The sequence below is a fragment of the Tachypleus tridentatus genome, chromosome 4 (assembly GCF_004210375.1).
Source record: "Tachypleus tridentatus isolate NWPU-2018 chromosome 4, ASM421037v1, whole genome shotgun sequence".
Taxonomy (NCBI): Eukaryota; Metazoa; Arthropoda; class Merostomata; order Xiphosura; family Limulidae; genus Tachypleus; species Tachypleus tridentatus.
In genome coordinates this window covers 19,696,990-19,769,078 of record NC_134828.1, presented here as the reverse complement: position 1 = coordinate 19,769,078, position 72,089 = coordinate 19,696,990, and the positions used below count along the sequence as shown (strand labels likewise).

At 33.1% G+C, this 72,089-nt stretch overlaps 1 protein-coding gene and 2 long non-coding RNA genes across 6 annotated transcripts; 1 reads left to right on the top strand and 2 right to left on the bottom strand.

The window, feature by feature from the left end:
- Positions 1-13,102: 13,102 nt before the first annotated feature.
- On the bottom strand, positions 13,103-16,394 carry LOC143248253 (solute carrier family 35 member G1-like). Of its 2 annotated transcripts, XM_076496667.1 has the most exons (3): positions 16,185-16,393; positions 14,655-14,720; positions 13,103-14,410 (listed from the first exon to the last, which is right to left on the bottom strand). In XM_076496667.1, the coding sequence occupies exon 3, from the start codon at positions 14,371-14,373 to the stop codon at positions 13,348-13,350; it is 1,026 nt and encodes a 341-aa protein (XP_076352782.1). In that variant the 5' UTR covers positions 14,374-14,410; positions 14,655-14,720; positions 16,185-16,393; the 3' UTR covers positions 13,103-13,347. The 2 variants fall into 2 exon arrangements, with proteins under 2 accessions (XP_076352782.1, XP_076352784.1); XM_076496669.1 differs by lacking the exon at positions 14,655-14,720 and having other exon boundaries at positions 16,185-16,394.
- Positions 16,395-31,949: 15,555 nt separating this feature from the next.
- LOC143248252 (uncharacterized) lies at positions 31,950-35,256 on the bottom strand. 2 transcript variants are annotated; one of them, XR_013026844.1, is made up of 4 exons: positions 35,133-35,256; positions 34,032-34,108; positions 32,600-32,665; positions 31,950-32,353 (listed from the first exon to the last, which is right to left on the bottom strand). It is a non-coding gene; the product is annotated as an uncharacterized LOC143248252 (long non-coding RNA). The 2 variants fall into 2 exon arrangements; XR_013026843.1 differs by lacking the exon at positions 35,133-35,256 and having other exon boundaries at positions 34,032-34,450.
- Positions 35,257-40,222: 4,966 nt separating this feature from the next.
- LOC143248622 (uncharacterized) lies at positions 40,223-60,433 on the top strand. Of its 2 annotated transcripts, none has more exons than XR_013027097.1 (2): positions 40,223-40,375; positions 59,662-60,433. It is a non-coding gene; the product is annotated as an uncharacterized LOC143248622 (long non-coding RNA). The 2 variants fall into 2 exon arrangements; XR_013027098.1 differs by lacking the exon at positions 40,223-40,375 and adding an exon at positions 57,025-58,057.
- Positions 60,434-72,089: the final 11,656 nt, after the last annotated feature.

The following is a 72,089-nucleotide window of genomic DNA, read 5'->3' as shown; positions in this document are numbered from 1 at the left end:
ATACAACAACTGCCATGACTTCTATATTGGTGAAACAAGCAGGAAAATGGAAACCAGATTCAAAGAACACAAAAGAACTCCTTCACACGTTTTTGAACACTGCAAATCAAATAAACACAACATAACCATAGAAAACACCCGGATATTAAGTAGGGAAACAAACATAAACAAAGGAATCCTACTTAGACAGTAATTAAAACCAAAATTAAACCAATATAAAGGAACACCTTTATACCTGTACCAATTAATAACCTAACACCCACCTGCAGCGCCACCTACAATTCCGTACCCGTTTATACTCTCGTCCCTAAGACATGCGTCCATCAACGGTTACATTCAAATTATCTCTTTCTTAACCTGAAGATGACCTAGTTTTACAGTGTTTTTGCTTTGCTTAGTTTTTTGCTACTAAGTTAAAGACAAACCAAACCAAAACTGCTTATCTGTGACGTATTATGTCTATCGATTCCAGCTTTCCAATAAGTATTAAATTCTAATTTTTGAATGTACTGTATCTGGTTGAAATAATTTGTAGTGTTCAACTTTAAATGGCCCAGTCAAGGAACATATATCACTTTTATGGTACATTGTGATCTGCTTGACCATGGATTTGGTAATACCTTATAATATAGATCACAGATACATTGCATTCTGGTTTCAATGCTCTTATCAGACAACTACGAAGAGTATATGTGTTGTCAAAGTAATGCCAGTGATATGAAGTAAGATTACTTATAACTTTATGGAAAACAAAATGGCTTCATGTGTGAGTATGCCAGGACTTGTCAAGAGTAGGTTTACCTTACCTTCCTTCATCTATTTTTATTTAAATATTTCTTGTTATTCACCCAAATTTCACAGCAGAGTTACTGGATGAGGGCCAAAAATGTCCAAAAGGATACCAACACATTACATGTTATAACTTCACAAGTGGAAATAAAACAGTTGGTAGAGTTGCATTTAAGAGTTGCTACTAAGAATGGAAACTGTGAATCAATATTTGTTGTAAGCTTCAGGGTATTTTGATAAATTTAAGAAATCTAGATGGCTGGATAGTGTATATTTGGGTAAAGAGAAAACACATCTCAAGGTTTTATACTGGAGAGGTTGGAGACTTTAAAGTACATTATCAAACATGTTACATCTGACCATGTTGCCATATTGCAATAGAAGTCGAATTAAAAAGCCTTGTAGATGATTATAGAGGCGTTGGTTGTGCAGGTTAATAGGATGCCTCCTGTTTTTGTTATGAGACATTGCATTACAGATTTGATGATTGGTCCAATTTTAGTTACGTAGATGTAACTCATAGGAACTTGACTGTCTTCATGAGATGAATATCTGTGTGTAATATTTGTGAACTGACTTGGGCTGCGTCATCAGCATATTGTCATTAGAAAGTATATCACAGTTTGATAAAGCGTATAACATCCACAAAAATAAGGTAAAAGAAATGAACTAATCGCGAAGCATCATGGGACATCGGGATATGTGTGTAAGATTGTTTTTAACTTTATTATCGAGTGATATTAAAATTCAGAGGATAGTGGTTTGAAGTATGTTAGAATAATGAGAACATTGGAATAAGAAAAGTTGTTCAAGGATTTTCTCATGTGTCATGGTGTCCCTGAGTGAGTCTCACGAAGTGGTATGCGAATTAAACATTTAAAACGTTTCGTTCAGGATTTTCTCATGTGTCATGGTGTCCCTGCGTGAGTCTCACGAAGTTAGTAGGCGAATTAAACACTTATAAAACGTTTCGTTCAAGGATTTTCTCATGTGTCATGAGTTGTCCCTGGGTGAGTCTCACGAAGTGGTAGGCGGATTAAACATTTAAAACGTTTCGTTCAAGGATTTTCTCATGTGTCATGGGTCCCTGTGTTGAGTCTCACGAAGTGGTATGCGAATTAGCATATTTAAAAACGTTTCGTTCAAGAGATTTTCTCATGTGTCATAGTGTCCCTGCGTGAAGTCTTACAGAAATGGTATGCAAGATTAAACATTTAAAACGTTTCGTTCAAGATTGATTTTCTCATGTATCATCAGGTGTATTTTCGTGGATAGTCTTTGAAGTATGTAGAATAATGAGAACATTTAAAAACGTTTCGTTCAATGATTTTCTCATGTGTCATGGTGTCCCTGCATGAGTCTCACGAAGTGGTAGGCGGATTAAACATTTAAAAACGTTTCGTTCAAGGATTTTCTCATGTGTCATGGTGTCCCTGCGTGAGTCTCACGAAGTGGTAGGCGGATTAAACATTTAAAAACGTTTCGTTCATGGATTTTCTCATGTGTCATGGTGTCCCTGCGTGAGTCTCACGAAGTGGTAGGCGAATTAAACATTTAAAAACGATTCGTGTTGTTTTGAATTATGCACAAAGCTACACCATGGGCAATCCGTGCTCTGCCCGCCACGGGTATTGAAACCCGATTTTTAGTGTTGTAAGTCCACTGCTGAACCACAGGGGGCGCAAAACGGTTGATATGGTAGAGAAAGCTCCAGAGGAGTGAACAACGTTTCGACCTTCTGCGATCGGTCACCGTTAGGTTCACAAAAAAGGAAGAGGTAACTGACCGAAAACTGACCACATGTTTGAAAGGGGTTGTGTAACTGAGTGTAGGAATGTAGAGGGCGTGCTTAGATGTTTGATTATATCTATTAATATAGGTATAAAGGTGTTCCTTTGTATTGTTTTATTTTGGGTTTAAGTTGTTGTATAAGTAAGGCTTCTTTAATTTTGCGTTTGATTATGTTTGTTTCTTTATTTAGTATTTGAGTGTTTTCTATGGTTATGTTGTGTTTATTTGACTTGCAGTGTTCGAAAACGTGTGAAGGTGACTTTTTATGTTCTTTGAATCTGGTTTCCATTTTTCTACTTGTTTCTCCAATATAGAAGTCGTGGCAGTTATCACATTGTATTTTATAAATAATGTTGGTGTGGTGTTTGTCAGTGTAGTTTTACATAGTATAGACCTCTAGTTTTGTGCCTGGTTTTTCAATAAATTTGGTATTAACTGGAATGTCATATTTTGTTACTTGTCTATGTTGGATATTTTTGTGCTCAGTCAATGTTGGTACTTGTGTTATTGTCTTGTGTATTAATGTTATTACATAATAAGGTAGCTTTTCTTAGGCCAGTTTTGTTTGTTTTGTTTTTGGAATTTAGTAAAGATAACCCAGAGTTATCTCTGCTAGCCGTCCCTAATTTAGTAGTGTAAGACTAGAGGGAATGCAGCCAGTCATCACCACTCACCGCCAACTCTTGGGCTACTCTTTTACCAACGAACAGTGGGACTGACCATCACATTATAACTCCCCCACGGCTGAAAGGGCAAGCATGTTTCGCGACAGGGATGCGAACCCGCCACCCTCAGATTACGAGTCGCACGCCTTAACACGCTTGGCCATGCCAGGCCATATCAGTTTTGTTTCTTGTGCAATTGTCATATGTATAAGAGTTATTACATATGGATTTTTTTTTTTTTACAAAAGGTGGTAGGGTCGTTTTCGTCTATAGATTGACAGAAGTTATCCCACTATTTGTTCTAGTGCTGTATTTTTAGTTCTTTGATATACTTATTTTTCTCTATTAGTTAAAGTTTACATCTCTCTGTTGAGTGTGATAATAAATGGGAGTCTGATGATGTGGCCGTGAATGTCTAGGGTTAAATTCCATGCTTAAATATTGAGTGAAAAGTTCTGTCTCAGAACTGTGTTATCTACAGCAGATTGAATTAATAACCTTGTGATTTTTCTCTCATGTATCGTTGGGTGTGTAAAGGGATGTTGTTGATAGGGTTGAATTGAAATAGATCGCGGTTGGAGGGATGGTTGTGGAAGGGTGGTATTGAAACTAGAAAAGGAAAGGGTTCACGAGATCTGTTCAAAAAATACGCGACAGTTTGAATTGCGCGGCTCCAGTTGGTTCCAGAAGAATCCGCTTGGTGTTGCTAGGTTTGCACAGATCAGCTGATTACGACGCCATTTCCCGATTGCAGATATCTTTATTTGTGTATTAGCTACGCGGTTTTAAGTGAAGTGCGATTTTTCGTTTGGCGGATTTCAGAATGAATGACCTGAAGGAGCAACGACTTGCTGTGAAATTTTGTGTTAAACTTGGAAAATCTGCGACTGAAACTTTTGTTATGCTTAACACGGCTTACGGTGATGTTGCTATGAAGCGCACGGCATGTTTCAAGTGGCATGAACGTTTTAAGGATGGTCGACAGTCCATTGAAGATGATGAGCGTCCTGGACGTCCTTCCACGTCAACTGACGACCCACACGTTGACAAAATCAACACACTGGTGCGGGCAAATCAGCGTCTGACTGTCAGGAGCTTGCTGAAGAGTGTGGGATATCAGTTGGATCTGGTTACGAGATTTTGACCAAAAATTGAAGATGCACCGCGTTGCTGCGAAATTCAGCCCTCAGAACTCGTGAGTTTTTGGCCAAACACTTGATCACTGTTCTTCCCCACCCCCCTACTCACCTGACCTTGCTCCTTGCTCCCAAAAGACTCTTGAAAGGAAGAAGATTTGAGACGATTCCAGAGATTAAGGCAAATGCGACGAAGGAGCTGGAGGACATTACAAAAGAAGTGTACCAGGACTGTTTCAACAAGTGGAAACACCGTTGGGATAAGTGTGTGCGTTGGGGAGGAGAGTACTTTAAGGGGTCCCAGACTTCTAAATAAAGTACATTTTGTTTTATGACGTCAGTTCGCGTATTTTGAACAGCCCTCGTATTGTCACCCTAGTGTTATTTAAAACATGGGTGAATAATAATAAAACAAGTGAAGAAAACCTGAAAATGTATCACTAGATGAATATCCATGACGGTAGGAAAATGTGATGTGTATATTATTTACCTTGACCACTGTATCTCAAGTGGTCGTTTCTAAGTTAAGGAACATAGAAAGAGAAATAGAAGGTTCGTTCTCCACATTGACCAAGCATAGACAAGTGGATATGGTGCACGACTCGCAATCTAAAGTTGTGAGTTCGAATTCTCGTCACACTAAATATGCAGGCCCTTTCAGCCGTTGGAGCGTTATAATATTACGATAAATCCTCCTGTTCATTGGTAAAAAGTAGCCCAAGTGTTGGCGGTAGATGTTGATGAGTGGCTGCCTTCCGTCTAGTTTTGCACTGCTAAATTAGCGACTGTTAACGTAGATAGTCCCCGTGTGGATTTTCGTAATATTCAAAACAAGCAAACAAACCTCCACGCAGTCGGCAAGACTGGTTTGACTGGTTTTAAAATGTCTGGCTTCCCAGATCTTGAATATCTACAAAGTTAAAATTATTTCCGTTAAATAAAAGTTGAGAGAAACATGCACTGTGATATTCCACAGTAAGTTACAGCTACCGTGTTTTGACACAGGTGTGTCTTTTGAAAGATACGCTGATACACATGTGTTGGATTCACAAACATCTGTCTTACGAAAGTCGAACTTTAGAAAATTTGTCTTCAAATGTTAGTGACATGTTTTTTGTCTGTTTTGTGAAACTTCCGTGTTGTTTAAATAAATAACTGATAATTTTTAGCAACTAAAATAAAAATAACCGGGTACAAAAGTTAAAAAGTTGACATGGTCTTCAGAATCTGTCAACAAAAAAAGATTTTAAATTGTTTGTTCAAACCACATTCAGTCAAGATTGTGACGAGTCGGTAACCAAGGTGTCACGTTCTATCTTGGGCTCAGTGAAAATAAAATATACTTCTTACTGACTGCCTGGTTTCAGTCTGTTTATCAGAATATTATAACAAGATATAACAAGAGAAGTTTTTCTCTCTTGTTATTGTTATTTTTCAAAACCAGTTCACGATGTTCACTACTTAACATAAAGATGATCGTGTTTTTAATGTTTCTGTTCTGTTTGCTATGTATTCCACTTTACATAGAGTTGATGGTGTTTCTTATGTTTGTATTCTGTTTGATGTGTACTTTACTTAACATAGAATTGATAGTGTTTTTAATGTTTATTATGCACTCCACTTATTTTGTAATGAATACTGTTTTTAATGTTTGTATATTTGTTGTGTACTCCACATAAGACAGAGTTGATTGTGTTTTAATGTTTGTATATTTGTTGTGTACTCCACTTAGGATGGAGTTGATAGTATTTTTAATGCTTATAATCTGTTTCTTAGGTTTTCAATTATCATAGAGTTTACAGTGTTTTATTGTTTGTATTCTCTTTGTTGTTTACTCCATTTATCATATTGTTGATGGTGTTTTTAAAAGATAGAACAAGTCGTACTATCTTTGGATAATCGATACAGTGAGTGATAGTTAATGGCTGCAATAATGGGGTTTTGATTAATAGATGGATTAGTGATGGTGTCTTTTATTAACGGATACAATAACTGATAGTGTGTCTTTCAAGAGTTAATGTCCTCCAGTGGCAGAGCATTATATCTGCGAACACCCACCATTAAAAATCCGAGTTTCGATAGGTGTGTTAAGCGGAGCACAAATAGATCATTGTGTAGCTTTGTACTTAATTCAAACAATCAATCAATAAAAATTAAAATAAATATCAGCTAGATAAAAGGCTGAAACAAGGTGCTATTTAGGTCAGGAATTTTATTCATTATTTGAAGAGTTCCGATCTTGATGTAAAAACAAGACTCATGTTTGGCCATTTTACACATTAACTTGATATATTTACTGTTATCCAGTTTTTGTTTTGTTTAGTATTGAAATGTGTTTATTTACCATCAGATTGTTTCGTGAAGATAAGAGTGTGTGACAGAATGTTTCAGGGACAAACATAAACTAACACATAAAGAAGTTATCAAACTTGCAAACAGAATGACAAACGATGAAAACAATATCGAGTGTAATGTAACATGGACCATTTGACTAAGGTGCTTGACTCGTAGTCTGAAAGTCACGGTTTCGAATCCCCATTTATCCAAACATATATATTTTGTCAGACATGAGGAAAATACAATGTGACGGTTAATCCCACTGTTCGTTGACACTAAAGTAAACAAAAAAAATCATCGGAACAAATGTGAGTAAATTACACATCGTAGTTGATAACGAGAAATCCACTTGAAGTTCCATCCGTTTTATGATAAATTACACATTCACAAACATGAGTCATCTAAGTTTTAGATCCACATGTGTTTTACAGCATGTTGTTATGTATGTTTATAATTATCGTGTTTTCAACAAATGTACAGCCATATGTAGATATATTGAAAAAGGAACTCACGTTAATATAATTCTATACAGTTGTTGGAACTGTTCTCTTGTTCTAGACAAAATAATATATATAGAGAAATACTGAGAATTTACTTTATTTATTAGATCAACATAATAAAACTAGTTGTCTGAAGGATGTTTCAAAAACAGTTTATGGATTATCGGTCTCAAACATGAGATGATAGTAAATTCTGGGTGATTTATTTAAGTCTAACACTTAGAAAAGCTAGATCCTCTGGTAAATGAAGGTTTTTCAGATATAATTCCCTTCCAGTTGGAGTTATTCAGGTTGTGAAAGAAACAAAAAGACACAGGTCGGTAAATAAAATATCCACAGAACCATAAACATTCAAAAGTGCCATACACTAAAATATAACAAAATATTCGCAGTACCATACACTAAAATATAACAAAATATTCGCAGTACCATACACTAAAATATAACAAAATATCCACATTACCACATACTAAAATATAATAAAATAACTACAGTACTATTTACTGAAAAATATTAAAATATTTACACTATCATATACTAAAATATAATAAGCTCTCCATGGTATCAGATACTAAATGTAACAAAATATCCACATTACATACTAAACTATAATAAAATATCCATTGTAGCATACACTAAAATATAACCGCAGTACCGTTTACTAAAATATAATACAAAAACACAATTCCATACACTAAAATATAATAAAATATCCACAGTACTATACACTAAAGTAGAACAAAATTTCCACAGTACCATATACTAAAATGTAACCAAATATCCACAGTACCATGTAATATAATTTTATAAAATAACCACATTTCAATACTCTAAAATCTAACAAATGATACACAGTACCATACACTATATATAATAATATATCCAAAGTGCTGTATTCTAAAATATAACAAAATATCCATCGTATTATACCGTATAAAAATTAAAGCAAGGATATTTTAAAAGAAGGGTCACTTGAAACAGAATAATGAAATTCAATACAGTTAGAACTCTTTATATCTAATACATGGGACACATAGTGTACGTCTCCGATCTACAAAACCATTTGTGACAACAGGATAATTGATAACCAGGGTAGCAACATGATTTTCTAATGAACGAGGATTCTCCTCTGACTGTACCAAGGTAAATACGTAGGTTGTATTTGTGAACCAAACCAACAGTATTCATGGTTGTAAGATTGAAATAATACTGTAATGTTTACTGTGTAATCTGTAATGGTCAGTGAGTGAACAACAACTAAATAATAACTTAATTTATTATTGTTTTAAAGGTAAGAAATAAGTGTTCAGCTATTGATTTAGTTTTGACTTTTTCTACTATATGTTTCTCTGAACACATGTTAAAAGCTTATAGCTATATTTTATTTTTATATCATATTCTAGATGTTCGAGCAGAGTTAACTATAAATCACGAAGAATATGAAAAACAGGAGTACGGAAAATGGAAATTCTTCCTTACAAGTGTCAGAGACACTGGAAAAGCGCAATCATTATTGTTTGTCCCAATATTTCCGCTGACATACGAGACCTGACAAACTACAGACCAATAAGCCTCAATTCTTAATGTTAAGAATTATAGGTTACAGATAGCTGTACCATCTGGAACTCAACTATATGATAAAGGAAATTCAAAACAAATCCAGACACAAAAGACAGACGAGCGATCACCTTGTAGAGTGACTGAAACCATATTTCAACCGTAAGCACATGACAGTCGTTACATTTCTTCGCGTTAATAAAGCTTTTGATAGTGCCAAAGCATAATGTTATTTTAATTGCACTATCTCAAGATCCCTGACACAATAATCAGATGTATCTTGAGCTTTTTCTCAAATAGTCGAGCCAGAGTTCGCATACATCAAACGCTTACACGTCCGTTTACTCTTACGACTGGTGTCCCCCAGTTATAAATTATCCACGTCAATGGTATCCCGTTCCTAGAACTCCCGTATACTCACGCATCGCAATATTTAGACGATGTAGCAGTTTGGAGTACATCGATTGACCTCTCTATTCGTGGCTAGTAAAGTTCAAATTTCGTCGAACCACATAATGACGTGGTGTAACAGGTGGCGTGTATCCATAACAAAACACAAGAAATTATATTTCACAGGAGTTTTAAAAGGAAACAGAAGAATATTACACAGACAAAAGTGAATTTATTAAACACTAAGATCAAATTTACTAAATCGATTATATTCCTCGGAGACACTTTCAACATGGCACGAAACTTGACACACAATTTTAACATGGCACTGAACTGGACACATCATTTTAACATGGCACTAGACTGGACGCATTATTTTAACATGGCACTGAACTGGACACACCATTTTAACATGGCACTGATCTGGACACACCATTTTAACATGGCACTGATCTGGACACACCATTTTAACATGGCACTCAACTGGACACAGCATTTTAGCAGAATTTCTAATTCAGCGAAACAACACGTAACCTCAGACAGATCAGAAACACCTATAAAGGATGCTCCCAAGACATCATCATAACCATTTACAAAGCGTTTATCAGGCCTCTCATGTAATATGGGTGCATGGTCACTTGCACCACGTCCAGTCGCCTCAGGAAACGATTAAAGAATATACAATACCAGATAATAAACGTGGCATATCGACTAACCCTTAATATTCTACTCCATGTTAGTGAGAAAATATTCAGCTACAAAATACTAGCTCAATGCTAAAACACACTAACTCGACAATTCCCAGCAATGGCTGAAACACCACACACATCCACCAGTCTCCTTGTTACTTATGTAATACCTAGAGCCATAATCGTAAATGTTTGTGTATTGTTTTTACATCTTTTACAAAGAAAGGAACCGTAACTTCTGTCGTATAGCTCAGGCACTCCAGGGAATAATTAGAGACAGACAAGTAAAAGTTGGGTTCTTCTGTATCCCCTACATCAAAATCTTATCATAGGATCTTCGGATCCCCCTCCGGCTCTGAAAGATCCTGAGTACCACATCACTCGTTGAAGAGCCCTGAGTCCCACATCAGCCTTTGAAGGGCCCTGAGTCCCACATCAGCCGTTGAAGGGGCCCTGAGGCCCACATCAGCCGTTGATTCCTGTAATATTCACACATCGGGTCTGTTGTTGGTTTTTCTGGGGTTGCTGGCTTGCTAACCTTTCTCAAGTGAAATTCAAGAAATGGTTGTTTTGTTTAGAATTATTATTATTGTATTATTTTATTATATATATTTTTTTCGGGTTGCATGATCAAAATACCAAACTTATGAGTGGGGTGAAGAGAAAGAAATTTTCTGACAACCCTGGTTATCTCTATTTTTAAGTAATGGGGACTCACATATTTAAACCGAAACACCTGACAGTCTTTTGTTGTTGATTTTTTTTGTTCAATAATGTAAACAAAGAGTTCCATGGTCATACGTCTCATACTGCTTACAGACGTCTTATCCTGTATTGAAAAATATACTGCCAGTCGTCTTGCAGTACATGGGTAAACTGATATCTGTTCTCTGGTAATCTCTGGAGATTACTGACTACTAGATGTCTTATCCCATATTGAAGACTCTTCTGCCACTCGTCCTGCTATACTTGGATGAGTTGTTATCTGTTCTGTGGTAATCACTTGAGACTACTGGTCACAAGATGTCTTCTTTTATATTGAAATATCCCACGCCACTTGTCCTGCAATATCTGGATCAACTGTTATCTGCTCTCTTTGTAATCTTTGAAGGTGTTGTATCCTACCTCATCACATATATCTTCAGTCCAGTGAAGGTAGTGGTAAGTATAGTGGTCATAGCATTACGACAACATATTCTGCATGGATACGTGCAGAGTGTAAACAAGCATTGTCCAGCTACAATAAAGTGACATCATGGTAGTCTCTGAGGAAGGGAATTACGTGAGATTTTAACACGTTAAGCATTCAGGTTCCTCTGTATGTGAAATTCTGTGGTTGCCTTCTCAATCCACGTCACTAGGGACACTCCAGTGATTGGTATGTCGTCATCTTGTTTTCCTTCTCTTCTCCAGACAAGTTGAAGTCCATCAGACCCGACAGTACGAAAACGTGACTCATCTGTGAATAGAACAGTGTTCTATGGCTTTAGTATAAAAGATATAGCCCTTTAATAATGTTTTCGTTGCTACTTTTCCCTACCAATGCACATCAGATACTAAATGTTCATATACGTACACCTCGTAAAAATAACACATGATAAGACATCTGGAACAGATAATATTCCACCAATGATTTCAAAGAAGACTAATGGTTTTAAAGAACAGAGGAATTACGCTATCAAATATTACAGTGCTTTTCTATGTCTAACGGACCCTTTGTCACGTACAAAAACGACCTTAGAGTGAGACCTTTAGTACCAGTTCATGACTTGACTTTCTTTCAGTAGACTTTCTAGAGAAAAGAGGTTTCTCGTTGTACCCCGATTTATCATCAACAGAACGTTTCAATTGATTATCGAAATCACTGTAAAAGTGGATAACGTTTGTTTCATCCTTACTTGACATCTTGAAATACGATCAAGGCTCTTTAACTCTGAAACATGGCCAAGACAGGTCATACCCCTTTGACTTATGATCTCTGAGGAACAAGGGGCAGTCACTTCGATGAATTCTGACATGTTGTTTAAGTGAATTTATATGAATGTTTTTACAAACTGATTTTATGTGGTCGATAAATACGACTTGTTTTGTAGACCATACAATTTGTAGTGAGATCACCTGACTTAAAGGTATGCCACCGAATCGAAATTAGGGATATTTATAACAATGGAGTTACAAACACAGAAAGTAGAATAAATATATATGTAACAAATAGCACCACACAATATTTATAAATATTCAAATACGCATTATGTGTTTGTAAGTTTCAATGTTAAATTATTATGTGTGGTAAATATGTAGAGATATAAATAATTATGTTACAACAGATAATGTGAAAATTATTTTATGCAAATAAGGTAAAATAGTATTGACTATAAAATTGAATAGAAAACGTATTCAATGTAAGTAAAGCATGACTGACGTAACAGTGTTATAACAGTTGCATCATTCAAGTAATAATTTTCCTTTGAAGCAACTCTTTAAATGATTACATATGAATTAGCAATATAATTTGTTTGCATTTAATGGTAAAATCTACGTAATACAATTAATTTTATTAGTGGTAGCTCTAACGGTAAGCTGATACTTTATATGATGATATCCTCTAAGTTATATGATCCACCTGTAGTGCCTTAACAGAACTAATCACTTCACTTCATTCTCTTCAGGATTATGTAAAATAGTATATAAACTAGATGTAATGTAAATCTTAGGCTTTTATCATTACTAGAGATATGATGATGTGTTTATTGATCTACATTTTTCTCTTGTGGTTGGTTCATGAAGTATCAACAATGATTACTTAATCATTATACGCTTTCCTATAGTTATGCACTCTCTGATTCCACTTTGTGGAACTATGACTAACAGCAATGTAAGCCTAGCTACACGCCTTTCTGGTTCCATATTTTATAAGTACAGCATCATTGTTTCCACCTCATGGAGCTCTCTGCTCCTCACCTCCTATGAGGAAACCAGTCAGAGCTTGCGTTCAGGGTCTCATTCTAACAAATGATATAATAAAGTTTCTGTACTTTAATGGTATGAAAACAAAAACAATCCAAAGTCCTACAATGTAAATTTCTATCTAAAACTGTGTTTAGTCTTTAGATATTTCAACTGTGAGATTTATATAAATTCTGTGTAATAATATTATTTTATTTGTTTCCAAATATGTTTTTTGGTTTCTATGAATGACCTCAGAGATCAATTTTTAGAAAATATTAACAACAATATTTATATTACGGAATATTTATTTATACTTTTTCTTGCATTTTGATTACATAAAGAAAGGTTTCAACATTTTTTCTTATTACATTTATAAATTCTTATTAATCAGTGGTTATTAATCTTAATAAATAAAGATTCACTAAAAGTAAGACGTTGATTAAAAAACACTTCTTCCAAATACACTTTAAGAAATGATATTATGAATTTCAATGTCCATATCGATCATATTACTGCTGTATAGAGAATTTAGTAGAAGCTTGTATTAACTATTAAAGTATCGTAAGCCTATTTTGTTCAAAGCTTTCCAAAAACTCTCAGGACTTTCAGAATACCATTGAAGACATGCTTTCATTACTACTGCTAATGTAATGAACACTGCACCTACCACACTCGACAAAGTTACATCTTCACCAGTTATCGTGATTTGAAAGATAAAAGAAAAAACAATTTCCAAGGAACCCACTAAAGCCACACAACTAGCCTTTTCAACGTAGAGGGCGTTAACATAAAAATACTGAGTGACAAAACTAAGTATTCCAATTCCAAATATGAACCAAATCACAGTTCCACATTCTGGAAATACAGTATCGTTAACAATAAACTGATAAGTGCATAACAGTAGAGTCTGGATGGCACAGTAAGAGAACATAACCACAGCATAGTTTAAAGATTTTATCCTACGCACTATGATGGTCGTCAACGAGGTGAAAAAACCATAACCAACAGCTAGTAACGACCCAACAATTCGAGATTGTGCATCCAATTTACTGTCCAATCGTCCAAAAATAAAAGATGGACAACTAATTAGGATGATCCCAACAATGGCTAACGGGATGGCTATTACGTCAATAAAATGTATTTTTTCTCGCAGAATGAAGAAAGCTAGAATTACAGTGAATATAATTTCTGTCTTTGTAAGAACTGTAACATCGCTTAGTGGCAAGAAGTTTAACGAATTATACAAGAACAATATACCTATCGTTCCAGTGATTCCTCGGATGAAAATTATTAAATACTGGAACAGAATATTCGGTAAGAAAGAGTGACGGCTATGTAAAATAATTGGTACACAGAAAGCAGCCATGTATATTCCACGGTAAATCAAAATAACCTGTCTGGAGACACCTGGAGTAAGTTTAACCAGCATTAATTGAATACATTGAGCAATACACTGAAATACAGTTAGAATAATTCCAATACCAGGAAATTTGATTTTCTGAAAGGGAGATCCAAATGTCTTTGACACTTCAAAGGAAGTGTTTCCTCTTTCCGTATTCCTGTTTTTCATATTCTTTCTTATTTATAGTGAACTTTGTTCGGACAATCTAGAATAAGATAGAAAAACAAAAAAATCTGTAAGCTATTAACATATGTTCAAAAAACATGTAGTAGAAAAATTCAAAATTCATTAAAAAACTGAACACTTATTTCTGACAATAATAAATCAAATTATTATTTAGTTATTGTTGATAACTCACTAACCATTACAGTTTACACAGAAAATATTACAGTTTTATTTCAATCTTAAAACCATGAATACTCTTTGTTTGGTTCAGAAATACAACTTACGTCTTTATAAAATAAGAATACTCGTCCAGAAGAAAGTCATGTTGCCGTCCCTGGTTATCAATTATCCTGTTATCACAAATGATTTTCTAGATCAGAGACGTACAACAATTTTTCCCATGTATTAGATATAAAGAGTTCTAACTGTATTTATTTTCATTATTCCTCAAAAGACCCTTGTTTTTAACTACTTTTCTTTTATTTTATATTAGTGCATAATACGGTGGAAATTGTGTTGTCTTTTAGTGTATAATACTGTGGATATTTGTTTATGTTATAGTATATGGTACTGCGAATATTTTGTGATATTTTTGTGTGTAGTACTGTGGATATGTTATCACACTTAATGTATGGTACAGAGGATATTTTGTTACATTTTAGAGTATGTTACTATGCATATTTTATTATACTTTTATGTATGATACGATGTATATTTTAGAATATGATAGTGTATTTTACTATGGATATTCTGTCATACTTTACTGTATGTACTGTGGATTTTTGTTATATTTTAGTGTATGGTACTGTGAACATTCTGTTTTATTTTAATGTATGGTACTGTGGATATTTTGTTATATTTTAGTGTATGGTACTGTGAACATTCTGTTTTATTTTAATGTATGGTACTGTGGATATTTTGTTATATTTTAATGTATGGAACTGTGTATATTTTGATATATTTTAGTGCATTGTACTATGGATTGTCTGTTATACTTTACTGTATGTACTGTGGATTTTTGTTATATTTTAGTGTATGGTACTGTGAATATTTTGTTTTATTTTAATGTATGGTACTGTGGATATTTAGTCGTATTTTAATATATGGTACTCTATATATTTTAGAATATTATACAGTAGATATTTTGTTATATTTTAACGTATTGTACTGTAGATATATTCTTATATTTTAGTGTGTGGTACTGTGGATATTTTGCTATATTTTAGTGTATGGTATTGTGGATATTTTCTTATATTTTATTGTGTGGTACTGTGGATAAGTTATTTATCGATCTGTGTCTTTGTTTCTTCACAACATGAATATCTCCATTTGGAAGAGAATTACATCTAAAAACCTCCGTTTATCAGTGGATATAAATTTTCTAATCTGTGATAAGTTGGTTCTTAAATAAATTACCTGATATTTATGGTCACTGGTTCTTTGAGGCCATAAACCAGAAATTGTGATAACAATATCCACACAGACAGTTTTACTTGTATAGCGTATATATGTCTAAAACTGAGATGTCGTTAGATTTTCTGACCTTTGGCTCCACGATTTTGTGTGTTACATTACACTCGATATTTTTAATCGTTTATCATTCTGTTTGCATTTTGATAACTTCTTTATGTGTTAATTTATGTTTATATCTAAAGAATTCTGTCACACAAACTTTTATCTATACCACACTAATCTCATAGTAAATAAACATATTTCAGTACCAAACCAAGTATAAACTGGATTAGAATAAATCCTTCAGATTACTATGTCTGATTTTAAACAGATTCCTTGGAGACAAAATGAAAGTTACTTACCGAAAGCAGTAAAAGAATCTTTCCAGTAAAACTTCAAACATCAAACGTAAAGACTCTTGTCTTTACATCAAAACTTGAACCTTTCAAATAATAAACGTAAAATGATGTGATTTCGTTTGAAGTTATATAACAATACCTAGACTGTCTTCTTAATAAAAAATGTAAAATGGCATGTGTTTGAGAGTAAACCGTATAAATACAATCCGGGTTAAGACTGTAAAACATCTGTACAGCATATTCTCATAGTAGTGGCATCTGTTGAGCAAAACTTGAATGAAGTGAAAAAAGGTGTAAATCTTTTTATATAGAAAAACAAAATGAACTAAATGTTACACTTCAACTACATAACTTTAAAAGTTAAAGCTACGAATATTTCAAGAAAGGCTTTTAATAATTGGAAATTGGATATTAAAATATTTTTGCTGTACTCTTGCGTGGAAATGAGTTGGTGACTCAGCTATTTGGAGTGCACCAACTGTCCATTGGTTACTACAAACAAAGGTCATGTTTCTCTTCATCACTTGGTCATTGTCGTGTGGCTTTGAAACTTATGGAAACCCAGGGAAAAGAAAATATGATCCGAAAGCAGTTCACAAAATATTATATACACATATACATCTCGGAAAAACAACCAAATTCGTATGTGTTACATCTACGTAACTAATACTGGACCAATCATCAATTCTGCAATGCAATGTCTCATTCAGGTAATAAAAAATAGGATGGATCCAAGAAACCTGCACAACCAATATCTCTATAATCATCTACAAAGTGTACTTAGAATTGGCAGTAGATGTTGATGACTGGCTTCCTTCCCTCTGGTCTTGCATTACTAAATTATGTATGGATAGCGTGTAGCTTTGTGCGAAATTCAAATACAAACTACACGATAACATTAAAAACACCCATCTGAAAACTGCATTCTGATGAAAATTTGCAAATTTTAAGTTTTGTTTTTGTCACGTGATGTGACGTGTCAAGTAATGTACACATGCACGTGAAAGTGCAAGTTTGAATTTTTACACTTATGTGGAACATGTGTAAAGACTGCAGGCAAATACAGGTACATTTAGGTCTTCAAGTCAAGGTTGTTAAGATAAAATATTATTTTTCTAATGGTTAATATTTTATATAATAATATAAACCTGATACAGGTACTTACTATTAACTTGTTTTCATTTTATAAGTCACAGCTGCTTGCCTGATGCTTTCTTTGCAACTTTAACATAAGTAGTTAACACCGCAGTACAGACTCATAGTTTTAAGGAAATGAAGGATTTATAAAAACTTTACCTCAGTTTGTAAGACCGAGGATTGAGTCCCACCAAGTAGAGGAAAAATGGATAAAAACAAATCTGTAATTAGTAGTTGATTAACAATAAGAATATTAAAGTTATTATTAAATAATTAGAATTTGTTTATCATAAAGACTACAGACAATAATAATACATAAGTTTGAATGAAATAAATAACAAATTGAGGGAGAAAAAATATCACAATATTGTAGTGACCTCTATTGAGCATATATTATCTAAAATAAGTCATAAAAAGCTGTACATGGGTTAAAGTTTCAAGAGAAATGGTGACATGAACATATGTATTTATCTGAAGCTTAGTTATACAGCTGCTGTCTGTTGTAGAAACACAAGTGTGAGGAAAACGTTTTAATAGACTTTCGTCTTCTGTTTTGAGATCATTCTTGAAGACGAGAAACACACTTGAAATAAAAATGTATCTCAAGACGGCTGGTATGGGTATTAAACCTTTTATTAAAATAAAGTAGAGGACAACGTTTCGCGTTCTCCTTCACACAGAAACAAAACATAATACTATATTTTGTTGCAATATTTAATAATTTTCATCAGAGGAAGTATCGGAGCGATAGGTATATTGTTCTTGTATAATTTCTTAAACTTCTTGCCACTAAGCGATGTTACAGTCCTTAGAAAGACAGAAATTATATTCACTGTATTTCTAACTTTCTTCATTGTGCGAGAAAAAATACATTTTATTGATGTCATAGCCAACATGTCAGCCATTGTTGGGGTCTTCACAAATGTACCAACCGGGATGATCAGTAATATGTAAAGACAATATTTTACCTTTTCAAAGTTTCATTAAACAATTCTAACTATATAAACAACCATTATTTGTAGCTGGAAGTATATTCCGGGAAGAAACAAACAAAAGAAAGACACTTTTTAAAGTTATTTGTGCTTCTTTTGTGTTCCATCTAGATGTATGTCCATTGAAATTTTACATCCAAAACAAAATATTGACCGTCACATTATAATGCCCCCACGTCTAAAATGGCGACCATGTTTGATGTGACGGGGATTCGAAACCGCGACTTTTAGCTTACAAGTCGAGTGCCTTATCCATCTGGTCATGCCGGGCCTGAAAAAAGGCCTATCAAGCACAAGATTATTTAAACAAAAATAACCTGTTCACTTTAATAGACAGTAATTTTAACGGACTCTGAATGCATAAATGATATAAAATACGACCATTTAACAATGGACAACAAATGTTATTAAAATAGAAATCTTTTTAGCTTGAACTGAATAGTACAAGGAAAGTAATTATGAATTTCAAAGAAAACATAAATTTATAAAAAACACAAATAAAGTACTTATTTGATAGAAGGAAATAAAACCCCTTTTGAAAAACAAAATATGAAAAACATTAATTTTATATTCATGATGAAGAAAACTATTTAGTCAAACATTATAACAATAAGTAAATCAATAAAACCCAGAACTGAATTCTTGTAATTTAGATTTCAGAATCAAACTGTGAAATAACACTTATTTTAACATATATATGTGAGAAAAACTGTAAACCAATACATTTTACATTCACTTATAAAGAGAAAGGATATAAACGAAACTTAAACAGACATACTAGAAAATCAAAAAATTTTATACCTTTTAACCTGGGGCACATGATGAGGCATAACTTTACAACAAGTTTAGACTAACTGTCTGAACAAAGAAGTGATTTATGAAAAAAACACCATATCAAAAGCCTTCCCTATTATACAAAATAGTTTTATATAAAATTTTATACCTTTTAACCTGGGGCACATGATGAGGCATAACTTTAGTTCAGACTGACTGTCTGAACAAAAAGTGATTTATGAAAAAACACCATATCAAAAGCCTTCCCTATTATATAGTTTTATATAAAAATTTTATACCTTTTAAATGGGGCACATGATGACATAACTTTAGTTCAGACTAACTGTCTGAACAAAGAAGTGATTTATGAAAAAACACCATATCAAAAGCCTTCCTATTATACAAAATAGTTTTATATAAAAATTTTATACCTTTTAACATGGGGCACATGATGAGGCATAACTTTACAACAAGTTCAGACTAACTGTCTGAGCAAAGAAGTGATTTATGAAAAAAACACCATATCAAAAGCCTTCCTATTATACCAAATAGTTTTATATCTGTGTTTTGACAAAAAATGCTTAAAACAAGTTTTACAGGCCAAAATAACAATTCATAAATGTTATTGTATTCACACACTACCTTCTCTTCTCTACTCGGGCATTTGTTTACAATTGCTTCATAAATAACACCTTCTGGTATGGAACAAGGACATTTGTTCTAGTGCTGTATATTTAGTTCTTTGACATAATTATTTTTCTCTGTTAGTTAAAGTTTATATCTCTCTGTTGAGTGTGATAATAAATTGGAGTCTGATGATGTGGCCCTGAATGTAGAGGGTTAAATTTTATGATTATATAGTGAATGAAATGTTCTGTCTAAGAACTGTGTTAGCTATAACAGATTGAATTAATAACCTTAATGATTTTTCTTTCATATGCTCGTTAGGTGTGTAAAGGGGTGTTGTTGATAGGGGATGAATTGAAATAGATCCTACTTCCGCTCGTGTCAAGCCGCGCTGGTGGTTGGCGGTTGGTGGTGGATGGGTGGTGTTGAAAATAGAAAAACGAGAAAGGGATCATGTTCACCCCAGTGTTATTTAAAACGTGGGTGAATAATAATAAACACAAGTGAAGGAAACCTGAAAATGTATCACTAGATGAATATCTATGATGGTAGGAAAATGTGATGTGTATATTATTTACCTTGACCAATGTACCTCAAGTGGTCATTTCTAAGTTAAGGAACATAGAAAGAGAAATAGAAGGTTCGTTCTCCACATTGACCAAGGATGGACTCGTGGTTATGGCTCTCGACTCGCAATCTGAAGTTGTGAGTTCGAATCCTTGTCACACCAAATATTCAGGCCCTTTCAGCCGTTGAAGCGTTATAATATTACGATCAATCCTCCTGTTCATTGGTAAAAGTAGCCCAAGTGTTGGCGGTAGATGTTGATGAGTGGCTGCCTTCCGTCTCGTTTTACACTGCTAAATTAGCGACTGTTAACGTAGATAGCCCCGTGTGGTTTTCGTAATATTCAAAACAAGCAAACAAACCTCCACGCAGTCGTCAAGATAGGTTTCACTGGTTTCAAAATGTCTGGCTTCCCAGATCTTGAATATCTACAAAGTTAAAATTATTTCCTTTAAATAGAAGTTGAGAGAAACATGCACTGTAATATTCCACAGTAAGTTACAGCTACCGTGTTTTGACATAAGTGTGTCTTTTGAAATATACGCTGATACACATGTGTTCGATTCACAAACATCTGTCTTAGGAAAGTCGAACTTTAGAAAATTTGTCTTCAAATGTTAGTGACATGTTTTTGTCTGTTTTATAAAACTTCCGTGTTGTTCAAAATAAATAACTGATAATTTTTAGTAACTAGAACAAAAATAACCGGGAACAAAAGTTAAAAAGTTGACATAGTCTTCAGAATCTGTCAACAAAAAAGATTTTCAAATGGTTTGTTCAAACCACATTCAGTCAAGATTGTGACGAGTCGGTAACCAAGGTGTCACGTTCTATCTTGAGCTCAGTGAAAATAAAATATACTTCTTATTGACCGCCTGGTTTCAGTCTGTTTATCAGTCTGTTGTACTCTACTTAACATAAAGATGATCGTGTTTTTAATGTTTCTGTTCTGTTTGTTATTTATTTCACTTTACATAGAGTTGATGGTGTTTCTTATGTTTGTATTTTATTAGTAGTGTACTCTACTTAGCAGAGAACTGATTGTGTTTTTAATGTTTGCTGTGCACTCCACTTATTTTGTAATGAATACTGTAATGAATACTTTTTTAATATTTGTATTTTTGTTGTGTACCCACATAACACAGTTGATTGTGTTTTAATGTTTGTATTGTATTTGTTGTGTACTCCACTTAAAATAGAGTAAATAGTGTTTTTAATGTTTGTATACTGTTTCTTAGGTTTTCAATTATCATAGAGTTTACAGTGTTTTTATTGTTTGTATTCTGTTTGTTGTTTACTCCATTTGTCATATAGTTGATGGTGTTTTTAAAAGATAGAAAAAGTCGTACTATCTTGGATAGTCGATACAGTGAATAATATACTCTTCAAAATAAGAAACTCAAAAGGAATATATTTGTTATTTTAAAGAGAAATATATGTAATAACGTTACAAGCTCAGAGTATGTGATGTTACACGTGTTAAGGCACTGATTGTCACACCAAAATGACAATAAAAGTTGTGCACTTTGTAAAGGAGAAAAACATCGGATTTTTCGCCAAAACGCATTCGTGTCCAATAAATTTGTTTGAGAGATCTGCATGTTTTGCAAGTGCAACATGTGCAAAATCCTATAAAAGTGACGGGTTCTCGGTTTCCATAGCTCAGTGTTAAGCGACCGACACGCAATACAATTACGCTAAGACTGACGGAAGCACAACGCAACAACGCCATTGGTCGCTTGGAAGCAGGCGAATTTCGATCTGATGTTGCCAGAGCTGTGATCGTCCACCCAAGCACCATCACAAGGATATGGAATCGTCACCAACAATATGTATCAACTCGTGACCGTCCACGATCTGCCAAACCTCGTGTGACCACGCCCGCACAAGATCGCAAAACGTCACCTTCGGGATAGGACCACCACTGTTGCAGTCTACTGCCTCAACCATACAAGGGTTGCATAGGATTTCCGATCAGACCGTACGCAACCGTCGACGAGATCCTTAGGCCTCATGTACAACCCATCATGGTGAACTTCAACGACGTTTTCAACATGACAACGCCCGTCCTCACACAGCCCGACTAACTACTGTCTTCTTGAGACACCACAACATCAACGTTTTTTCCTGGCTCTCCGGATCACCAGATTTAAACCCCATCGAACATCTTTGGGACGAGTTGGACCGACGTCTGCGACGGCGACAACCTCAACTGCAGACTCTACCTCAGCTTGCAGTAGCTTTGCAGGCTGAGTGGACAGCCATTCCACAGGATGTGATTCGTCATCTCATCGCTTCCATGGGCAGAAGATGCCAAGCAGTTATTGATGCTCACGGGGAGCACACTCGTTATTGACTTTGAGTGACGTTAAACATCAACTAGTGAGCGTGGACTTCGCCTTTGCAGACTTTGGATGTTCAGCAGTGAATGTGCAAAGTTTCACACATGTCATACAGAACTACCCGGAATAAACTTGTTAACAATTTGTCTCAAATTTTGCATTATGCGTTTCTGTTTTTGAAGAGTATAAAATTGATAGTGTTTTTAATGTTTGTATTTTTGTTGTGTACTCCATTTAACACAGTTGATTGTGTTTTAATGTTTGTATTGTATTTGTTGTGTACTCCACATAACACAGAGTTGATTGCGTTTTAATGTTTGTATTGTATTTGTTGTGTACTCCACATAACACAGAGTTGATTGTGTTTTAATGTTTGTATATTTGTTGTGTACTCCACTTAAGATAGAGTTGATAGTATTTTAATGTTTGTTGTGTGCACCACTTAACATAGAATTGAAAGTGTTTTTAATGTTTGTATACTGTTTCTTAGGTTTTCAATTATCATAGAGTTTACAGTGTTTTATTGTTTGTATTCTCTTTGTTGTTTACTCCATTTATCATATAGTTGATGGTGTTTTTAAAAGATAGAACAAGTCGTACTATCTTTGGATAATCGATACAGTGATTTATAGTTAATGGCTGCAATAATGGGGTTTCGATTAATAGATGGATTAGTGATGGTGTCTTTGATTAACGGATACAATAACTGATAGTGTCTCTTTCAAGAGTTAAAGTCCTCCAGTGGCACAGCATTATATCTGCGAACACCCACCATTAAAATCCGAGTTTCGATAGGTGTGTTAAGCGGAGCACAAATAGATCATTGTGTAGCTTTGTACTTAATCCAAACAATCAATCAATAAAAATTAAAATAAATACCAGCTGGATAAAAGGCTGAAACAAGATGTTATTTAGGTCAGTGTAATTTATTCATTATTTGAAGGGTTCCGATCTTGATGTAAAAATAAGACCCATATTTGGCCTCTTTTACACTTTCACTTGATATATTTACTGTTATCCAGTTTTTCTTTGTTTAGTATTGAAATGTGTTTATTTACCATCAGATTGTTTCGTGAAGATAAAAGAATGTTTCAAAGACAAACATAAACTAACACATAAAAAAGTTATCAAACTTGCAAACAGAATGACAAACGATGAAAACAATATCGGGTGTAATGTAACATGGACCATTTGGCTAAGGTGCTTGACCCGTAGTCTGAAGGTCACGGTTTCGAATCCCCATTTATCAAACATATATGTTTTGTGAGACATGAGGAGAATACAATGTGACGGTTAATCCCACTGTTCGTTGACACTAAAGTAAACAAAAAAAAAAATCGGAACAAATGTGAGTAAATTACACGTCGTAGTTGATAACGAGAAATCCATTTGAAGAACAATCCGTTTTATGATAAATTACACATTCACAAACATGAGTCATCCAAGTTTTAGATCCACATGTGTTTTACAGCATGTTGTTATGTATGTTTATAATTATCGTGTTTTCAACAAATGTACAGCCATATGTAGATATATTGAAAAAGGAACTCACGTTAATATAATTCTATACAGTTGTTGGAAATGTTCTCTTGTTCCAGACAAAATAATATATATAGAGAAATACTGAGAATTTACTTCATTTATTAGATTAACATAATAAAACTGTTTGTCTGAATGATGTTACAAAAACAATTTATGGATTATCGGTCTCAAACATGAGATGATAGTAAATTCTGGGTGATTTATTTAAGTCTAACACTTAGAAAAGCTAGATCCTCTGGAAAATGAAAGTTTTTCAGATATAATTCCCCTCCAGTTGGAGTTATTCAGGTTGTGAAAGAAACAAAAGACACAGGTCGGTAAATAAAATATCCACAGAACCATAAACTACAATATAACAAAATATTCAAAAGTACCATACACTAAAATATAACAAAATAAAGTTCCATACACTAAAATATACAAAATATCCACATTACCATATACTAAAATATAATAAAATAACTACAGTAACATTTACTAAAAAATATTAAAATATTCACACTATCATATATTAAAATATAATAAGCTCTCCATGGTTATCAAATACTAAATGTAACAAAATATCCACATTACATACTAAACTATAATAAAATATCCATTGTAGCATACACTAAAATATACTAAAATATAACCGCAGAACCGTTTACTAAAATATAATACAAAAACACAATTCCATACACTAAAATATAATAAAATATTCACAGTACCATGTAATATAATTTTATAAAATAACCACATTTCAATACTCTAAAATCTAACAAATGATACACAGTACCATACAGTGATTTATAATGATATATCCAAAGTCCGTATTCTAAAATACAACAAAATATCCACCGTATTATACCGTATATAAATTAAGGCAAGAGTATTTAAAACAAGGATCACTTGAAACAGAATAATGAAATTCAATACAGTTAGAACTCTTTATATCTAATACATGGGACACATAGTGTACGTCTCCGATCTACAAAACCATTTGTGACAACAGGATAATTAATAACCTGTTATCAATTATGATGGCAACATGATTTTCTAATGAACGAGGATTCTCCTTCTGACTGTACCAAGGTAAATACGCAGGTTGTATTTGTGAACCAAACAAACAGTATTCATGGTTGTAAGATTGAAATAATACTGTAATGTTTACTGTGTAATCTGTAATGGTCAGTGAGTGAACAACAACTAAATAATAACTTAATTTATTATTGTTTTAAAGGTAAGAAATAAGTGTTCAGCTATTGATTAAGTTTTGACTTTTCTACTATATGTTTCTCTGAACACATGTTAAAAGCTTATAGCTATATTTTATTTATATATCATATTCTGGATGTTCGAGCAGAGTTAACTATAAATCACGAAGAATATGAAAAACAGGAGTACGGAAAGAGGAAATTCTTCCTTTCAAGTGTCAAAGACACTGGAAAAGCGCAATCATTATTGTTTGTCCCAATATTTCCGCTGACATACGAGACCTGACAAACTACAGACCAATAAGCCTCCACAATTCCACAGGTAAACTAATGTAAAGAATTATAGGTTACAGATTACTGTACCATCTGGAACTCAACTATATGATAAAGAAATTTCAAAACAAAGACAGACACAAAAGACAGACGAGCGATCACCTTGTGGATTGACTGAAACCATATTTCAAGGATTCAACATGACAGTCGTTACATTTCTTCACGTTAATAAATCTTTTGATAGTGCCAAAGCATAATGTTATTTTAATTACACTATCTCAAGATCCCTGACACAATAATCAGATGTATTTCGAGCTTTTTCTCAAATAGACGAGCCAGAGTTCGCATACATCAAATGCTTACACGTCCGTTTACTCTTACGGCTGGTGTCCCCCAGGGGTCAGCCCTAAGCCCGCTGTTATAAATTATCCACGTCTATGGTATCCCGTTCCTAGAACTCCCGTATACTCACGCATCGCAATATTTAGACGATGTAGCAGTTTGGAGTACATCGATTGACCTCTCTATTCGTGGCTAGTAAAGTTCAAATTTCGTCGAACCACATAATGACGTGGTGTAACAGGTGGCGTGTATCCATAACAAAACACAAGAAAAAATATTTCACAGGAGTTTTAAAGGAAACAGAAGAAGATTACACAGACAAAAGTGAATTTATTAAACACTAAGATCAAATTTACTAAATCGATTATATTCCTCGGAGACACTTTCAACATAGCACGAAACTGGACACACCATTTTAATATGGCACTGAACTGGACACACCATTTTAACATGGCACTGATCTGGACACACCATTTTAATATGGCACTGAACTCGACACAGCATTTTAGCAGAATTTCTAATTCAGCGAAACAACACGTAACCTCAGACAGATCAGAAACACCTATAAAGGATGCTCCCAAGACATCATCATAACCATTTACAAAGCGTTTATCAGGCCTCTCATGTAATATGGGTGCATGGTCACTTGCACCACGTCCAGTGGCCTCAGGAAACGATTAAAGAATATACAATACCAGATAATATACGTGGCATATCGCCTAACCCTTAAAATTCTACTTCATGTTAGTGAGAAAATATTCAGCTAAAAAATTCAAGCTCAATGCTAAAATACACTAACTCGACAATTCCCAGCAATGGCTGAAACACCACACACATCCACCAGTCTCCTTGTAACTTATGTAATACCTAGAGCCATAATCGTACATGTTTGTATGTTGTTTTTACATCTTTCACAAAGAAAGGAACCGTAACTTCTGTCGTATAGCTCAGGCACTCCAGGGAATAATTAGAGACAGACAAGTAAAAGTTGGGTTCTTCTGTATCCCCTACATCAAAATTTTATCATAGGATCTTCGGATTCCCCTCCGGCCCTGAAAGATCCTGATTCCCACATCAGCCGTTGAAGGACTCTGAGACCCACATCAGCCGTTGAAGGGCCCTGAGTCCCACATCAGCCGGCGAAGGGCCCTGAGGCCCAAATCAGCCGTTGATTCCTGTAATATTCACACATCGGGGTCTGTTGTTGGTTTTTTGGGGGTTGCTGGCTTGCCAGCCTTTCTCAAGTGAAATTCAAGAAATGGTTGTTTTGTTTAGAATTATTATTATTGTATAATTTTATTATATATATATTTTTTTCAGGTTGCATGATCAAAATATTAAACTTATGAGTGGGGTGAAGAGAAATAAATTTTGTGACAACCCTGGTTATCTCTGTTTTTAAGTAATGGGGCCTTACATATTTAAACCGAAACACCTGACAGTCTTTTGTTGTTGTTGTTTTTTGTTCAATAATGTAAACAAAGAGTTCCATGGTCATACGTCTCATACTGCTTAAAGACGTCTTATCCTGTATTGAAAAATATACTGCCAGTCGTCTTGCAGTACATGGGTAAGCTGATATCTGTTCTCTGGTAATCTCTGGAGATTACTGGCTACTAGATGTGTTATCCCATATTGAAGACTCTTCTGCCACTCGTCCTGCTGTATTTGGATTAGTTGTTCTCTGTTCTGTGGTGATCACTGGAGACTACTGGTTACCAGATGTCTTGTTTTATATTGAAAAATCCCACGCCACTTGTCCTGCAATATCTAGATCAACTGTTATCTGCTCTCTTTGTAATCTTTAAAGGTGTTGTAGCCTACCTCATCCCATATATCTTCAGTCCCGTGAAGATAGTGGTAAGTATAATGATCATATAATTACGACAACATATTCTGCATGGATACGTGCAGAGTGTAAACAAGCATTGTCCAGCTACAAAGAGTGACGTCATGGTGGTCTCTGAGGAAGGAAATTACGTGGGGTTTTAGCACGTTGAGCATTCAGGTTCCTCTGTATGTGATATTCTGTGGCTGCCTCCTAATACCACTACACTAGGGACACTCCAGTGATTGGTCTGTCGTCATATTGTTTTCCTTCTTTTCTCCAGACAAGTTGAAGTCCATCAGACCCGACAATACGAAAACGTGACTCATCTGTGAATAGAACAGTGTTTCACTCTCTCTCAGTGGACGTAACAGATAGCACCATATGGCTTTGTTCTAAGAAGACCCAAACCAATCATCTCTCTTGCTGCCTATATTATTACATTTTGGTTTGATGATGTGCTAAAGTGAAGTCTTGGTTCCCAACTAGTCAAAGATGCATTTTATGGTGGTCAAGTAGTCCTGACGAATAACGTGAAGTCTTACTATCCATCTGGGCTCATATGAATGGCTCTATCTTGATGTAGTGATGCACTGACATCCAGGACGCTGTTAGTCATCAAATGATCCTCTCAAACTGTGGAACTGAACTAGCCTCATAATGATTGACAGATTGCATCACATTCTAGCTTGCATCCAGTTGCAGAAAACTGACAGCATGGTGATCTTCGATGTGTGATAAACGTGGCATGTTATTCTGTAGTCACTATGTCAAATCGTATTCAGAATGCACAGTACATACAGCCTCCATGTTCCATCCTTAGATTCGAACCTCATAGCAATGCCATCTAACAGACCACTGAAATGGGCTGCTTTGGTAAATGGTGATCAGGATTTAATAAAGCATGTTAAAAGTGTAAATGAATGGGCATTTTACATTGGACGGTTTTTTAGGAGTTCACAAAGGGAATGGAAAATTTATATTTTTAACTGTGGAATAATCCATTTCAAAACCAAACATTATATGTTTTAATTTGTTTTGTTTTTAAGTTAATGAGCTATTTGTTCTCTGCCCACCACGGGTATCAATAGCAGACTTCTATCGTTGTAGGACCGCAGACTTGCCCCGGTATTACTAGGAGGAGAACATTTTCATTAACATTTCTTATTTAGGAACTGGTAAACAAAATTACCCGTTAATTAAACCGTTCCCCGTTTTTAAACTTTTGTCATTTGGATTAAAGATGGCTGATTTAAAACAGCAAAAAATGGGGTAAAAAAACGGGCAGATACATGAACATTGGCTCGGCGGAACAAACTATATTAACAGTTTCTTGCTCAAGTTTTCAAAAGAGTCAAATGGGAAGATGGTTATTATTGCTTATTCATTACCAACTTTTCAGCAAAATTTACTAAATTGTATGAAATTATTCTAATTAAAGAATGGTTAGCATTAAGTGAAATGAAATTAAGCAAATATCTTAAATAAAGATGCTTGATACGGCTATATCGATTGCATGGGGTGATGACAAGAAACAGTTCATCTAAATTCTATGGCTTTAGAATAAACGATATAACCCTTTGATAATGTTTTAGTTGCTACTTTTCCCTACCAATGCACATCAGATACTAAATGTTCATATACGTACACCTCGTAAAAATAACACATGATAAGACGTCTGGAACAGATAATATTCCACCAATGGTTTCAAAAAATGACTAACGGTTTTAAAGAAGAGAGGAATAACGCTATCAAATATTACAGTGCTTTTCTTTGTCTAACGGACCCTTGGTCACGTGTAAATACGATCTTAGTGTGAGACCTTTAATAGCAGTTCATGACTTGACTTTCTTTCAGTAGACTTTCTAGAGACAAGAGGCTTCTCGTTGTACCCCGATTTATCATCAACAGAACGTTTCAATTGATTTTGCGAAATTACTGTAAAATTGGATAACGTTTGTCTCTTCCTTACTTGACATCTTGAAATACGATGAAGGCTTTTTAGCACTGAAACATGGCCAAGACAGGTCATACCCCTTTGTCTTATGATCTCTGAGGAACAAGAGGCAATCACTTGTTGTGAATTTATAGGAATGTTTTTACAAACTGATCACCTGACTTATAGGTATGCCACGGAATCGAAATTAGGGATATTTATAACAATGGAGTTACAAACACAGAAAGTAGGATAAATATATATGTAACCAATAACACCAGACAATATTTATAAATATTCAAATATGCATTATGTGTTTGTAAGTTTCAATGTTAAATAATTATGTGTGGTAAATATGTAGATATAAATAATTATGTTACAACATATATTGTGAAAATTATTTTATGCAAATAAGGTAAAATAGTATAAGCTATAAAATTGAGTAGAAAACGTATTCAATGTAACTAAAACATGACTGACGTAACAGTGTTATAACAGTTGCATCATTCAAGTAATAATTTTCCTTTGAAGCAGCTCTTTAAATGATTATTAATATGAATTAGCAACATAATTTGTTTGCATTTAATGGTAAAATCTACGTAATACAATTAATTTTATTAGTGGTAGCTCTAACGGTAAGCTGATACTTTATATGATGATATCCTCTAAGTTATATGATCCACTTGTAGTGCCTTAATAGAACTAATCACTTCACGTCATTCTCTTCAGGATTATGTAAAATAGTATATAAACTAGATGTAATGTTAATCTTAGGCTTTTATCATTACTAGAGATATGATGATATGTTGATATTTATTGATCTACATTTTTCTCTTGTGGTTGGTTCATGAACTGTCAGCAATGATTACTTCATCATTACACGCTTTCCTATAGTTATGCACTCTCTGATTCCACTTTGTGGAACTATGACTAACAGCAACGTAAGCCAATCTAAACGCCCCTCTGGTTCCATATTTTATAAGTACAGCATCATTGTTTCCACCTCATGGAGCTCTCTGCTCCTCACCTCCTATGAGGAAACCATTCAGAGCTTGCGTTCAGGGTCTCATTCTAACAAATGATATAATAAAGTTTGCGTACTTTAATGGTATGAAAAATAAAAAAATCCAAAGTCCTACAATGTAAATTTCTATCTAAAACTGTGTTTAGTCTTTAGATACTTCAAATGTGAGATATATATAAATTCTGTGTAATAATATTATTTTATTTGTTTTCAAATATGTTTTCTGGTTTCTATGAACGACCTCAGAGATAAATTTTTAAAAAATATTAACAGCAATATTTATGTTACAGAATATTTACTTATACTTTTTCATGCATTTTGATTACATAAAGAAAGGTTTTAACATTTTTTCTTATTAATTTTATAATTTCTTATTAATTAATGGTTATTAATCTTAATAAATAAAGATTCATTAAAAGTATGACGTTGATTAAAAAACACTTTTTCCAAGTACACTATAAGAATTGATATTATGAATTTCAATGTCCATATCGATCATATTACTTCTGTATAAAGAATTTAGTCGAATCTTCTATTAACGTTTAAAGTATCTTAAGCCTATTTTGTTCAAAGCTTTCCAAAAACTCTCAGGACTTTCAGAATACCATTGAAGACATGCTTTCATTACTACTGCTAATGTAATGAACACTGCACCTACCACACTCGACAAAGTTATATCGTCACCAGTTATCGTGATTTGAAAGATAAAAGAAAAAACAATTTCCAAGGAACCCACTAAAGCCACACAACTAGCCTTTTCGACGTAGAGGGCGTTAACATAAAAATACTGAGTGAAAAAACTAAGTATTCCAATTCCAAGTATAAACCAAATCACAGTTCCACATTCTGGAAATACAGTCTCGTTAACAATAAACTGATAAGTGTATAACAGTAGAGTCTGGATGACACAGTAATGGAAGATAACCACAGCATAGTTTAAAGATTTTATCCTACGCACTATGATGGTCGTCAACGAGGTGAAAAAACCATAACCAACAGCTAGTAACGATCCAACAATTCGAGATTGTGCATCCAATTTACTGTCCAATCGTCCAAAAATAAAAGATGGACAACTAATTAAGATGATCCCAAAATGGCTAACGGGATGGCTATTACGTCAATAAAATGTATTGTTTCTCTCAGAATGAAAAAAGCTAAAATTACAGTGAATATAATTTCTGTCTTTATAAGGACTGTAACATCGCTTAGTGGCAAGAAGTTTAACGAATTATACAAGAACAATATACCTATCGTTCCAGTAATTCCTAGGATGCATATTATTAAATACTGGAACAGAATCTTTGGGAAGAAAGAGTGACGGCTATGTAAAATAACTGGTACACAGAAAGCAGCCATGTATATTCCACGGTAAATCAAAATAACCTGTCTGGAGACACCTGGAGTAAGTTTAACCAGCATTAATTGAATACATTGAGCAATACACTGAAATACAGTTAGAATAATTCCAATACCAGGAAATTTGATTTTCTGAAAGGGAGATCCAAATGTTTTTGATACTTCAAAGGAAGTGTTTCCTCTTTCCGTATTCCTGTTTCTCATATTCTTCCTGAAATACTTAACTTTGTTCGGACAATCTAGAATATGATAGAAAAATAAAATACATCTGTAAGCTTTTAAAATGTGTTCAGAGAAACATATAGTAGAAAAATTCAAAATTCAATAAAGAGCTGAACACTTATTTCTAACAATAATAAATCAAATTATTATTTAGTTATTGTTGACAACTCACTAACCATCACAGTTTACACAGAAAATATTACAGTTTTATTTCAATCTTAAAACCATGAATACTCTTTGTTTGGTTCAGAAATACAACTTACGTCTTTATAAAATAAGAATACTCGTCCAGAAGAAAGTCATGTTGCCGTCCCTGGTTATCAATTATCCTGTTATCACAAATAATTTTCTAGATCAGAGACGTACAACAATTTTTCCCATGTATTAGATATAAAGAGTTCTTACTGTATTTATTTTCATTATTCCTCAAATGACCCTTGTTTTTAAATACTTTTATTTTATATTAGTGCATAATACGGTGGAAATTGTGTTGTCTTTTAGTGTATAATACTGTAGATGTTTTGTTGTCTTTTTGCGTATGGTACTGTGGATATTTGTTTATGTTATAGCATATGGTACTGCGAATATTTTGTGATATTTTTGTGTGTAGTACTGTGGATATTTTATCACACTTAATGTATGGTACTGCGGATATTTTGTTACATTTTAGAGTATGTTACTATGCATATTTTATTAAAACTTTTATGTATGGTACGATGTATATTTTAGAATATGATAGTGTATTTTACTATGGATATTCTGTCATACTTAACTGTATGTACTGTGGATTTTTGTTATATTTTAGTGTATTTTACTATGGATATTCTGTCATACTTTACTGTATGTACTGTGGATTTTTGTTATATTTTAGTGTATTGTACTATGGATATTCTGTCATACTTTACTGTATGTACTGTGGATTTTTGTTATATTCTAACGTATTGTACTGTGGATGTATTCTTATATTTTAGTGTGTGGTACTGTGGATATTTTTTTATAGCTTAGTGTATGTTACTGTGGATATATTCTTATATTTTAGTGTGTGGTACTGTGGATATTTTTTTATAGCTTAGTGTATGTTAATGTGGATATTTTGCTATATTTTAGTGTATGGTATTGTGGATATTTTCTTATATTTTGTTGTGTGGTACTGTGGATAAGTTATTTATCGATCTGTGTCTTTGTTTCTTCACAACATGATTATCTCCATTTGGAAGAGAATTACATCTAAAAACCTCCGTTTATCAGTGGATATAAATTTTCTAATCTGGTGATAACTTAATTCTTAACTAAATTACCTGAAATTTATGGTCACTGGTTCTTTGAGGCCATAAACCAGAAATTGTGATAACATATCCACACAGACAGTTTTACTTGTATAGCGTATATATGTCTAAAACTGAGATGTAGTTAGATTTTCTGACCTTTGTCTCCACGATTTTGTGTGTTACATTACACTCGATATTTTTAATCGTTTGTCATTCTGTTTGCATTTTGATAACTTCTTTATGTGTTAATTTATGTTTATATCTAAAGTATTCTGTCACACAAACTTTTTTCTATACCACACTAATCTCATGGTAAATAAACATATTTCAGTACCAAACCAAGTATAAACTGAATTGGAATAAATCCTTCAGATTACTATGTCTGATGTGAAACAAATTCCTTGGAGACAAAATAAAAGTTACTTACCGAAAACTGTAAAAGAATCTTTCCAATAAAACTTCAAACATCAAACGTAGCTCTTGTCTTTACATCAAAACTTGAACCTTTCATATAATAAACGTAAAATGATGTGATTTCGTTTGAAGTTATATAACAATACCTAGACTGTCTTCTTAATAAAAAATGTAAAATGGCATGTGTTTGAGAGTAAACCGTATAAATACAATCCGGGTTAAGACTGTAAAACATCTGTACAGCATATTCTCATAGTAGTGGCATCTGTTGAGCAAAACTTGAATGAAGTGAAAAAAGGTGCAAAACTGTTTATATAGAGAAACAAAATTAATTAAATGTTACACTTCAACTACATAACTTTAAAAGTTAAAGCTACGAATATTTCATGAAAGGCTTTTAATAATTGGAAATTGGATATCAAAATATTTTTGCTGTACTCTTGCGTGGAAATTAGTTGGTGACTCAGCTATTTGGAGTGCACCAACTGTCCATTTTAAACTTATGAAAACCCAGGGAAAAGAAAATATGATCCGAAAGCAGTTCACAAAATATTATATACACATATACATCTCGGAAAAACAACCAAATTCGTATGTCTTACATCTACGTAACTAATACTGGACCAATCATCAATTCTGCAATGCAATGTCTCATTCAGGTAATAAAAAATAGGATGGATCCAAGAAACCTGCACAACCAATATCTCTATAATCATCTACAAAGTGTACTTAGAATTGGCAGTAGATGTTGATGACTGGCTTCTTTCCCTCTAGTCTTGCATAACTAAATTATGTATGGATAGCGTGTAGCTTTGGGCAAAATTTAAATACACACTGCACGATAACATTAAAAACACCCACCTGAAAACTGCATTCTGATGAAAATTTGCAAATTTTAAGTTTTGTTTTTGTCACGTGATGTGACGTGTCAAGTAATGTACACATGCACGTGAAAGTGCAAGTTTGAATTTTTACACTTATGTGGAACATGTTTAAAGACTGCAGGCAAATACAGGTACATTTAGGTCTTCAAGTCAAGGTTATGAAGATAAAATATTATTTTTCTAATGGTTAATATTTTATATAATAATATAAACCTGATACAGGTACTTACTATTAACTTGTTTTCATTTTATACGTCACTGCTGCTAGCCTGATACTTTTTTTGCAACTTTAACATAAGTAGTTAACACCACAGTACAGACTCATAGTTTTAAGGAAATGAGGGATTTATAAAACTTTACCTCGGTTTGTAAGACCGAGGATTGAGTCCCACCAAGTAGAGGAAGAATGGATAAAAACAAATCTGTAATTAGTAGTTGATTAACAATAAGAATATTAAAGTTATTATTAAATAATTAGAATTTGTTTATCGTAAAGGCTACTGACAATAATAATTCATAAGTTTGATTAAAATAAATAACAAATTGAGGGAGAAAAAATATCACAATATTGTAGTGACCTCTATTGAGCATATATTATCTAAAATAAGTCATAAAAAGCTGTACATGGGTTAAAGTTTCAAGAGAAATGGTGACATGAACATATGTATTTATCTGAAGCTTAGTTATACAGCAACTGTCTGTTGTAGAAACACAAGTGTGAGGAAACCGTTTTGATAGACTTTCGTCTTCTGTTTTGAGATCATTCTTGAAGACGAGAAACACACTTGAAATAAAAATGTATCTCAAGACGGCTGGTATGTGTATTAAACCTTTTATTAAAATAAAGTAGAGAACAACGTTTAGCCCTTTCTAGGTCATCTTTTCTTAACTTGAAGATGACCAAGGAATGTCTAAACGTTGTTCTTTCCTCATCAATAAAACTGTTAATACCAATACCAACCGTTCTCAAATAACATATTTATTTCACACAGAAACAAAACATAATACTATATTTTGTTCCAGTATTTAATAATTTTCATCCGAGGAAGTATCGGAACGATAGGTATATTGTTCTTGTATAACTTTTTAAACTTCTTGCCACTAAGCGATGTTACAGTCCTTACAAAGACAGAAATTATATTCACTGTATTTCTAGCTTTATTGACACTGCGAGAAAAAATACATTTTATTGATGTCTTAGCCAACATGCCAGCCATTGTTGGGGTCTTCACAAATGTACCAACCGGGATGATCAGTAATATGTAAAGACAATATTTTACCTTTTCAAAGTTTCATTAAACAATTCTAACTATATAAACAACCATTATTTGTAGCTGGAAGTATATTCGGGGAAAAAAAAAAAAAAAAAAGAAAGACACTTTTTAAAGTTATTTGTGCTTCTTTTGTGTTCCATCCAGATGTATGTCCATTGAAATTTTACATCCAAAACAAAATATTGACCGTCACATTATAATGCCCCCACGTCTAAAATGGCGACCATGTTTGATGTGACGGGGATTCGAAACCGCGACTTTTAGCTTACAAGTCGAGTGCCTTATCCATCTGGTCATGCCGGGCCTGAAAAAAAGCCTACCAAGCACAAGATTATTTAAACAAAAATAACCTGTTCACTTTAATAGACAGTAATATTAACGGACTCTGAATGCATAAATGATATAAAATACGACCATTTAACAATGGACAACAAATGTTATTAAAATAGAAATCTTTTTAGCTTGAACTGAATAGTACAAGGAAAGTAATTATGAATTTCAAAGAAAACATAAATTTATAAAAAACACAAATAAAGTACTTATTTGATAGAAGGAAATAAAATCCCTTTTGAAAAAACAAAATATGAAAACATTAATTTTATATTCATGATGAATAAAACTATTTAGTCAAACATTATAACAATAAGTAAAACAATAAAACCCAGAACTGAATTCTTGTAATTTAGATTCCAGAATCCAAACCGTGAAATAACACTTATTTTAACCTATATATGTGGGAAAAACTGTAAACCAATGCCTTCTACATTCACTTATAAAGAGAAAGAAACTAAAACAGATATACTTATAAATTAATTTTAAAAAGCCACATATATGACAAGTGCACAATTTACTAACTTTATAACAATAGGCCTATTTAGAAAATTTGAAATTTATTACAAAATTTCTCAAAGTTTTATTTCTCATCATGGTAGTACTTATTAGCAGTTTCATCATGTTTCAATTATCTTCCATATGGGTGTCATTATAGTGTTGAGGTCATCCTGAGTGTTTATCAGGACTCTTATAGTGTTGAGGTCATCCTGAGTGTTTATCAGGACTCTTATAGTGTTGAGGTCACCCTGAGTGTTTATCAAGCTGTCATTATAGTGTTGAGTTCTCCCTGAGTGTCTATCAGGACTCTTATAGTGTTGAGGTCATTCTGAGAATTTATCAGGACTCTTATAGTGTTGAGGTCATCCTGAGTGTTTATCAGGACTCTTTCTCTATCTTGATTAACAAAGACCTCAGGGGCAACACCACTTCTTCAAACAATAGAGGAAGTGGTTTTCTTGCAACATCTAATTTTCCTCTATTGTGTAAAAGTTGGAACCTCCAAACACTTACCGGTCATCTTCTGGTAGTGTCTTTTGAGCACTGGGATTTGTTTTAAGATAAGTCAGTTTCTAATAAAATTAGGTAGTTTGGTTGGAGGTTCTACGTTTGAGCATCCTCACTGGTCCTGCAGTTGGGGCAACTTGGGTCACGGAACACCAGCAGTTCTAATGTGCAGGTTCCCTTCCTGGTCTTCATCATCAAAACATTTGTTTTTGAGGTAGAGATTACCTCATTCATTCTGAACTCACATCAAGTTAGTTGTCAAGACTCATTACATGGTTGGTTTGTAGTGATGCCACAGGAAATATTTGATTTTACCAACATCTTCTCGATCGAGGAATATTAATGTAGTAATACCCATACTATTTCTACTTTCTACTACTTAACTTACCAGCATGAGGGTCCAAAGATAAAGTGAATATTGTTATTTCAGTGCAGATGGTAATGCATGCAGCATCAATTGTGGGTAATAATGGTGCATTCTCCGATGGGACATCTCACCACCTCCTCTTATTGATCAGAGACATCTTCTTTATTGGTGTCAAAAGCAGTAATGTGGACAGCTTTAGGATGCTTCAAAACATAACATCTGGTGTAGCAATAAGGCAACTTGTAACTTTTTACATCACTGGGAAATCACAAGACTTAGCTTCACAAGAGATCTCTGTTCAAAACTCAAGCTCCTTGAAACCAAAGAGTCAGTCTGATGATGTACATAATGAACAAACCATACGCAATATGTTGACAAACAATGTATCTTCATCCATCAGTTCTTCACGATAAACACCAGTTTACAGTCGAAGTTCTAGATATGAAATTATCATTAGCACAATTGTTCTACAGAAAACTCTGCAATTCTGGAGGGACTAGTGAGTTTCAAAAGAAAATAAAATCCTTGGTAACAATGAAAATGAAGGCTTTAATACATTTTCACTAGAATTAAAATAGTAGAACCACTAATTAGTCAAAAGAAAGATAATGATATTCGTTAAAGCTTAACTTTAAATACTGAAAGTCGCTATTTAATTGTGATTGTTGCCATACTATGCAAATAGACATGGAATGCTGTAGGTAAGGTTATTGATATACTTCATCGTAAGTTCATCCCAGCTTATCACTAGAAGGATCGGCAGCTCACCAACAATAGCTTAATTAGGACTGTTGTAAGCGAGTTTCTGGATTAGTTCAAAACAATAGTTGTAAAAGGGATTAACATATGGAGGCGCTGCTGGCCATAACTATCTTGTAACTTCCTACTCTAAAGTATGCACTGTAAGTGTAATGCTATTATAATCCTGGAAAACAAAGTTATTATTCAACTTAAACCTAGCATATGTTAGAAATATTATCTACATGTTATGTTAGGAGGAGGTGTCACTGAAATTTCGCTGGAGGATATGAAGAGCTGTTTTTCACCACGAGAAATAGCTGCCAAGATATTTACTTCACCATCTCTTTATATATTTCCTATGAAAAAGATAGTCTTCCTTCAACTGTTAAACCCACTCTCCCAATACCTTGGGTAAAGAACATGAACCCTACAACGAAATTTAACAAGCCAGAAAACGGCTTATCACAAACGTTTTCATGTTGCCAATGAAAATGTATGCCAATGTATGCTGGCTAGCTACTTTGCCCAAATAACGTGGTGAAGTCAGACACTTTGATTGATATAGATTTATGGATAGCCTTACTTTCAAAACAACCTTGTTTGAACTATCTTTCATTTACTGTTCTTCTTGATACCCTAGTAAGGATGTGTTCACGTTTTTTCCTGTCATAAGATATGTTAATCTGATCAAAATACAATAATTTCTATCAATAGTTTATTAGCATCTACCAGTACACTTTACTGTAACAATGTTTCTTTTAGAGTGATGAAATTTCAAGGATGACAGATACAGTAAATTTGGGTACCCTATTGTTCTGGAAATGTCCATTTTTTCACACCATTTCTAGAAAATCAAAAAAATGCATACCTTTTAACATGGGGCACAAGATGAGGCGTAACTCTACAACAAGTATATATATTATAATATATACTTTAACATCATCATCCAGGTGAGGCTACTACAATGTATTATAATATATACTTTAACATCATCATCCAGGTGAGGCTACTACAATGTATTATAATATATACTTTAACATCATAATCCAGGTGAGGCTACTACAATGTATTAAAATATATACTTTAACATCATCATCCAGGTGAGGCTACTACAATGTATTATAATATATACTTTAACATCATCATCCAGGTGAGGCTACTACAATGTATTAAAATATATACTTTAACATCATCATCCAGATGAGGCTACTACAATGTATTATAATGTATACTTTAACGCCATCATCCAGGTGAGGCTACTACAATGTATTATAATATATACTTTAACGTCATCATCATGTTTCAAAATTTATTTCTTAAATCACTTTCACCTTTCTTTGGTTTCGAAGTGTAAAATCACTTATTGAATATTTTCAGATCGAATTCCCAATTATTAATTAATACCCCTTTTCCTTTCATGAATCATTCGTAACTATAACTTTTAAATATTTCGTTCATTTTGTTTTTCTATTTAAAAAGTTTTACTCCTCCTTCACTTCATTTAAGTTTTGACTCCGCTGAAATGAGGTTTTACAGTCTTAACCTGATTTGTATTTATACGGTTTACTCTCAAACGCATGTCTTTTTATTTTTTCATTGAGAAGACAGTCTCGATATTGTTATATAACTCCAAACTAAAGCAAGCGAAATCGTCATCTCACATTTTTATTTGAAAGGTTCAAGTATTGATGTAAAGACAAGAGCTACGTTTGATGTTTGAAGTTTTATTGGAAAGATTCTTTTACTGTTTTCAGTAAGTAACTTTTATTTTGTCTCCAAGGAATTTTTTTAAAATCAGACATAGTAATCTGAAGGATTTATTCTAATTCAGTTTATACTTTGTTTTGTATTGAAATATGTTTATTTACCATGAGATTAGTGTGGTATAGATAAGAGTTTGTGTGACAGAAAACTTTAGATATAAACATAAAAGAGCACATAAAGAAGTTATCAAATAAGGAATAATGAAAATCAATATAATTAAAGCGTTTTATATCTAAGACACGGGAAACAAATAGTACGTCTCCGATCTACAAAACCATTTGTGATAACAGGATAATTGATAACCAGGGACGGCAACATGATTTTCAATGAACGAGGGTTCTCATTTTTAATATACCAAAAAAAAGTCGTGGGTTGTATTTGTGAACCAAACAAAGAGTATTTATAGTTGTAATATTGAAATATTATTGTAATGTTTACTGTGTAAAATGTGGTGGTTAGTGAGTGAACAACAATCACCAAATAATAATTTAATTTATTATTGTTTTAAATGTTAGAAATAAGTGTTCAGCTATTTCTTTAATTTTGACTTATTCTACTATATTTTTCTCTGAATACATATTAAAAACTTACCACTATATTTCATTTGTCTATCTTATTCTAGATTATCCGAACAAAGTTCACTATAAATCAGGAAAAATATGAAAAACAGGAATACGGAAAGAGGAAACACTTCCTTTGAAATGTCAAAGACATTTGGATCTCCCTTTCAGAAAATCAAATTTCCTGGTATTGGAATTATTCTAACTGTATTATATGTATTGCTCAATGTATTCAATGGATGCTGGTTAAACTTACTCCAGGTGTCTCCAGACAGGTTATTTTGGTTTACCGTGGAATATACATGGCTGCTTTCTGTGTACCAATTATTTTACATAGCCGTCACTCTTTCTTCCCAAAGATTCTGTTCCAGTATTTAATAATATGCATCCGAGGAATTACTGGAACGATAGGTATATTGTTCTTGTATAATTCGTTAAACTTCTTGCCACTAAGCGATGTTACAGTCCTTACAAAGACACAAATTATATTCACTGTAATTCTAGCTTTTTTCATTCTGCGAGAAACAATACATTTTATTGACGTAATAGCCATCCCGTTAGCCATTGTTGGGATCATCTTAATTAGTTGTCCATCTTTTCTTTTTGGAGGATTGGACAGTAAATTGGATGCACAATCTCGAATTGTTGGATCGTTACTAGCTGTTGGTTATGGTTTTTTCTCCTCGTTGACGACCATCATAGTGCGTAGGATAAAATCTTTAAGCTATGCTGTGGTTATCTTCCATTACTGTGTCATCCAGACTCTACTGTTATACACTTATCAGTTTATTGTTAACGAGACTGAATTTCCAGAATGTGGAACTGTGATTTGGTTTATACTTGGAATTGGAATACTTAGTTTTGTCACTCAGTATTTTTATGTTAACGCCCTCTACGTTGAAACGGCTAGTTGTGTGGCTTTAGTGGTTTCCTTGGAAATTGTTTTTTCTTTTATCTTTCAAATCACGATAACTGGTGAAGATATAACTTTGTCGAGTGTGGTAGGTGCAGTGTTCATTACATTAGCAGTGGTAATGAAAGCATGTCTTCAATGGTATTCTGAAAGTCCTGAGAGTTTTTTGGAAAGCTTTGAACAAAATAGGCTTAAGATACTTTAAACGTTAATAAAAGATTCGACTATATTCTCTATACAGAAGTAATATGATCGATATGGACATTAAAATTCATAATATCAATTCTTAAAGTGTACTTGGAAAAAGTGTTTTTTAATCAACGTCATACTTTTAATGAATCTTTATTTATTAAGATTAATAACCATTAATTAATAAGAAATTATAAAATTAATAAGAAAAAATGTTAAAACCTTTCTTTATGTAATCAAAATGCATGAAGAAGTTTTAGTAAATATTCTGTAACATAAATATTGCTGTTAATATTTTTTAAAAATTGATCTCTGAGGTCATTCATAGAAACCAAAAAACATATTTGGAAACAAATAAAATAATATTATTACTCAGAATTTATATAAATCTCACAGTTGAAATATATGAAGACTAAACACAGTTTTAGATAGAAATTTGCATTGTAGGACATTGGATTGTTTTTGTTTTTCATACCATTAAAGTACACAAACTTTATTATATCATTTGTTAGAATGAGACCCTGAACGCAAGCTCTGACTGATTTCTTCATAGGAGGTGAGGAGCAGAGAGCTCCATGAGGTGGAAACAATGATGCTGTACTTATAAAATATGGAACCAGAGGGGGCGTGTAGCTAGGCTTACATTGCTGTGAGTCATAGTTCCACAAAGTGGAATCAGATCGTGCATAACTATAGAAAAGCGTGTAATGTTGAAGTAATCACTGCTGAGAGTTCATGAACCAACCACAAGAGAAAAATGTAGATCAATAAATATCAACATATCATCATATCTCTAGTAATGATAAAAGCCTAAGATTAACATTACATCTAGTTTATATACTATTTTACATAATCCTGAAGAGAATGAGGTGAAGTGATTAGTTCTGTTAAGGCACTACAGGTGGATCATATAACTTAGAAGATATCATCAAAAAAGTATCAGCTTACAGTTAGAGCTACCACTAATAAAATTAATTGTATTACGTAGATTTTACCATTAAATGCAAACAACTTATATTGTTAATTCATATCCATAATCATTTAAAGAGTTGCTTCAAAGGAAAATTATTACTGGAATGATGCAACTGTAATAACACTGTTACGTCAGTCATGCTTTACTTACATTGAATACGTTTTCTATTCAATTTTATAGTCAATACTATTTTACCTTATTTGCATAAAATAATGTTCACATTATCTGTTGTAACATAATTATTTATATCTCTACATATTTACCACACATAATAATTTAACATTGAAACTTACAAACACATAATGCATATTTGAATATTCATAAATATTGTCTGGTGTTATTGGTCACATATATATTTATCCTACTTTCTATGTTTGTAACTCCATTGTTATAAATATCCCTAATTCCGAGACGGTTGCATACCTATAAGTCAGGTGATCTCACTACAAATTGTATGGTCAACAAAACAAGTCGTATTTGTCGACCACACAAAATCAGTTTGTAAAAACATTCATATAAATTCACTTAAACAGCATGTCATAATTCATCGAAGTGATTGCCTCTTATTCCCCAGAGATCATAAGTCAAAGGGGTATCACCTGTCTTGGCCATGTTTCAGAGTTAAAGAGCCTTGATCGTATTTCAAGATGTCAAGTAAGGATGAAACAAACGTTATCCACTTTTACAGTGATTTCGATAATCAATTGAAACGTTCTTTTGATGATAAATCGCGGTACAACGAGAAGCCTCTTGTCTCTAGTAAATCTACTGAAAGTAAGTCAAGTCATGAACTCGTATTGAAGGTTTCACACTAAGGTCGTATTTGTTCGTGACCAAGGGTCCGTTAGACATAGAAAAGCACTGTAATATTTGATAGCGTAATTCCTCTCTTCTTTAAAACCATTAGTCTTCTTTGAAACCATTGGTGGAATATTATCTGTTCCAGATGTCTTATCATGTGTTATTTTTACGAGGTGTACGTACGTGAACATTAAATATCTGATGTGCATTGGTAGGGAAAAGTAGCAACGAAAACATTATTAAAGGGCTATATCTTTTATACTAAAGCCATAGAATTTAGATGAACTGTTTCTTGTCATCCCCCCATGCAATCGATATAGCCGTATCAAGCATCTTTATTAAAGATATTTGCTTAAGTTCATTTTACTTGATGCTAACCACTATTTAGTAGGGGATACAGAAGAACACAACTTTTACTTGTCTGTCTCTAATTATTCCCTGGAGTGCCTGAGCTATACGACAGAAGTTACGGTTCCTTTCTTTGTAAAAGATGTAAAAACAATATACAAACATTTACGATTATGGCTCTAGGTATTACATAAGTAACGAGGAGACTGGTGGATGTGTGTGGTGTTTCAGCCATCGCTGGGAATTGTCGAGTTAGTGTGTTTTAGCATTGAGCTAGTATTTTGTAGCTGAATATTTTCTCACTAACATGGAGTAGAATATTAAGGGGTAGTCGATATGCCACGTTTATTATCTGGTATTGTATATTCTTTAACCATTTTCTGAGGCGACTGGACATGGTGCAAGTAACCATGCACCCATATCACATGAGAGGTCTGATAAACGATATGTAAATGGTTATGATGATGTCTTGGGAGCATCCTTCATAGGTGTTTCTGATCTGTCTAAGGTTACGTGTTGTTTCGCTGAATTAGAAATTCTGCTAAAATGGTGTGTCGAGTTCAGTTCCATGTTAAAATGGTGTGTTCAGTTCAGTGCCATGTTAAAATGGTGTATCAAGATCAGTGCCATGTTAAAATGGTGTGTCCAGATCAATGCCATGTTGAAATGGTGTGTCCAGTTCAGTGCCATGTTAAAATGGTGTGTCCAGTTCAGTGCCATGTTAAAATGGTGTGTCCAGATCAGTGCCATGTTGAAATGGTGTGTCCAGTTCAGTGCCATGTTAAAATGGTGTGTCCAGTTCAGTGCCATGTTAAAATGGTGTGTTCAGTTTCGTCCCATGTTAAAATGGTGTGTCCAGTTCAGTGCCATGTTAAAATGGTGTGTCCAGTTTAGTGCCATGTTGAAAGTGTCTCCGAGGAATTTAATCGATTTAGTAAATTTGATCTTAGTGTTTAATAAATTCACTTTTGTTTGTGTAATATTCTTCTGTTTCCTTTTAAAACTTCTGTGAAACATAATTTCTTGTGTTTTGTTATGGAAACACGTTACCTGTTACACCACGTCATTATGTGGTTCGACAAAATTTGAACTCTACTAGCCACGAATAGAGAGGTCAATCGATGTACTCCAAACTGCTACATCGTCTAAATATTGCGATGCGTGAGTATACGGGAGTTCTAGGAACGGGAAACTATTGACGTGGATAATTTATAACAGCGAGCTTAGGGCTGACCCCTTGGGGACACCAGTCGTAAGAGTAAACGGACGTGTAAGCGTTTGATGTATGCGAACTCTGGCTCGTCTATTTGAGAAAAAGCTCAAGATACATCTGATTATTGTGTCAGGGATCTTGAGATAGTGCAATTAAAATAACATTATGCTTTGGCACTATCAAAAGCTTTATTAACGCGAAGAAATGTAACGACTGTCATGTGCTTACGGTTGAAATATGGTTTCAGTCACTCTACAAGGTGATCGCTCGTCTGTCTTTTGTGTCTGGCTTTGTTTTGAATTTCCTTTATCATATAGTTGAGTTCCAGATGGTACAGCTATCTGTAACTTATAATTCTTAACATTACTTTACCTGTGGAATTGTGGAGGCTTTTTGGTCTGTAGTTTGTCAGGTCTCGTATGTCAGCGGAAATATTGGGACAAACAATAATGATTGCGCTTTTCCAGTGTCTTTGACACTTGAAAGGAAGAACTTCCTCTTTCCGTACTCCTGTTTTTCATATTCTTCGTGATTTATAGTTAACTCTGCTCGAACATCCAGAACATGATATAAAAATAAAATATAGCTATAAGTTTTTAACATGTGTTCAGAGAAACATATAGTAGAAAAAGTCCAAGCCAAATCAATAGCTGAACACTTATTTCTTACCTTTAAAACAATAATAAATTAAATTATTATTTAGTTGTTGTTCACTCACTGACCATTACAGATTACACAGTAAACATTACAGTATTATTTCAATCTTACAACCATGAATACTCTTTGTTTGGTTCACAAATACAACCTACATCTTTACCTTGGTACAGCGAGAAGGAGAATCCTCGTTCATTAGAAAATCATGTTGCCATCTCTGGTTATCAATTATCCTGTTGTCACAAATAGTTTTGTAGATCGAAGACTTACACTATGTGTCCCATGTATTAGATATAAAGAGTTCTAACTGTATTGAATTTCATTATTCTGTTTCAAGTGATCCTTGTTTCTAAATACTCTTGCCTTAATTTATATACGGTATAATACGGTGGATATTTTGTTGTATTTTAGAATACAGCACTTTGGATATATTATTATATGTCAGTGTATGGTACTGTGTATGATTTGCTATATTTTAGAGTATTGAAAGGTGGTTATTTTATAAAAAAAATTTATATGGTACTGCGGATATTTTATTATATTTTAGTGTATGGCAGTGTGGATATTTTATCATATATTAGTATATGACATTGTGGATATTTTGATGTATTTTAGTGCAATATATTGTGGATATTTTAGTATATTTTTGTGTATGGTACTGAGGATGTTTTATTACATATTATAGTATGGTACTCGGGATATTTCATTATATTTTAGTATTTGGCATCATGGATATTTTGATATATTTTAGTGTATGGCACTTTGGATATTTTATTGCATATCAGTCTACGGTACTGTGGATAATTTGTTACATTTTAGTACTTAATATTGTAGATATTTTCTTATATTTTAGTGTATCGTAGTGTGACTATTTTGTTATATTTTAGTGTATGGTACTGTAGAACTTTTGTTATATGTTAGTGTATAGCACTGTAAATATTTTGTTATATTTTAGTGTATGGACTGTGTTTTTGTATTATATTCTAGTAAACGGTACTGCGGTTATATTTTAGTATATTTTAGTGTATGCTACAATGGATATTTTATTATAGTTTAGTATGTAATGTGGATATTTTGTTACATTTAGTATCTGATACCATGGAGAGCTTATTATATTTTAATATATGATAGTGTGAATATTTTAATATTTTTCAGTAAATGGTACTGTAGTTATTTTATTATATTTTAGTATGTGGTAATGTGGATATTTTGTTATAATTTAGTGAATGGTACTGCGAATATTTTGTTATATTTTAGTGTATGGCACTTTTGAATATTTTGTTATATTGTAGTTTATGGTTCTGTGGATATTTTATTTACCGACCTGTGTCTTTTTGTTTCTTTCACAACCTGAATAACTCCAACTGGAGGGGAATTATATCTGAAAAACCTTCATTTACCAGAGGATCTAGCTTTTCTAAGTGTTAGACTTAAATAAATCACCCAGAATTTACTATCATCTCATGTTTGAGACCGATAATCCATAAACTGTTTTTGAAACATCATTCAGACAAACAGTTTTATTATGTTAATCTAATAAATGAAGTAAATTCTCAGTATTTCTCTATATATATTATTTTGTCTGGAACAAGAGAACATTTCCAACAACTTTATAGAATTATATTAACGTGAGTTCCTTTTTCAATATATCTACATATGGCTGTACATTTGTTGAAAATACGATAATTATAAACATACATAACAAGATGCTGTAAAACACATGTGGATCTAAAACTTGGATGACTCATGTTTGTGAATGTGTAATTTATCATAAAACGGATGGAACTTCAAGTGGATTTCTCGTTATCAACTACGACGTGTAATTTACTCACATCTGTTCCGATGATTTTCTGCGTAACATTACTTTGAATTTTATCTAAAGATACACGAGGACTATCTACGCTAGCCGTCCATACTTTAGCAGTGTAAGAATAGACACAGAGTAGCTGGTTGTCGCCATCCACCATCAACTTTTGATTCACTTTTTTATCAACGAAAAGTGGGATTGACCGCACATTATACTGACCTCATGTCTGACAAAACATATATGTTTGATAAATGGGGATTCAAAACCGTGACCTTCAGACTACGGGTCAAGCACCTTAGTCAAATGGTCCATGTTACATTACACTCGATATTGTTTTCATCGTTTGTCATTCTGTTTGCAAGTTTGATAACTTCTTTATGTGTTAGTTTATGTTTGTCCCTGAAACATTCTGTCACACACTCTTATCTTCACGAAACAATCTGATGGTAAATAAACACATTTCAATACTAAACAAAACAAAAACTGGATAACAGTAAATATATCAAATTAATGTGTAAAATGCCCAAACATGGGTGTTATTTTTACATCAAGATCGGAACCCTTCAAATAATAAATAAATTACACTGACCTAAATAACACCTTGTTTCAGCCTTTTATCCAGCTGGTATTGATTTTAATTTTTATTGATTGATTGTTTGGGTTAAGTACAAAGCTACACAATGATCTATTTGTGCTCCGCTTAACACACCTATCGAAACTCGGATTTTTATGGTGGGTGTTCGCAGATATAATGCTGTGCCACTGGAGGACATTAACTCTTGAAAGAGACACTATCAGTTATTGTATCCGTTAATAAAAGACACCATCACTAATCCATCTATTAATCGAAACCCCATTATTGCAGCTATTAACTATCACTCACTGTATCGACTATCCAAAGATAGTACGACTTGTTCTGTCTTTTAAAAACACCATCAACAATATGATGAATGGAGTAAACAACAAAGAGAATACAAACAATAAAAATACTGTAAACTCTATGATAATTGAAAACCTCAGAAACAGAATACAAACATTAAAAACACTTTCAATTCTATGTTAAGTGGTGTACACAACAAATATACAAACATTAAAACACAATCAACTCTGTCTTATGTGGAGTACACAACAAATATACAAACATTAAAAACAGTATTCATTACAAAATAAGTGGAGTACACAGAAAACATTAAAAACACTATCAATTCTATGTTAAGTAAAGTACACAACAAACAGAATACAAACATAAGAAACACCATCAACTCTATGTAAAGTGGAATACATAACAAACAGAACAGAAACATTAAAAACACGATCATCTTCATGTTAAGTAGTGAACATCGTGAACTGTTTTTTAAAAATAACAATAACAAGAGAGAAAATCTTCTCTTGTTATATCTTGTTATAATATTCTCATAAACAGACTGAAACCAGGCGGTCAGTAAGAAGTATATTTTATTTTCACTCAGCCCAAGATAGAACGTGACACCTTGGTTACCGACTCGTCACAATCTTGACTGAATGTGGTTTGAACAAACAATTTAAAAATCTTTTTTTGTTGACAGATTCTGAAGACCATGTAAACTTTTTTTACTTTTGTTCCCGGTTATTTTTATTTTAATTGCTAAAAATTATCAGTTATTTATTTTGAACAACACGGAAGTTTTACAAAACAGACAAAAAACATGTCACAAACATTTGAAGACAAATTTTCTAAAGTTCGACTTTCCTAAGACAGATGTTTGTGAATCGAACACATGTGTATCAGCGTATATTTCAAAAGACACACCAGTGTCAAAACACGGTAGCTGTAACTTACTGTGGAATATCACAGTGTATGTTTCTCTCAACTTTTATTTAACGGAAATAATTTTAATTTTGTAGATATTCAAGATCTGGGAAGCCAGACATTTTAAAACCAGTCAAACATATCTTGCCGACTGCGTGAAGGTTTGTTTGCTTGTTTTGTATATTACGAAAATCCACACGGGGGCTATCTACTTTAACAGTCGCTAATTTAGCAGTGCAAAACTAGACGGAAGGCAGCCACTCATCAACATCTACCGCCAACACTTGGGCTACTTTTTACCAAAGAACAGGAGGATTGATCGTAATATTATAACGCTGCAACGGCTGAAAGGGCCTGCATATTTGGTGTGACAAGGATTCGAACTCACAACTTCAGATTGCGAGTCGAGCGCCATAACCACGAAACCATCCTTGGTCAATTTGGAGAACGAACCTTCTCTTTCTCTTTCTATGTTCCTTAACTTAGAAATGACCACTTGAGATACAGTGGTCAAGGTAAATAATATACACATCACATTTTCCTACCATCATGGATATTCATCTAGTGATACATTTTCAGGTTTTCTTCACTTGTTTTTATTATTATTCACCCACATTTTAAAAAACACTGGGGTGAACATGATCCCCCTCTCGTTTTTCTATTTTCAACACCACCCATCCAACGTCAACCCCCAACCACCAGCCCGCGGCTTGACTCGAGCGGAAGAAGGATCTATTTCAATACAACCCTTATCAACAACGCCCCTTCACACACCTGTCGAGCACATGGAAGAAAAGTCATTAAGGTTATTAATTCAATCTGCTATATCTAAGACAGTTCTGAGACAGAACTTTTCACTCATTATATAATCATAAAATTTAACCCTATACATTCACGGCCACATCATCAGACTACAATTTATTATCACACTCAACAGAGAGATGTAAACTTTAACTAATAGAGAAAAATAATTACATCAAAGAACTAAAATTACAGCAGTAGAACAAAGAGTGGGATAACTTCTGTCAATCTATAGACGAAAACGACTTCTCCACCTTTAAAAAAAATTACATCCATATGAAAAAACTCTCAAAACACTGACCTACGTAAAGTTACCATTTGTGGTGTACTAGCTTTCATACACACAAAATTAACACAATAGCCAACACTCACCTAAGAAAAGTTACCTTTTTATGTAATAACTCTCACACACATGACAATAACACAAGTGCCAACACTGACTCAGCAGAAAAATAACCAACATTTGGCAAAAACAAGCAACAAAATATTACATTACAGTTAACACCAAATTTATTCAAAAACCAGGCACAAAACAGAAGTCTATACTATGTAAAAACAACACTGACGAACAGAACACCAACATTATTTATAAAATACAATAACTGCCACAACTTCTGTATTGGAGAAACAAGCAGAAAAATGGAAACCAGATTCAAAGAACATAAAAAGTCACCTTCACACGTTTGCGAAAATAGCAAGTCATATAAACACAACATAACCATAGAAAACACTCAAATACTAAATAAATAAACAAACATAAACAAACGTAAAATTAAAGAAGCCCTGGGCTTCTCTTTTACCAGCGAACAGTGGGATTGGTTGTGACTATGTAGCTCCTCTACAGGTAAAAGAACGAATTTCTTTGGTGTGACAGTGATTGGAACCTACGATGATCAGAATACTAGTTAATCGCGCTTACCACCTGGTCATACTCGACCAAATATGGTAGACAGAACATTGACGCTGTGTTAGAGAATATAGCAAGCGTTCCTGTTGTACAACATACAGAGTTGAAGGTAACATGAGTAAAGGCAGATGATCAGATGGAATCTTATAAAAGCCTCTATACTGAGAACAATCTAATTATGCATGTGATATGGTACAAGCAAGACCGACAGAAATGTCCTTGTCCATACCAGAAGATATTATTTATGAAGCAGTTGCTAAGCAATTGCCCGAGTAGAGCAGAGAAGGTAGTGTGTGAATTTACGAATTTCTATTTTAGTCTGTGTAACTTGTTTTGAGCATTTGTTCGCCAAGATCACTTCTTTGCTTAGACTTTCTCTATACTTGTTGTAAAGTTACGCCTCATCTTGTGTCCCATTTTAAAAGTTATGAATTTTTTTGATTTTCCAGAAATGGTGTGAGAAAATCGAAATTTCCAGAACAATAGGGTACCTAAGTTTACTGTATCTGTCAGTCTTGAAATATCATCACTGTAAAAGAAACATTGTTCCAGGAAAGTATACTAGTAGATGTTGATAAACTATTGATTTAAAGTATTGCATTTTGATCAGATTAACATATCTTATGACAAGAAAAACGTTATCACATCCTTACTAGGGTTTCAAGAAGAACAGTTCAAACGAGGTTGTTTTGAAAGAAGGTCTAACCATAAATGTATATCAACCAGAATTATCCACCTTCAGTATATTATTTAGGCAAAATATTTAGCCAGTTCACAGATAGGACACTGGCAACATGTAAACGTTTTTGATAAGCCTGTTCTGGCTTTTTAAATTTGGTGGTATGATTCATGTTCATCACTCGAAGTATTTGGAGAGTGGGATTAACATTTGAAGGACGACTATCTTTTCCAAACAGAACACATAATGAGGTGGTGCAGTAAATGTTTTGGCAACTATTTCTTGTGGTGAAAACTGCTCTTCATATCTTCCAGCGAAATATCAATGACATCTCATTCTAACATCACATGTAGATAATATTTCTACCTATTTAAGGTTTACGTTGAACAATAACTTTGTGTTACATTTACAGTACATACTTTAAAGAAGGAAGTTACAAGATTGATATGGCCAGTAGAGCCTACATATTTTAATTCCATTTACAACTGTTGTTTTAAACTGACCCAGAAACTCGCTGACAACAGTTCTAATTAAGCTATTTTTAGTGAGCTGCCGATCCTTCCAGTGATAAGCTGGGATAAACTTACGATGAAGTATATCAATAACCTTACCTACAGCATTCCATGTCTATTTGCCTAGTATGGCAACAATGCACTTAAATAGCGACTTTCATTATCGAAAGTTAAGCTTTAATGAATATCACTATCTTTCTTTTGACTAATTAGTGGTTCGATTATTTTATTTTCAGTGAAAATGAATTACAGCCTTCCCTTTCATTGTTACCACAGGATTTTATTTTCTTTTGAAACTCACTAGTTCCTCCAGAATTGCAGTTTTCTGTAGAACAGTTGTACTTATGACAATTTCAGATCTACAACTGTGAGACTGAACTTGTGTTTATCGTGTAGAACTGATGAATGAAGATACATTATTTGTCAACATGTTACAAATGGTTAGCTCATTAGTCCATAATGAAGAACGCCATGTGAAACTAAGTCTCAGGATTTCCCAGTAATGTAAAATGGTATATGTTGTCTTATCGCGACACAAGGTGTCACTCAAACCACCTGCAGCTGTCTCTATTACTGGTCAAGAAAGAAGTCCCTGACCAATAAGAGGATATGGTGAGATGTTCTATTAGTGGATTCACCTTTACTTCCCAGAATTGATGCTACATACATTATCATCTGCACTGAAAGAACTATATTCGCTTTATCTTTGGACCCTCAAACTGGTAAATTAAGTACTGGGAAATATAAATAACATGGGTATTATATAATGGGTATGACTACAATACTATCCCTCAACCAAAAAATTGTTGATAAAATCAAATGTTTCCATCACCACAAACCCGCCATGGGTGAAAAAATAGATATTGAGAGTCGTTAAAGTTTAACTTTAAACACTGAAAGAAACTATTTAAGTGCATACTTGGCCAAGATGTTCAGCATTTCATCTAACTCAGCATAATCTTAATGAAACACAGCCTGTAGATAAGGTTACTGGTATACTTCATCGTAAGTTCATCTCAGCTTATCGCTAGAAGGCTCTGCAACTCACCTACAATAGCTTATTTAGAGCTTTTGTTAGCGATTTTCTGGTTCACTTCTACCCAACAGTTATCAATGGGAATAAGATATGGAGGCTCTACTGGCCATGTCGATCTTGTAACTTTCTACTCTAAAATATGTACTCCAAGTGAAATGTCATTATAATACTGGAACACAAAGTTATTGTTCAACTTTAATCTAGCATATATTAAAAATATTATATATATGTGATGTAAGGAGGAGGTCCCGTTGACATTTCGCTGGAGGATATGAAGAGCAGTTTTTTCACCACGAGAAATAACTACCAAAACATTTACTGCACGACCTCTTTATGTGTTCCATATGGAAATAACAGTCGTCCTTCAACTATTAATCCCACTGTTGGCTTGCTATCTTGCCTGAATAACATAGTGAAGGTAGATAATTCTGGTTGATATACATTAATGGTTAGCCCTTCTTTCAAAACAACCTCGTTTGAACTGTCTTTCGTTTCTGTTCTTCTTGAAACCCTAGTAAGGATGTGTTCACGTTATTCCTGTCATAAGATATGTTAATCTGATCAAAATACAATAATTTATTAGCATCTACCAGTACACTTTACTGTAACAATGTTTCTTTTAGAGTGATGAAATTTCAAGACTGACAGATACAGTAAATTTGGGTACCCTATTGTTCTGGAAATGTCCATTTTTTCACACCATTTCTAGAAAATAAAAAAAATGTATACCTTTTAACATGGGGCACAAGATGAGGCGTAACTTTACGTGAATGAGACATTGTGTTACAGATTTGATGATTGGTACAATTTTAGTTACGTAGATGTAACCCATAGGAATTTGGTCGTTTTTCTGAAATATATATGTGTGTTGAATATTTTATGAACTGCTATGGGAGAATATTTTCTTGTCCCTTGGTTTTGTTAGGTTTTAAAGTAACACACCAATTATCAAGAGATGAAGAGAAACGTTACCTTTGTTTGGAGTGACCAATGGATTGATTGGTGCATTCTAGACAGATAAGTGACCACCACATTTCATAGGTCGAGTACAGCAAAGTTTGGAAACGGGTAAAATATCCACAAGAAATACGTTAATAAGTAAGGTGAGGCTACGACAATGTATTATAATATATACTTTAACATCATCATCCAGGTGAGGCTACTACAATGTATTATAATATATACTTTAACATCATCATCCAGGTGAGGCTACAACAATGTATTATAATATATACTTTAACATCATAATCCAGGTGAGGCTACAACAATGTATTATAATATATACTTTAACATCATCATCCAGGTGAGGCTACTACAATGTATTATAATATATACTTTAACATCATCATCCAGGTGAGGCTACAACAATGTATTATAATATATACTTTAACATCATAATCCAGGTGAGGCTACAACAATGTATTATAATATATACTTTAACATCATCATCCAGGTGAGGCTACTACAATGTATTATAATATATACTTTAACATCATCATCCAGGTGAGGCTACAACAATGTATTATAATATATACTTTAACATCATCATCCAGGTTAGGCTACTACAATGTATTATAATATATACTTTAACATCATCATCCAGGTGAGGCTACAACAATGTATTATAATATATACTTTAACATCATCATCCAGGTGAGGCTACTACAATGTATTATAATATATACTTTAACATCATCATCCAGGTGAGGCTACTACAATGTATTATAATATATACTTTAACATCATCATCCAGGTGAGGCTACTACAATGTATTATAATATATACTTTAACATTATCATCCAGGTGAGGCTACTACAATGTATTATAATATATACTTTAACATCATCATCCAGGTGAGGCTACTACAATGTATTATAATATATACTTTAACATCATCATCCAGGTGAGGCTACTACAATGTATTAAAATATATACTTTAACATCATCATCCAGGTGAGGCTACTACAATGTATTATAATATATACTTTAACATCATCATCCAGGTGAGGCTACTACAATGTATTATAATATATACCTTAACATCATCATCCAGGTGAGGCTACTACAATGTATTATAATATATAATTTAACATCATCATCCAGGTGAGGCTACTACAATGTATTATAATATATACTTTAACATCATCATCCAGGTGAGGCTACTACAATGTATTATAATATATAATTTAACATCATCATCCAGGTGAGGCTACTACAATGTATTATAATATATACTTTAACATCATCATCCAGGTGAGGCTACTACAATGTATTATAATATATACTTTAACATCATCATCCAGGTGAGGCTACTACAATGTATTATAATATATACTTTAACATCATCATCCAGGTGAGGCTACTACAATGTATTATAATATATACTTTAACATCATCATCCAGGTGAGGCTACTACAATGTATTATAATATATACTTTAACATCATCATCCAGGTGAGGCTACTACAATGTATTAAAATATATACTTTAACATCATCATCCAGGTGAGGCTACTACAATGTATTATAATACATACTTTAACATCATCATCCAGGAGAGGCTACTACAATGTATTATATTATATACTTTAACATCATCATCCAGGTGAGGCTACTACAATGTATTATATTATATACTTTAACATCATCATCCAGGTGAGGCTACTACAATGTATTATATTATATACTTTAACATCATCATCCTGGTGAGGCTACTACAATGTATTATAATATATACTTTAACATCATCATCCAGGTGAGGCTACTACAATGTATTATAATATATACTTTAACATCATCATCCAGGTGAGGCTACTACAATGTATTATAATATATACTTTAACATCATCATCCAGGTGAGGCTACTACAATGTATTATAATATATACTTTAACATCATCATCCAGGTGAGGCTACTACAATGTATTATAATATATACTTTAACATCATCATCCTGGTGAGGCTACTACAATGTATTATAATATATACTTTAACATCATCATCCAGGTGAGGCTACTACAATGTATTATAATATATACTTTAACATCATCATCCAGGTGAGGCTACTACAATGTATTATAATATATACTTTAACATCATCATCCAGGTGAGGCTACTACAATGTATTAAAATATATACTTTAACATCATCATCCATGTGAGGCTACTACAATGTATTAAAATATATACTTTAACGTTATTATCACGTTTCAAAATTTATTTCTTAAATCACTTTCACCTTTCTTTGGTTTCGAAGTGTAAAATCACTTATTGAATATTTTCAGATCGAATTCCCAATTATTAATTAATACCCCTTTTCCTTTCATGAATCATTCGTAACTTTAACTTTTAAATATTTCGTTCATTTTGTTTTTCTATTTAAAAATTTTAATTCTCCTTTACGTCATTTAAGTTCTGCTCAACAGATGTCACTACTTTTTGAACCTTCTGAACTGAGGTTTTACAGTCTCAACCTGATTTGTATTTATACGGTTTCTTCTCAAACGCATGACATTTTATTTTTTCATTGAGAAGACAGTCTCGATATTGTTATATAACTCCAAACTAAAGCAAGCGAAATCGTCATTTCACATTTTTATTTGAAAGGTTCAAGTATTGATGTAAAGACAAGAGCTACGTTTGATGTTTGAAGTTTTATTGGAAAGATTCTTTTACTGTTTTAAGTAAGTAACTTTTATTTTGTCTCCAAGGAATTTTTTTCACATCAGACATAGTAATCTGAAAGATTTATTCTAATTCAGTTTATACTTTGTTTTGTATTGAAATATGTTTATTTACCATGAGATTAGTGTGGTATAGATAAGAGTTTGTTTGACAGAATGCTTTAGATATAAACATAAACTAACACATAAAGAAGTTATCAAACTTGCAAAGAGAATGACAAACGATGAAAAATATCAAGGGTAATGTAACACACAAAATCGTCAACACAAATGTCAGAAAATCTAACTACATCACAGTTTTATACTACATATGGTATACAACAAAACAAGTAAAACTGTCGGTCTGGATGTTGTTATCAAAATGTCTAGTTTATCGACGTTTGCCTCAAAGAACAGATGGCGGTAAATTCCAGGTGATTTATTTGAGAAATTTGTCTAGCACTAAACAAGTTGTCACTAGATTAGAAAAGTTTATATCCACTGATAAACCGAGGTTTTCATTATAATTCTCTTCCACTTGGTGTTATTCATGTTGTGAAGAAACGAATAAGACATAGATCGATAAATTAAATATCCACTGTTATACACTTATCAGTTTATTTTTAAACAAAATGTTTTTCCAGAATGTGGAACTGTGATTTGGTTTATATTTGGAATTGGAATACTTAGTTTTGTCACTCAGTATTTTTATGTTAACGCCCTCTTCGTTGAAAAGGCTTGTTGTGTGGCTTTAGTGGGTTCCTTGGAAATTGTTTTTTCTTTTATCTTTCAAATCACGATAACTGGTGAAGATGTAACTTTGTCGAGTTGGTAGGTGCAGTGTTCATTACATTAGCAGTAGTAATGAAAGCATGTCTTCAATGGTATTCTGAAAGTTTTGAGAGTTTTTTGAATGCTTTGAACAAAATAGGCTTAAGATACTTTAATAGTTAATAGAAGCTTCGACTAAATTCTCTATACAGGAGTAATATGATCGATATGGACATTGAAATTCATAATATCATTTCTTAAAGTGTATTTGGAAAACGTGTTTATAATCAACGACATACTTTTAATGAGTCTTAGTTTATCTGTTAAAGTATATAAGTATAAAGTGTGGAAATCTTTGTTTAAGTTATTAAAATGCATGAAAAAGTATATTTAAATATTCTGTAACACAAATGTTGTTAATAGTTTATAAAAATTGATCTCTGAGGTCATTCATAGAAACAAAAAACATTTGGAAACTGATAAAATAATATTATTACACAGAAAATATATGTATCATTATTCAATTATCTTAAGTCTAAACACAGTTTATGATAGAAGTTTACAATGTAGGACTTTGTATTGTTTTTGTTTTTTATACCATTAAAGTACACAAACGTAATTAAATTAGTTGTTAGAATGAGACCCTGCACGCACGCTTTGTTTATAAGTTTTTATGTGACACTTTCTGCTTTCTGACAATCCAGATACACTAAATTCATACCTTTATCCTCATCTACGTGTCCAGTAACATTTTAAAATCATGTTAAAATATTTGTTAGATATGATTTTTCCTCATTAAAACCATGTTGAATATCTGATAAAATAATAAATTTTGTTAAATGACTTTATAAAGCGTCTTTTATCAGACTTTCCAAAACATTTTACACACATGATGTAAGACTGATAGGTCTATGTTAGTGGACAATTTCTCTCACTTTCCTCGAAGACAGGAGCAACATTAGCTAAATTTAAAAGCAACAACATTTAAACAACATCAGCTCTTTTAAAATCGGGTTTATAGAGCATATAAAATAAACATGAGAATTATCTCGATATCTGAATATAGTTTGTTCAGGACAGGAGGTGTATAACGTAAAGATACTGGAGTTTCACTAAAACCATGACAGCTGGAAAAGGTGGTATCGTGATTAGACTCTATCACTTTCTTGTTCTCAATTCTGAATATATCAGCAAAGATGTTTTATTCAGATATTTTTCATGGCCAAGCGCGTAAGGCGTGCGACTAGTAACCCGAGGGTCGCGGGTTCGCGCCCGCGTTGCGCTAAACATGCTCGCCCTCCCAGCCGTGGGGGTGTATAAAGTGACGGTCAATCCCACTATTCGTTGGTAAAAAAGAAGCCCAAGATAGCCCTCGAGTAGCTTTGTGCGAAATTCCAAAAAAACCAACAAAATCAGATATTTTCTAATCACTGATAATGGTGAATTATTTATTTTGAACAGAGGCTAAACATTATGAATGTGGATGCATTGTAAATGTCATTTATTTTGTACACGTCTTTGTTTATTTTTACGAGGTGCATATATATATATATATATGAACATTAAGTATCTGATTTGTATTGGTAGGGAAAAGTAGCAACTAAAACATTATTAAAGGGCTATATCTTTTATACTAAAGCCATAGAACACTGTTCTATTCACAGATGAGTCACGTTTTCGTATTGTCGGGTCTGATGGACTTCAACTTGTCTGGAGAAGAGAAGGAAAACAATATGACGACATACCAATCACTGGAGTGTACCTAGTGACGTGGATTGAGGAGGCAACCACAGAATATCACATACAGAGGAACCTGAATGCTTAACGTGTTAAAACCCCACGTAATTCTCTTCCTCAGAGACTACCATGATGTCACTGTATTGTAGCTGGACAATGCTTATTTGCACTCTGCACGTATCCATGCAGAATATGTTGACGTAATGCTACGACCACCATACTTACCACTGCCTACACTCCACTGAACATATATGGGATGAGGTGGGCTACAACACTTCCAAATATTACAAAGAGAGCAGATAACAGTTGATCCAGATATTGCAGGACAAGTGACATGGGATTCTTCAATATAGAACAAGATATCTGGTGGCCAGTAGTCTCAATATATTACCACAGAACAGATATCAGCTGATCCAAGTATTGCAAGACGATTGGCATGAGATTTTTCAACACAGGATAAGACGTCTGGTAAGTAGCATGAGACGTATGGCCATAGCACGGTTTCTACACCCCCATTATTGAACAGAAAAAACTACAAAAGACTGGCAGGTGTTTCGGTTTAAATATGTGAGTCCCCATTACTTAAAAACAGAGATAACCAGGGTTGCTCATGGTATTCTCTTCACCCCACTCATGAGTTTGATATTTTGGTCATGCAACCCGAAAAAAAAATAGAATAAAATAATAATATAATAATAATAATAAACAAAACAACCATTTCTTGAATTTCACTTGAGAAATTCAACGTAACATAACAACAGTTATCAGTTATATACTTTACCTCAAATTTCAGATTCATCCACAGTTTATGGTAGATGAGTGAACACTAGATATAATATAAAATTGTAGGATGGATAAAGGTATATTATATTCTTCACCTGAACATCATCTTTTATTTATTTATTTTATTTTGTTAGTTTGTATTCTAATTCCTCTCCATAAGATGTTGGAACTTTATAAATTTAGATATCTTTGTATCTAACATTTTACCTCATTTAAATGTATATTGCTGAAAATGGAATATTTAAAACCATTCTAGTATTAAATGTCTCAGAGTCAAATGTTTATATTACTATTGTGCTTTTATTCATCATCCTTAAAACAATTCTATCAGTTCATATTTCATGTTACAGAGATGAAGTAATTAATTGGTACAATAATCTACTTAGAGAAACAAAACTTAAAAGTTACTAAAGTTATTAATTACTTTTGAACTTTGTACAGTTGATGCAATTTTTCAGTAACAGTTTTTTGGTTTTTGTTATTAATATCTATAACACTGTTTATTGTATGTTTATATTAATATCTATAACACTGTTTATTGTATGTTTATATTAATATTTATAACACTGTTTATTGTATGTTTATATTAATATCTATAATACTGTTTATTGTATGTTTATATTAATATTTATAATACTGTTTATTTTATGTTTATATTAATATTTATAAAACTGTTTATCGTATGTTTATATTTATATTTATAAAACTGTTTATCGTATGTTTATATTTATATTTATAACACTGTTTATTGTATGTTTATATTAATATATATAAAACTGTTTATTGTATATTTATATTAATATTTATAACACTGTTTATTGTATGTTTATATTAATATTTATGACACTGTTTATTGTATGCTTATATTAATATTTATAACACTGTTTATTGTGTGTTTATATTAATATTTATAACACTGTTTATTGTGTGTTTATATTAATATTTATAACACTGTTTATTGTATGCTTATATTAATATTTATAACACTGTTTATTGTACGTTTATATTGATATTTATACTAAAGATTGTTTAATTAATTAATTTTATTGATTTACTGAAAATGAATTATGTGTAATTCAAAACATTCATTACAGATGTTTACATATGTTGCCGTGGCTCTATTACTTGTTTTGTTAAAATGTTTTAAAAATCAAGTTTTGATTGCTAGAGAAAGTATTTTTATATAAGATTAAAACACGTAAAAATAACACACACATTGCAGTGTTAAGTCACATTGAAAGTATTATAATATAAAACACGTAAATATAACACACACATTGCAGTGTTAAGTCACATTGAAAGTATTATAATATAAAACACGTAAAAATAACACACACATTGCAGTGTTAAGTCACATTGAAAGTATTTTTATATAAAAGACGTAAAAATAACACACACATTGCAGTGATAAGTCACATTGAAAGTATTTTTATATAAAACACGTAAAAATAACACACACATTGCAGTGTTAAGTCACATTGAAAGTATTTTTATATAAAAGACGTAAAAATAACACACATTGCAGTGATAAGTCACATTGAAAGTATTTTTATATAAAACGTAAAAATAACACACACATTGCAGTGATAAGTCACATTGAAAGTATTTTTATATAAAACACATAAAAATAACACACACATTGCAGAGATAAGTCACATTGAAAGCTTCCTAATTATTTATTTAAACCAACAAGTTCCACTGTACACACTAAACACAAATTATCACATCATAATAACCCCTCAACTTGAGTATATTTTGTACTGATAACATAAACACAGTCAAATAAGTCTTAATATAATATTGTGTAGCAGGTAAACTTTTATAATCTAGTTGTTATTGCTGAGTCACAGAAACAGAAATAAGTGTCATGATATCTACGTCAGTCTGTAGACATGTGATATATGAAGATATAATTTAAAACACTTAATGTTTAAAATTCATATTTTAACTACTGTTTTAGTAAACAGTATTTAAATCGACATAAGCCATTGAAGCTTATAAACAAAAATAAGTCAGTGTGACAAATCTTATAATGTAGTTTATCTTATAATAATTGTAAGTTTCAACCTAAGTTAAACATCCAAAGTATAATAATACAAAGTGTTGAGTGGTTTATGTTACAACAATTTTTAATACACAAATCAGTGAGTCATGTGTAACCACAGTTGATATAAAATATTATAAAACTGACTTTCCTTTGTTCTAGAGAACCTGTATTTTGTAAAATACAATCACATTTGAGTTCTGATACATGTATGTATATATATATATATATATATATAATTACTATTTACAAATTAATCTTTAAATTTAAATTTCAGTTACTTGTCTTAAAACACAGAACAATAAATAAATAAAATAGAAAACAATGATATTCTCTGTTTACATAATTAGTACTCACATGTCACAATCTGCTAAGCCTTTTGAGTTGTGAAAGTGTAATATGTAAAACAAAATGATTGTTTCATGTCTACAATAGAAAAATGAGTTTACTGATGAAGATACTTTATAAAAACAGAAAAATCACGTAAGAGAAATTCTGATGTTTTGATTGGTTATAAACATTTCATACAATGAAGTAAGTACATGTGAACAAACATTTCCAAAGACAGAAGAGATGGGCAGGACCAACTTGTTTGATTTTCTAAACATGTCTTGGAAAATAGATAAAATAGAAGGTCCTTGTTTTATATTATACCTTGTTAATATTGGTAATTTGAAATTCTATTTCTTAAGGAACTATGGATTTTGCCTTTCAATGTCACAAACATATAATTTAAGCCAAATAATCATTCAGTATGCTACACAACACACAAAACTGAATATTTAGAAATCTATTTTAATACTAACATTTGAAACATAGATCTTAGGAATATGTAATGTTTTCAGTGTTCATGACAGTATCAGCCTGTAGGATGTTTAATTTATTTTGAAAATCTGTTTTCAAGTACAACAAGTAACTATCTACAAGAAGATTTATACATGTATTTTATACAAATATCTTTAGTAGTATGTATCAATGTAAAGTTAAATTAAAATAATGTTACTTATAAATACTGTACCAAAAACAGTTCTAGAATACATTAATTTTTACTTTATAATGTGCTTGTACCAATGTACACACGTGGTGAAGGCTGTAACTATACAGATTGATTCAGTGTCAGATTTACAAGTCATATCCAAAGAAATAGTTATTTTTCTACAGACTTTATGAACTATTATGAAAAAATAATTGTGTGTGGAATGGGTAACAAAAATATTCAGTTTAAATAGTGTTACAGATTTTATAATAAATGTTTAGCATACTTAACGAAATATTCTCAACATACAGAACAGATACTGAAATAACAAACTCAAAGTTCTATAAAGTGAAAAACACTATAACTCAAGCACTTTCAAAAGGTGAATCTTCCTTCTTCAGGAACAAACTGGGAATCAAAATTAGCTTTAGTATTGAGTCTGTGTTTTTATGATTCAAAGTTCTATATTAATGGTTTTAATGATTGTTCAGTATTTTGCTAAAATTGTTACAGTTTATCCACATTTCTTTTAAAACTACATTAGTATGTAGAAATGTAAGCATCTGTTGCTTCTCTTTGGTAAAATTTGTACATATCATCAGAACAAATAATTGTCGTACCTAGATTTATTAAACAAACAATAATACCAGTATGTAGAACTGTAAGAATCTGTTGCTTCTCTTTGGTAAAATTTGTACATATCATCAGAACAAATAATTATCATACCTAGATTTATTAAATAAACAATAATACCAGTATGTAGAACTGTAAGAATATATTGGTTCTTCTTAATAAATTGAGTGTTTATCATTTGAACAAAGAATTAACACAACTTGATCCAACAATCAGTCTTTAGTGAAAGGAAACTTCAAAGTTATTACTACAACAGCTTCATGACACTTGAATAATGTTATGTTATTCATTAGTTTATTTTGTACATTCTGTTGATAAATTGTAAATCTGACACTGAATCAATCTGTATAAATTATCATGAAGATACTGAACCAACCTGACCTAACATGTGTACCTCAGTAAATAGTATGGCTGTGATACATTTGTCACTGAGGTAGTGACAGTGACTTATTATAACATTATGTTCTAATTTCAATAAAAACTGGTACTATCTATTTATTTTAACTTTTCCTGAACACAAAACTATGTAATCAGAGTTAGTTATAAATAAGTAATAAGTGTGTTGAATTGATATAAAATATGTTGTGAACCAATTTAATAAAGTTATTTACTGATATATTTTATAACATATTCAGTGTATTTTACACTAAGATTCTGATAACAAGCATATCAAACTGTAACAATGGAATAAAAACTAATCAATTTAAAACATCTGATTACATTTATCACAAATATAAAGTGTTAGTTGAACTTAAAATGGTAAACTGACTCTGATTTACAGTCTTGTTCTCAGATTTTACTCACTATTTGTATCACATTACAATTAGTAGTGAGTATAAATATCTACTGACAATACTGTTCACAAAAAGTTATCATTTGATAACCCTATAGATACAACTATAGTATAGAGATATTTGGATGTTTGAATACTGGTTTAAATAATTGTTAATGTTACATAATAAATAACTTTTATTTTATAATGTTAATAAAGACTATAAACACACACATGGGCTCATTGCAAAACTATAAAGGTTACCTAACAATAAAAATTAGAATGAATAATTTCAAATATGAAAGAAACTAAAGAATGACTAAAAAGTAGCATAAATGGCCACAAACATTCACAAGAACATGTTTACAACAACAGAAATTAGCATTATCAGAAGTTAACATATACTGCAAAGTTGTGTATATAGTTCAGAAGTAATCATTAAACATCTCGACCTGAACAAGTTATAGCAATGTGAACTCAATGTGTACTTGTTTTTCTTACCATTCTGGAGAACTTTCCAGCACTTTAGCAAACAATAAAATAAAATAATAGATGTATAAACTTTTTATAATTGTAGATCTCTCAAGAAATATATTTTGTCTACAAAGTTTATACAAATACTTATAGAATACCAAGAAAGGAAACCTCAAACTCTCTGTATGTTTCACAAAGTTTATACACGTACTTGTATAATACCAAGAAAGGAAACCTCAAACTCTCTGTATGCTTCACAGATGATACCAGCTTGGGTAACTTGGAGACCTCAGCCCTAACTTAAAATGTATCCTCCATTATGGCTGAAATAATTACTATTTCAGATACAGTAAAATGCATTATAAAGTGAACACTTATACATGTATCTGTATTTTATAAACTATATCAGATATACACAACTGTTAATCATATCATTTACAGTAACAAATATTGAAAGTTGCTCATAAAATTCAAATAATAATAATGGTGTTTAGTTTGAAACTGTTAATTCTTCCTAATAAAAACATATAATGTTAAATTTTCCAGAATTATATATCTTTAATAAATGTTAAACACTTACAGCTTAATTATGTCAGACACGAATCATGTAACATAATAGAAATAATGTTTTCTATCAATGTAACCACACTAATTTCACAGTTTCTTTATCCACCTACATTCACCTGTCAATACTTAACATTTCCAGTGTCTATAGGTACTAAAATCATGCTGATAAATTCATTTATGTGTTCAAACAAGTTTCTGTGTACTTCACAAAACTAACAATATTTATACCAAAGGATATCACATCACCTCAAACAAACTGGAAACTGCGATTGGAAGTACAGTATATAAAAACTTGTACACTTAACATTATCATAGTCTGTTCTTCTCCAGAAATAATCCAGAGTGAGACATAATTATCTGAATGACTCACCTTAAAAGAAACCAGCCTAACGGGCTCAATTACTTTCTGGCATATTTTGTGTTATGAATCTTATAATACATTGTTTGTTAATACTAAAGTGCATTTCATAACTAAATTTGAACGTTTACAGTTTGAAACATTATAGTAGCTAACTCAGTTTATTTTAATCAACACCAGCAGTACTTAACTTTGTCATTTTATTAAAGGAAAACAACAAAAAAGTAAACATTAAATAATCAAATATGAAACAAAATGTGGGTGACGTGTTACAAGGGTGAGTAATAAATGTAAAACATTCCAGATACACTGTATTCTAACACAGATGCAAACAACTACAATATGTGCTTAACTATTACAATTTATCAATATTTTACACAGTTAAGTTGTAGTTTTAACTACATTATATTGATAACTTCTTCATGTGTAATATGTCAATACTACAGACTTTAATTTTCTCTAGACTTTGTGGACATCAAGTAGATGTTTGTTAGGTATAACCTTAAAAGAACCATACACGGATGTAAAGAATAATTTTATAGTTACTGGTTATGAAGAAGTATTATATCAAAAACATGTGTATTTATTATATATAGAAAATTATAAAGACAAACTGTTGTATAACCAGGTAAGAAGCTGGATTAAGTAAGGATTTGTACAACTTGATAACTAGCTGGATTAAGACAGGATTATGTGTAATCTGATGGAAGCCTGGATTAAGATGGGATTATGATATTTTGATGACAGGTTTTATTATGAATAAATTTAAGGATTCAGGTCTAGGATAGAATATAAAAGAATGTATTTTACCCATTAACTGCTAATTTGCCATCTTGGGTACAGTTTCCCTCCGACAGTTGAATGAATGTTATACACGGTGCACAACTTTCAAAAATTCTGCATGCATTTAAACAATCATAGGCAATGAATGAACATTAATGTATTATTTTAAATATAACAGGACTTATAAAAATAATGAAAACATGTACTTATCACTGTATTCTACAAACGTATAATGAGCCTGTCCACAAGACCTTTCTTAATAGGTTGTTTGGTTTTTCATATACTACTGAATGTCACAGCTGGTAACAGTTTATAACCAAGACTTGGTTCTGTTGAGTTGTAGTTGGTTGAGGATAATTAGATTGATCCATCAGTGAAGCATCGAGAAAGTTGCCTTCTTCTTTCCATTGGATGAGCAAGCTCTTGACAAGTTCATATAATATTCTCAGGATGCATAGCATTGCTCTTCAAACACAAATCCTTTCCAACATTTCTACTTGTTTATCCTGAAGTCTTGTGAAAAGTTGAGAAGAAAAGTTTGAAATTTTACAGATCTGTCAAGGTTTCAACAAAATATATGTTTATACACAAACACACACATATATACACAAACACACAGATATATACACATATTACATTACACAAAACTATCACACCTAACAATGCAGCAGTCAAATACTTAATTATAACCATAAACAACTGCTTTCATTCATTTGTCCTTTAGCTGACCACCGTGTTAGGGTTCCGTCATGCAAAAACATAGATACTGATAGAACTATCAAGTTATAAACACAAATCTACAAAAAAACTATTACTAATGTCAAACATTAAATAGTAAATCAATCATGACTTAATAATGTCGTATACGTATATGTTGCACAGTTGTACAAAATGTTGGTTGTTATAGAAATAATGAGAGAAAAGATAAATTTCTATAATTTGGTATCCCACTTTTAACAGATACCCTTAGTAATTACTTGTTTTGAGAGCACAACTTCTCCAATACGCAGTTTAGGATCAAGGTAAATACCCCATTGGCGGCAAAAAGTGCATGCAAACGGTTTTAGACAGAGAGAAGTTAAAGCCGTTTGATGTGGTCCACTTCAGTAAACGATTGAGGGCAGTCTGTAGTGGGTGCTCAATATACCTCATGTTTTATTATTGACAGAGATGTGAAAGTCTTCGACATAAAGCTTGTTTGCAACAGTAAGAGGGAGTTCTTCAGTGATGGCATTAATCTTTATACTGAAAATTGTGACACTCAAAAAGAACGGGAAAGTGTTGAACTCACACGAACGTGGAATCTCCTGTCCATTAAAAAAATCGTAATAAAAATGGACAAATGGCCACATAACCCATATATATGGAGGTCTTACAAAATGCCATACCTCCATGATATATTATAAGCATTGTCAATGTCAAAGAATATTGATGCAAGATGTTGTTGTTTGACAAAGGCTTCTCTGATTGACAGTTCAAGTCAAATTAGGTGGTTGTGGTGAAGTGAGGTCATCAGTACCCACACTGGGTGGGTGAGAGGAACCAAACGAGACGAGCATTAACCCTCCTCTAAGGTCATGCAGAGACAGCTCTCTCATCAAAGCAATTGAATGGCAGAGTGAAGGAGTCTTGGGATCTTTCCCAGGCTTAGAGAAAGGAAGAACAATAGCCTGGCACCAGGCATCAGGAAAAACATTCTCCTGCCAGATCCAGTTAAAAAACAATCAGAAGAATAGCAAAAGAAGCAGGAGATAGATGGCACAGAATTTCATAGCGTTCATCATCAGGTCCAACCGATGTACTGTCAGACCGATGAAGAGCCAGTTTGAGCTCCACCAGCGTAAATGGACGATTATAGTTACAGAAACAATCAGCTCAAAAGGAAATAGGTGATCACTCTGCTCGAGTCTTGATGGCTAAGATGGAGGAGGAAGAAGTAGAAGTGCTAGATACCCAGCAAAAGCTTTCATCTAGAGAATTGGCGATGCTCTGGTTATCAGCTACATCCTGGCCATCAGAGAGCAAGATTGAGAGGGGGACAGAATTATATTGTTCACTGACCCTTCGAATCTTATCCCATATGACTTTGGAGTCAGTGGTAGAAGATATGCTGGTTGTTAACTTAATTCAAGATTCCTTCTGGCTTCAACGTGTTACCCACCGAAGATGTGCCCCCCCCCCCAACCTGCTGGAAAGCGATGTGGTGCAAAAGTGTGGGATACCAAAGAAAAGTATCTCAGGCCTGTTTTTGAACCTTCCATGCCATGTGGCAGGCAAGATTCCACCACAGATTAGTATATTGTGGAAAACGTGTCAAGGTTTTAGGAATACATTGAGCAGCTGCTTATATAATACAGTCAGTTACTGCTGCCACAGATTCGTTTATTGTGGGCTTACAGACGATGGTAGGATCAAGTTTTGCAAGAGCAGTGAAAGAAGGCCAATTTGCTTGATTCAGCTTCCACCAGGGCACGTGGGTCGGGTGACAGTGACCATATCTTGTCTTTCTCAAAATGATTACTGCCTCATAGATTATTGCCAACCCTCCATGAAAAATGGGAGAATAGTGAAGGGGAGCAAATTAAGAGATCAATAGCAGTAAAGGACTGACTAGGTGCATGAAAATAAGTAGAAGAACCAAAAATGAAAAGAGAAAGGTTGTGATCAGAGAGAATACACTCTATGGAGTGACCTCTCCTATAAGTATCAGCACTTTTCCAGTGGGGATGATGTCCATTAAACTCCCACAGGATTAAAAAGGGAGAGAGTAACCATTCAATGAGAGAATCAAGGGCTGATTGATCATAGGTCTCTCCAGGAAACAGGTAGATAGAACAAACAGTGATGGTATGACACAAGGTAACATGGATGGCTATGGCCTCCAAGGGTGTGTTGAGTTGCAAACACAGGGTGGGCACATGCTGATAAGCCAACAGTGCCACTCTTCCATCCCATAGCCTGTCATTTCTGTACAAAGAAAACAATTGAAAGATGATTGTACTGGCAGGTTTCAGAAATATTTCATGTAAAGAAAGACATACAGGATGGTAAGAAGCAATTAGTGATTTGGTGTTATTCATATTAGAACATAAATCTCGACAACAGTTCCACTGTATCAAGGTGGTCATTTTTATTTATGTGTAGGTAGAGTTGGGTGGAAAACCCTTTTGTTCACGATCATGTCTTTTTTACACTGTCTTTATTCAAGGGAGATCTATCGACCTCGATGGATCCTGCCTTGGGTCGATTGGGCAGGTCTTTGCTGTTGGAAGAGGATTCCAGCGACTGAGGACGTGAACAAATGATCGTTTTGCATCGTGAGGTGGGAGAAGAAGATGTATTGAAGAAAATGCCTGAACCCAGAACCAAAGGAAGTGGATCTTGGGGTTTGCTGGAATGTATGTCAGGGACAAAGATGGATGTTGAAGTTGATTCATCAACATTTTTTAACCATGGAGGTCAAAAGACTTTTCTTTGGTTTGAGAACGATTTTTTTTGGAAGCATAGAGAGATCCGTCTGCGCTCCCACTGTAGTAGTGGAATGAAGTGCAGTAGCATCCATTCAAGATAACATGGCGGACAGCAGCTTTCGAGCCTCAGGGTAAGTAATGTTATGAATTGTTTTCAAATGCTGCACCTCTTTTTCTTCCAACCATTTAGCACAAAAACAAAAGTAGGGCAGGTGAGAGCCATTGCAATTGATGCAATGAAGGTCCTTTTCATACTCACAGGCATTGTGGTCCTTGGCATTGCAACAAGTACAAGTCAAGAAACCACGATGTGACAACCTTTGAGTGACTGAAGTGCTGACACTGGAAACATCTGAGAGGGTTTGGAATGTATGGCTGTACCCTGCAATTAAGATAACCTGCCTTGATGGTGGCAGGTGGACGTGGTGATGTAAATGTCAGAATGAGGATATTGGTAGGTATAGTAATTCCATCTTTGCAAGTGGAGATATGTCTTACTGCAGAAACTCCTTGGATGGAAAAACTAGCAAGAATCTCAGAGTCAGGGATGTTCTTCAAATCCCTCTCAACAATAACTCCTTGTGACGAATTCAAAGTAGCATGAGGTGTAACCTCAATAGGTACATCCCCCAATCACCTTTGAATGCAAGAGGAGTTCACTGTGTTTAGATGTGGATGTTTCCACCAATATGTCACCAGATTGAAGCTTCCTTACTAACTTTGGAGAGGTAGCAAGTCCCTCTAGTCCCTTCTCAATGAAAAAGGGAGACATTTTCCCTAAAGGTTTGTCTGAAAGAGAATATTGTATAAGAAAATTGGGTACCACAGATGTTGGAGATTGCTGCTCGGAATCTTCAAGGCATGGTCGTTTAGCTATGGAATACTTTTCCACTATTTTATTTAAGATTTTATTTAGAAAATCCATAATAAAAAAAAGGAATATTTCAGTGCCCACTGACCCCACCCACCATGGAGCCCTACGAGGGGATGCACTACAATGCCAAAGAAGGACACTGCAGCATCACCAGGGTTTCGTGAGCACTACACTCATACACCAGCATCAGATGATGTCCACAACACCTGTGGACTTTGTGGTGATCAAGTAGATGTTTGTTAGGTATGACCTTAAAAGTACCATACATGGATGTAAAGAATAATTTTACAGTTACTGGTTATGAAGAAGTATTATATCAAAAACATATGTATTTATTATTTATAGAAAATTATAAAGAAAAACTGTTGTATAACCAGATAAGAAGCTAAATTAAGTGAGGATTTGTATAACTTAATAACTAGCTGGATTAAGACGGTATTATGTGTAATCTGATGGAAGCCTGGATTAAGACGGTATGGCCTTAAAAGTACCATACATGAATGTAGAGAATAATTTTACAGTTATTGGTTATGAAGAGGTATCATACCAAAAACATATGGTTTTATTATCTATAGAAAATCATACAAGGCATATTTTTTATTTTTTGTTGCATTTTACAGA

Coding starts and splice junctions, on each gene's coding strand:
- LOC143248253 (XM_076496669.1), bottom strand. CDS start 14,373: ATGAAAAACAGGAATACGGAAAGAGGAAACACTTCCTTTGAAGTGTCA.